This window comes from Pelobates fuscus, chromosome 1 (genome assembly GCF_036172605.1).
Source record: "Pelobates fuscus isolate aPelFus1 chromosome 1, aPelFus1.pri, whole genome shotgun sequence".
Classification (NCBI taxonomy): domain Eukaryota; kingdom Metazoa; phylum Chordata; class Amphibia; order Anura; family Pelobatidae; genus Pelobates; species Pelobates fuscus.
Genome location: NC_086317.1, coordinates 385,520,559 through 385,592,647, shown reverse-complemented (window position 1 = coordinate 385,592,647; position 72,089 = coordinate 385,520,559).

Sequence of the window (72,089 nt, the reverse complement as noted above, 5' to 3'; positions counted from 1 at the left end):
GGCACTGTAGCTTTAAGGAGTAAACGATAGTAAATTGCAGACACTGAATCAATAAAGAGTCTCTTAGTAGAATCAACGGTTTAGGTGATAAGCAGTCACAATAGCTGTTCCATAGACTTTAACCGAAGGAAGCCAGATGCAGCTAACTGAGATAAAGTATGAGTTGAAGTTAGCTGTAACGGTTTTGTATTATCGAAGGATTTTGGAGACAGGAAATAACAGCTTGAGATGCAATGCTTATCACAGAGGTTTTACTTAGCTTCCGGCACATAGAACACTGGTTCCCGAGATACTGCTGCACTTCATGGATCCATCCAGCAGGTGGCGTCTGGATCCCAGCTGACGTCTTCAGTGGATGCTGGAACTGCAGTTTCCTTGCCTCAGCCTTCTGTGAGCGCAGTACCGGGCTTGGATCGCCAGTCTGCGACCGGTGAGTACCTTATTCCTTCCGTTTCTGGCGCTGCGGGTCCCGGGTTGGGGGGGTTCCTCTTAGGTCTTAGGTTTTTTTTGGATCAGTGGGAGAAGGGGGTGGCGGTTAGCGGTAATGCTATTGATGGTCAGCTCCGGTCAGCGTGGTCCCCTGCCCTGCTCCCTCCTCAGGTTCAGTCTTCTCCTACTACTGGGCCCCTTCCCGGGTCGGGTGGCGGTGCGGTACCCCTGGGTTCCCCGGCGCCCACGGTGGCCAGTGTTGGTTCCGCCGCGGACGATGCTTGTCTCGCGGTCGCAGACGTGGCGCGAGGTGCTGCTTACATGTGCTGGTCTGGCCCCCTGGGCTTGCACTTGAAGCAGGAGACTAAAGAAAAAATTTGGAAGGGGGAGTTTGTAGAGATATTTTCCCTTCTGCCGCTGGAGGAGGCTCCTCCAGTGGCGGACAAGGACAGCAAGGAGTCAGAAAAGGATAGGGAGAAGTACCGTTATCGCAAAATTCCCAAAAACTTTGGGAACTGGATTCGGGCTTTCTCTATTTTGGCCAGTGTGGTGGGGGAGAAGTCTCCCCAGAAGTGTTCCGCTCTGTTCTGTTATCAGGACACGATTTGGAACGCTTGTCGCACCTATGGGGGATTAGGTTGGTGGAGGTACGACGAGCAGTTTCGACAGCGGCTGGCAGTGCGTCCCTCGCTGTCGTGGGACCAGATGGATATCGGTCTGTGGCTCTCCATCATGACTCGTCCTGCCCCTCAACAGGGTGCTTTTTCGTCTTTTCTCGGGGGGGCCGGTGGGGGCGCATCCTCCTCCTCATCGGCCTCCAGTCCGAGGTCCGGCTGTTGTTGGAAATTTAACGACAGTCTCTGTAAGTGGGGGTCCTCGTGCCGGTTTAAGCACGAATGCTCCGGCTGCGGTGGGGCCCACCCTGCCTCCCGCTGTTTCAAGCGGGGCAAAACGGGGGAGAAAGGGGACATGGGGGCAAAGGGCGACGACGCCGGTCCTCGTAAACGCGATGCGCCCGTGGCTCGACCTTTATGAGAATCGGGCTGCGGCGCGTATCTTAGTGGAGGGGTTTGAACAGGGGTTTTGGATCCCGTTCACGGAGCGCCCTCCTATGCTCACCGTACGGAACCTCAAGTCCGTGCGGGCTTTTCCCCAAGTGGTGCGGGAGAAATTGGATAAAGAGGTTTCCTTGGGTCGGATGGCCGGCCCTTTCTCCGCCCCACCGATGGCGAATTTGCGGGTTTCTCCCTTGGGTGTGGTGCCCAAGAAGGACCCCGGGAAATATTGTTTGATTCACCATTTGTCATACCCTCGTGGTGGTTCGGTGAATGACGACATTTCCACGGAACTCTGCAGGGTTTCCTACGCATCCTTTGATGCGGCGGTTCGCATGGTGAGAGCAGCGGGCCCGGGGGCGCTGCTAGCTAAGGCGGATGTGGAATCCGCTTTCCGGCTGCTCCCGGTGCATCCGGATTGCCATCATCTTTTGGGGTGTGCCTTTGAGGGCCAGTTTTTTGTGGACATGTGCCTCCCCATGGGTTGCTCGCTATCCTGTTTTTATTTTGAGTGCTTTAGCACTTTTCTGGAATGGGTGGTGCGGAGGGAAGCGGGGGTCGCTTCCCTCCTGCACTACCTGGATGATTTCCTGTGTGTAGGCCCGGCGGAGTCGCACGTCTGTGCTCTCCTGCTGCGGGTTCTCGGGGAGGTGTTTCAGCGCTTCGGGGTCCCGCTGGCGCACGACAAGACGGTGGGTCCGGTCACGTGCTTGAGCTTTCTGGGCATCGAAATTGATTCGATGGCTGGGGAATGTCGGCTGCCGCCCGATAAGGTCTTGGACCTGCGCCTTGCGGTGTCCCGTGCAAAAATTTAATTTTGCCTGTCGGATCTTGCCAATGGGGCGGATCTTTAATAGGCGCCTGGCGGCGGCGACATCGGGGGTCGCTCATCCGCTGCATTTTATCCGGCTTACCCGGCCCTTGCGGGCCGATTTGGCTGTCTGGGACTCCTTTTTGGCCTCCTATAATGGCAGGTCTTACTGGCAGGCACCGGAGGTCTCTAATGCGGACCTCCATTTGTTTACCGATGCGGCGGGTTCTGCCGGTTTTGGAGCCATTCTAGGGGCTAGGTGGTGCGCTGACTCGTGGCCGGAGTCCTGGTATGCGGCGGGGCTCACTCGGAATCTGGCGTTTCTGGAGCTCTTCCCAATCTTGGTAGCATTGGAGGTATGGGGTTCCCTGCTGGTGGATAGGCGGGTGGTTTTCCATTGTGACAACTTGGGGGTAGTCCAGGCTATCAACCAGCTGTCTGCATCTTCCCCCCCCGTGGTTCGCTTGCTCCGGCGCCTAGTGCTGCGCTGTCTGGAGCTGAATGTGTATTGTAGGGCTGTGCACATCCCGGGTGTGCGTAATGTGATGGCCGATGCTCTCTCTCGTTCACAGTGGGACGTGTTTCGGGCCGTGGCTCCACAGGCCGAAATGGAGGGTGTCCCGTGTCCTGCAGAGATGTGGTCCTTGGGTCTGGCAGACTGATGGAGCTGGTCCGTGGGTCGGTCACTGCGGCAACATGGGACCGCTATAATAAGGTTTGGCGGGAATGGGAAGGGTGGGAGGGAGCCCACGGGGGCTTCCAGGACTCATCCTCTCGTCTGCAGGGTTTGGTTCGGCTCTTGGGGGATTGGGAGGCCGCAGGACTGTCGCCCTCGGCCATTTCGGCTCGCTTGTCAGGACTCAGCTTCCTGTTTAAGTTACGGGGTTGGGAGGACGCTACCAGGGCCGGCCTTAGGCATTTAGATGCCCTGTGCGAAAAATCTTCACAGCGCCCCCCCCCCCCCCCCCGTCATCCATGTATGCTGTTATGTTTGTGTTGTCTGTGTATGTAATAGTACGTGTGATGACTGTGTGTGATATGTATGCTATGTGTGATAATTGTAATGGGTATATTAACAGTGTGTGATATGCGTGTATTGGTTGTATGTGACACACACACACACAGACACACACACAGAGTCAGACGGCCATACACACACAGGAAGACATCCACACACACAAGCAGACAGTCATACACACACACACACAGGCAGACAGTCACACACACACACAGACACACACAGGCAGACAGTCAGTCATACACACAGACACACACAGACAGTAATACACACAGACACACACAGAGGCAGACAGTCATACACACACACACACACACACGCAGACAGTCATACACACACACACGCAGACAGTCATACACACAGACACACGCAGGCAGACAGTCATACACACAGACACACAGAGGCAGACAGTCATACACACAGAGGCAGACAGTCATACACACAGACACACAGAGGCAGACAGTCATACACACAGAGGCAGTCATGCACAGTCACACACACAGAGGGCAGACAGTAATACACACAGACAAACACACAGAGGCAGACAGTAATACACACAGACACACAGTGGCAGACAGTCATATACACACACACAGACACACAGAGGCAGACAGTCATACACACAGACACACACACAGAGGCAGACAGTAATACACACAGACACAGTGGCAGACAGTCATATACACACACATACAGTCATACACACACACACACACACACACAGAGACACACACAGGCAGACAGTCATACACACACACACACATAGGCAGACAGTCATACACACAGGCAGAGAGTCACACTCACCTGACAATCACAGTTACCTGTGGAGGCAGTGCAGCTCCTGGTGACTGTTTGGTGGGGAAGCAGGGACTCCTTCCTGCTTCCCCTGCAGCTGTTTTCCGGCGCTTTTAGCTCCGCCCCCGCCGCACGGTAAGCTCCGCCCCCGCTGCAAATTTAAAAAAAAAAAAAAAATTTTTTTTTTTTAAATCGGCTGTGCGGCCGCACGGCGCCCCCTGCTCCATGGCGCCCTGTGCGGCCGCACAGCTCGCACACCCCTAAGGCCGGCCCTGGACGCTACTAAGGCGTTCATTGTGCGGCAGGCACTAAAAGGCTTGAGACGGGGGAGGGTGTCTGTGCCGGACTCAAGGCGTCCGGTCTCGGGCACGCCCCTGACTGCTTTGTGTGAGGCGTTGCACGAGGTTTGCCATTCGGATTTCGAGGTTCGGCTGTTTCGCCTTGCCTTTTCCCTGGCATTTTTCGGCGCCATGCGGATTGGGGAGCTAGTATGCCCCAGCCGGCGGCAGGTAGGGGGGGTGCTATTTGGTGACGTTTCGTGCGTCACTGATCAGATCTCGTTCCGAATACGCCGCTCTAAGACGGATGTCTTGGGGAAGGGTAAGTGGGTCCGTTTGGGGGCTGTGCCGGGTTCCGGCATTTGTCCCGTGTGGTCCTTTGGGGAATATTGTGCTGTGCGCTCTTCTCCTGCGCTGCCTCTCCTGGTGCATGGGGATGGTAGTTTCCTTTCCCATTTCCAGTTTGTTAGAGTGTTTCGTTTGGGGCTGGAAGCAATGGGGTTGGATAGCAGGGAGTTCGGGGGCCATTCCTTCCGTATTGGGGCGGCGACCGAGGCCTCTCGGCTAGGCATGCCAGCGCAGGTGGTTCAGAGGATTGGTAGGTGGGACTCAGGGCGCTATATTTCCTATGTTCGTCCGGCCGGTTTATTGACGTGATTTCTTTCCACAGTTTCTGTTCCCCCCAGGATCTGGATCGTCGGACACTCTTATGTTTACTGGGCTGGGCAGCGGGCGGCGGTTCGGCCTGGAGGTTCGAGGTTGGGTTTCACGCCTACCGAAGCGGAAGTTCGATGGCTCGGTGCGCGGGGTATGAGGTGGTCACGGCTCCTCCCCGAGTTAGTGCGGCTGTCTCAGCTCCTGGGTGCGCCGAGTGTCCTGGTGATCCACCTGGGGGGGAATGATCTGGGTTCGGTGCCCATTTGGGATTTGATCTCGGCAGTGAAGCGGGACTTGGCCCGCATCTTGGTTTTGTTCCCGGGCGTGCGCTTAATCTGGTCTGAAGTTGTCGCCCGCAACTATTGGCGTGGCGCCAGGAGTCAGAGTGCCATGGAGCGTTGCCGGCGCAAGTTGAATAGGCGGGTTTCCCAGTTTGTTTTGGGGGCTCATGGACTCCCGGTCCGCCATAGGGTTTTTGAAAAGGAGGCGGCTCATTTTTTTTGCAGGGACGGGGTACATCTCACGGATGTCGGGCTCGACCTTTTTAATCTCGCCCTACAGGAGGCGGTGGAACAGGCCATGGCTGGTTTTGGTGGGGTTCCCCGCTGATTTAGGGGTAAAACAGCGGGTCTGGTGGCGGGGGTATGTCCTTGCCAATTAAGTGTGGTTATGTTAAGGATGGAATAAGTTCCTCATGTTTACAGGTCTCAGCCTCCCCTGCTTCAAAAGGTTTAACTTTAGGTTGCCTGAGGTCTCGTGCCCATCGAGCGTGGATAAGGTCGGCTGATGGCAGGCATTGGAATATGTTTTTTATGACGGGGGGGGGAGGTGAGAGGCAGTGGTGTTTAGGAGCCACTGCAGGTTTTTATTGGCAAGGACGGGGGGTTCTCTGTATAGCACTGTATGTTGAGTTGTTATTTATATATATATGTTATTTATGTTTTGTTGCTAACAATTTCGTTACAGAAAGAAGAGTTTAATATATGGAGTTATGGGTGTGTTATACAGTAATTTATTTATGTTTTAATAAATGCTGTGGCCTGTTCATCCATACCACGTTGTCTGTCGTTATTGGGGGGAGGTTGAATGGGGTTTAATTATGTTTATGCTGCATCGTAATTCCCCACTACGTACATACAAGGCCCTGGGGAGATAGCGCAGCTAAGCGGACAAGGGCACATGTAGGAGTGTGGGGATAGATGCAGGGGAGGGTCTTTGATAGTGGGTGTATTGTGTGGGTGGGGGTTAGGGCTATGTGAGCTAGCAGGGGGGAGGTCTTACCTCAGTGCCACTTGGGATTCGGGCCAGTGAACAGCTTCCCGCCCGCCCACCCCGAGTATAATTTATAAAGCAGAATTATTTTCTGTCATTTGGACAACATTAATGGGAATTACCTCTTGAGTCTAGAAAAGTGTTAGTGTAAAATTATCTATTCACCAATATGAATAAGAACATATACTCAGTATATCTTCATAGCATGAATTCAAAAATGTTCTTTTGGGATTCTTTTTCACGTTGACATGATACTATCACGCAGTTGTTGCTGATTTAACTCCTGTTCAATCAAATTCCAAATGCATTCAACTGGATTAGGATCTGATGACTTTAGAGCCCATTAAAGTACAGTGAATTAGACTTCCAGGGGAGGAATCCACATGAGCTCAGAGATCGCCGGGCTGATACCGGAGCAAGTGTGCAGGACACCATCTTGGCCGCTCGGAGACTAGAGATGAAAGCCTCAAAGCCATTTCACCATGCTCTCCCGAGCTTCCGGTCGAGAGAACGAATAACACCTAAACCCACCAATTATTTATGTACTGGGCTGAGGTAGGCCGTGCAACCACACTATTACTACCTATTACCATGTGCTACTCCACATCACCATCCAACTCTCTAACTACGACGGGTTCCCCTCTCTCAAGTACACCTGCACCAAACTTTTTGGCACCAGAACTCCCCTCCAGCACTACACTACCCCACGAAAAAAAAAACTGTAAATACCTGAGTTTCCATTTTTGGTTAAATCTGTTTTAACAGCAAATATATCTCCTCAACTACAACTAGCCCTGACTACTGACCATGTTAGAGGAGGCCATTATTACCATGACAGTTACAGTGAAGGAAAAAAGTATTTCGATCCACTGCTGATTTTGAACGTTTGCCCACTCACAAAGAAATTATCAGTCTATAATTTTAATGGTAGGTGTATTTGAACTGTGAGAGAAAGTAATAACAAAAAAAATCCAGAAAAACACATGTCAAAAAAATCATAAATTGATTTGCATGTCAATGAGTGAAATAAGTATTTGATCACTCAGTACTTGGTGGCAAAACCCTTGTTGGCAATCATAGAGGCCAGATGTTTCTTGTAGTTGGCCACCATGTTTGCACACATCTCAGGAAGGATTTTGTCCCACTCATCTATGCAGATCCTCTCAAAGTCATTAAGGTTTCAAGGCTGACGTTTGGCAACTCGAACCTTCAGCTCCCTCCACAGATTTTCTATGGGATTAAGGTCTGGAGAATGGCTAGGTCACTCCAGGACCTTAATGTGCTTTTTCTAAATAATGACTATATACCTCTCAACAAAATACTAGCCAATAGTTTCCAACAGTTTCTACCCGCTATTTTAAATCCCCAACATTTGGAATTTATTAGAGGCAGAAAGGCATCTATCCAAGAAATTAGAACTATTATAGCCGCGGTTTTCATATATGATAATCATTCCAAGTGGTTCTGTTATGCTTGGATGCCCAGAGAGCCCTTGACTTTTACATCAAGTTATGGCCCTACAATCTGCATGTGGCCACAGAGATCAAGATTCATCAAACTAGGCAACGTTTATCTAAACTTATACTTTTTAGTTTTGGAGCACCTGTGCCTGTTTGTGTCCTGTTTCTTGTTCTTAGCTGTCAGGAGTGGAACCCTGTGTGGTCTTCATTTTCTGTTGTCCATCTGCTTCAATGTTCCATTTTGATGTGCCGAAACCCCTTTTGAGATTCCTTCAGCAGTAGCTATTTCCGTTACCGTAACGCATAGTTATGCTTGTTATTATAACCTTCCTTTCTACTTGAACCTGTCTGGCTGTTCTCTTCTGACCTCTCATTGACATGGCGTTTTCAATGTAAAGTGCCTGTCTCTAAATGATTTACATTTTTCACACCATTCTGTGGAAACTCTGAAGACTATTGTGTGTGAGCATCCTAGAAGATCGGTAGTTCCTGAGACTCTCTAACAATCATGTTATATAATGGCTTGTTCTGGTAATGTCACCAGTTTAGGACAGGGAAACCCAAGTTTGAATTTTATAACATGACAGGAGGCTTCGTATTTGCTTAAGTCTCTCTTTACTAGAACTCCACAGCAGCACAGAAAACAACCAATCAGAAAAAAGTTAGGTACTATAAAACTCCCCTCCCCATGCATCATTTCCTCTTTCTTTGCTGCTCCGCACCAGTACAGGTCAGAGTACCTCTGCCTCCTGCTTAGTGGGTGGCTTTGGGTCTTTGTTCTTATTTTCAGTAATTTATTTTCTATATTTTAGATTGCCCTTGTGGGATTTAATCTATGTCCAGTTGTTTATTTTGCCCTTGTTAGATGTATTCTTTTCTATTCTGTCATATATCCTTGTGGGATTTTATTCCTATATACTGGTATATATCTTTGTGGGTTCTTTTCCCAATATACTGTTATGTATCTGTGTGGGTTTTTTATCCCAATATACTGTTATATATATCTGTGTGGGTTTTTACTCCTATATACTGTTAGATATCTGTGTAGGTTTTTACTCCTATATACTGTTAGATATCTGTGTGGGGTTTTTACTCCTATATACTGTTTTATAGCTGTGTGGGTTTTTTACTCCTATATACTGTTTTATATCTGTGTGGGTTTTTACTCCAATGTACTGTTATATTTCCTTGTGGGGTTTTCTAATGCCTGTACTTCAGGCTTTCACTGTATTTTCCCTTATTTGTGTATGTTTTGTGGGGGCTTTGGGGTCCTTGCTGTCTTTCCAAACTTGGATTTGTGCCCAACCCCCTGTCCGTTTCACACTTCTTTGTATGCCTGCTTTTCCCGGTTATGTGCCCTTGCCTGGCGCTGTGCGTGCCGCTCGGGGGCTTCAGGAGGCTGGCTACTCCTGCCTCCTTCGGCCCCGAGCTCCGGGACCGCGGAGTTTTCATCTCCGGCGGTCCCATGTGGTTTCCCGGTCGCGGGGGCACTCGCGTACGCAACACGAGTCCCCAGCGGCCGGATCTTCTTCCCCACGTGGCCGCAGCCGCGGCCACCTCCGCCCGCGGACCGCGTGTGTCCGACCGGGTGGGGGAGAGTTCGACCGGGAGGGTGTGCGACCGCTCGCGGTCCCTCCCCCGTCGGTGCATTCTTGTTGGAGGTCTGCCTCCACCAGCTCAGCGTCTTCCACTGCACGTTAGTCTTTGCTTTGGGGGACCTAATGCAGCCTTGAGCTGATCCCTTCTACATGGGACTTTTATTTGACACTTCCCATGAGTTCTTCTATATCCAGGTGTATGTATGTGTGGGTGTATGTATTCGTATATATATGTAGATATGTGTGTGTGTATGATTGTTGTGATATGGGTTTATATGATATCCTTTCTGGATTGTAGTACTTCCTATAGACAGTATCCATTTTATGCTCTGTCTGTGACACAGACCTTATTTTACCACTGGCTCCTTACTTCATACCCTTACTTCCAGTGGGAACCTGTGCCCTGCATACATATCTACTGTATCAGGGGCCTACGTCTGACCCCCTTTTCGCATGGTACACCAGACCCTATTATGGCAAACAGTTTGCTGCGCGTTTTGCTGCCAGTGTATATCACGGATTGTTGGGTGTTTTACTGTCAGTTATATCACAGATCACTGTGTGTTTTCATGACTGTGTATATCACGGTTTGCTGTGTGTTTGCTGATGTATATCACAGTTTCCTGGGAGTTTTACTGACAGTGTTTATCACGCCGACAGTGTAGATCACGGATTGCTGTGAATTACAGACGGATACTATACAATATTTTCAGATTTGATGATGGTATCTATATTGATGATGGAAACATCAACAGATCTGTGTGTGCAGATGCATTCCAATTCACAGTTTAAGGAGAGTATCGCTCATGTTGCTTACTTTCGTGGACGGGGTAATCACTGAAACTACTTCCGCTTATAACAATACAGCTGGGATACCGCTTTTTGCCTGCTGGGCATTCAGGGACCGCCAGTCCCGGTTCAGTTTTATTCTCACGGCATTACGGAGATCCCCATTACTCTTCCAAGACCCATGGTAAAGCGCTGTGGATTTGGGTGGCGCTATATAAATAACAGATACTCATATGATATAATATTCAACCCAGGATTGGCCTGCTATGTCGGTGCCCATTGTTTGGCCCGCTTGGTCTGTGCCCTTATGAACGGCCTGCTATGTCTGGGCCTATAAGAATGGCCTGCTATGTCTGTGCCCATGAGAACGGCCTGCTATGTCTGTGCCCATAAGAACGGCCTGCTAGGTCTATGCCCTTAAGAACAGCCTGCTATGTCTGTGCCCATGAGATTGGCCTGCTATGTCTGTGCCCATAAGAACGGCCTGCTATGTCTGTGCCCGTAAGAATGGCCTGCTATTGTCTGTGCCCATAAGAACGGCCTGCTGTTGTCTGTGCCCATAAGAACGGCCTGCTATTGTCTGTGCCCATAAGAACGGCCTGCTTTTGTCTGTGCCCATAAGAACGGCCTGCTATTGTCTGTGCCCATAAGAACGGCCTGCTATTGTCTGTGCCCATAAGAACGGCCTGCTATGTCTGTGCCCATAAGAACGGCCTGCTATGTCTGTGCCCATAAGAACGGCCTGCTGTGTCTGTGCCCATAAGAACGGCCTGCTATGTCTGTGCCCATAAGAACGGCCTCTGTGCCCATAAGCTCGGCTGGCTATGGCGGTGCCCCATTTATTGGCCTCCTATGTCGGTGCCTATTTGTATGGCCTACTATGTCGGTGCCTTTTGCTTGGCCAACTATTCTGTGTCCATTAGTTTGGCCTGTTGGGCCTGCTCTATCCCCTTTTGGCCACAGGCCTGGGGGAATATCACTGAGGAGAAGCCAGTGCCCACCAGTGACATGGAAATGGGCGGGTGTCCGGACAAGCACCATTGCCATACTACCCAAGAGGACACCAATATACGGCCATCTGAATATGGTAGGTAGGGTGAAGGCCCTAAACCTCAGACCTGAAGGGCAAGTTTTCTTATTAAGACCCCGGACACACTTCCGCGGTTGCGCCAGTCCGGCGACGGCACTTCTCCGAGGAGAACTTTGCAAGGACAAGGTCCGGTACTCAGACACCTACAGGAGAACGCGGTGTTTTCCTCGTCTTTATTAACTAACTCCGTATCTGTCTCCCGGTGTCCATATAACTATCGGTAGTTATTCCTGCGTAAGGTTAGCTCCTGGCCCTGTTCAGTGGGGCTTACTTGTCTTGCCTTCCGGCCTGCCTTTTGCCTTCTAGCTGAGATAGAATTTGCGTTCTACTCGTATCTACGTTTTTGTTGTCTTTTTTGTTTTCGTGACTTCCTTTTCCTTTCGCTCGGGTCGTCGAGAGGCCTGACTTGACCTCCTCCGACCTCCCGGGTGCTTGTGGATTGCGGAGAACGTCTCCAGCTTTCCTCAGACTACCAACGGTTCGCCTGGACCCCGCGCGCGCGCACGGGATCCGGACGGTCAGTTGATAGTTTTTCCATCGTTTTCCCGTAGATTGCCCTCAGCCTTATGCTGATACTCGTATTTGGTGTACCCTTTAGTTGGTCACCCTGAGTCCCTAGGGACCCTAGCTTGGAGCACAGGAGGGTGCGACCCTCCATCTCTTCAATCCGAGAATATTTTATCTGCTGGAGCAGAGAGCGAACCCCTCTCAGATACGTTACCGGACACTGATTTGTTTTTAGAGGGCGCAGCCCCCCCTCAACCTCAGCCGGAGACTGAGCTGGATACAGGGGTCATGTTTGGAGGAAGCATTCTCATAGAGAGGAACGGTCACGGATGCAGACTCTACTGTTTGGTTATTTACGGGTGCGGCCCGCTCAGGCTATCAGCCGGACGTTAGCACGATATTTGATCACATTAGTAGAGAGCGCGGCTCTCTCATGCACTCGACGCTCTACGGTGCCATCCATTTGTTCATCACACAGACTTGTACCTGTGCAAGACACCGATGACTACATGGAGGGGCGTCCCTCCTGCATTCAAGTAGTTCTGACGTCCGTGCTACTGATTTCGATATAGAGGACTGCCTGGTCATGCAAGATATCCATAGGTAGACTGGTTCCCTCTAGTCTATCCCCTGTAATGGAGGGATATTCTCACAGTGGTATAACGAGGGGTGACTCCCACTTATTTATACACATTCCTGGAGATGGTACGGCTATCGGATGGAACTCAGGTATTATGTGAGTGCAGGTTTGGGTATATTCTGCACCATAACAAGCAGAGGATTGCTTTCTGTTTTTGGATATCCGGACCATTGTGAACAACTGCTCAGACAGTTTCTCCCATATTTAGGTGGCAGGAGATACGGGGACCTTCATGGAGCAAACGGGCTCTACCTTGCTCGGGTAACAGGATTAAGGAGAGCCTATTACCCGCTCCGAAGGTAAAAAGCCGTACGTATGGTTCACAGGGTACGACCGGAAACCCCCGTTTTGTCTTGACCTCCCCGGTCCTCAGATCTTGGGATAAGATGGCAGGACTGCCCCGTCTCCTCGAAACGCATACCTGGTGATCAGGGTTCGGAGATGGAGGACCCCCGTCTATACTCTAGTTATTCCTCACGGGAGCCATCTTGTTGGATTCGCGCTACCCTACTTTTCAACTATCGTCGAGGAGACCTACGAGACCTTATGGTGGTACCTGGTATACCCCGACTCTCACACAGACATCTTTCACTCTTGGACGAGGGCATTTCAGGATGGAAATCTGCGTTCCTGTTTGCACTTCCCATTCCTTTGACGATTTCTGGGATTCCCTATTCCCAGAATAGTCGACCACCGTTCCTCCACTCAAGTTCAGTTCGGAACCCTGAACGGACGTCTTCTGGAGCTTTTTCTCTATGGCGTCCGAAGTTTACACGGTCCGTTTGGACTATTGGAATCACTTTGTATACGGCTGGTCTGGCCACACTCTCATTGTGTGCGTTATGAATTTATGCTCGGATGAGTCACCCCACCGGGTAGGACAGGAAGGTACGAAGATCCTCCTCGGCTTCTATTGCGATTTTGGTGGTGGTCTTCGGTGCATTCCTTGAGATTGGAGATCTCCCTGCAAGGCCGCATCGCCGAATGGCCCTGGCACGATCGGTGGAGCCGCCTTATGGGTCATGAGTTGAGACTTGGTGTCAGTTTTCTTCTCGCGACCCTAGGTCATAGAGCGGATTTTGAAGTCATACAACTACAGGAATGTGACTAATAGGTCAGCTTGCCAGCTCATGGACCGACTTCTAGGAAACAGTTTGCTACGCCACGTACAATGGATTTACCGACGGAGGGTGCCTTTTTCCGTATTTGAGATACCTTGTCGGTTGGCATCTTCTTTGACCCGTCGGCTGTCATTTATCGTATTGGAATGTCCAATTAGGATTACTCTGATATTTCCTGGAATAATTACCAGCGACACAAACAGTGTTGGATTGGTGAACTGAGCTTTCAAACAGCAAATACGAAGCCTCCTGTCATGTTATAAAATTGTAGATTATGCTAGCTTTAGTGTACCTATAATCTTAATTTTATTAATGACAGGAGGCGAGTATTTCCCACCCATTCTTGTCCCTCCCTTGTTTTATGTTATAGTTTAGATTATCAGGTAAGTATGCAACTCTGTTTGTTGTCTCTGCTACCTGTCGCTTGTTCCTTATGTCTGTTTTTTTCCATTAATAGGGTTGGGATATTTACATATTAGGTTAATTTGGTTGCTACATTGGGTACCTTCATGTTTATTCGGAGTACATTTCATTGGATAATCAACCTGTTCAATTCTGTTTTTTATCTCGTTTCAGTTTACAGTCCATCTACACTATCTAGTTTGACGGTTACACTTGGATGGTGGACATCGTTATATTCATCGTATCTAGGACTTCGTTTCTTCCCCATGATGTTCTCTGCCTTTTATTCTGTTTTGTCGCAGCTTGAAAGAGGAAATGATGCATGGGGAGGGGAGTTTTATAGTACCTAACTTTTTTCTGATTGGTTGTTTTCTGTGCTGCTGTGGAGTTCTAGTAAAGAGAGACTTAAGCAAATACTCGCCTCCTGTCATTAATAAAATTAAGATTATAGGTACACTAAAGCTAGCATAATCTACAATTCTGGTCAGACTACCTTACCAGTAAGTGTCCTTGGGTAAGATATCTAATTATATATAAATATATATATATATATATATATATATATATATATATATATATATATATATATATATATCTGCCTACCTCAAAAATCCTCTTAGATTGTTCCTTTGAGCAGGGCCCTTCTATAATTGTGAAGAGCTGAGGACTATGTTGGTGCTATATAAATACTAATAATAATAATAATTTCTGGCATCAACAACCGTTGTATGGTCAAGTTGATCAGATCAAATTTCTTCCCCAACTGAAAAATTGAACTTTCTGACCATGTCTGCATGCTTCTTGTGGATTTAGATGCCGTTCATTAGACATTTGCATTAGTGTGCAGGTGTATTAAACATATGGTCACTGCATGTGTTTGGCAGCAATAATAATGTTTATATCTTAAACATAATTATAATGAAAACATGCAGTGTAGTCCTATCCCCATGATGTCTAGCTAATAAGAGAAAGTGCTTATCAAGTTGATATCTGATCACCTGGCCGGGTCCCATAAGCCCTTGCTCCTAACTTTTCAATGATCAACAGAAAGATACTTATGGGCTTAATGATTAAAAAAAATTAGAATGATTGCATAGGTCAATGGAAGACGGCACATTTCACTGATCTTTATGATTTAATGAGCATGTTGGCTAATTTTCTAATTGTAATCATAGGAGGCAATTGATTGGTTTAGAGATTAACAATTATCCTCTTCTTTTTAAAGTTACAGGAGGCACCCTTTTGTTCCTTTCCAAAGAGTGCCTCCTCTCCCCTTTGTAATTGAATTAGTTTTTAAAAAATGGTGAAAACAAAACTAGAGGAGGCAGGTTAGATACCTGAGAACATACAATAAAGAAGCATAACCTAAAGCAAGTTAGAACATATTTTTGGGGGGCATGACTTTGACTTTCAAGGGAGCAGACACATGTCGGCTAAGCTCCCACAGCCTACACTGCACAGACCTTGTCGGAGACATTTATTTACCTCTATTCTGTCAAATTTCGGGACTGGAGCACTACCACCTAATGGGGAAGAAGGCTAAAAAATAGGGGTATTGACGAATCCGTTAACGAACATGAACTGCCTCATTTTCTTAGACGCTTACTGGCTACTCTCCTGCCCCAACGCTCAGCAAAAGGCATTGAAGTTGACAGCTGCTTCAGGCTCGCCAAGTCAAACAGGGCACTGGCTGGTGTACCACGAGATGTCCCAGTATGCTTCCCACTGCTTCAGGACAAGCTGGCACTGCAAGACATAGTGAAAACCAGACCAATTTGAGGAGATGCAACTCCAGTTCCTGCAAGACTTAAGCCGATCCACCTTGGAATGGAGAAGGTCGAGCCCTGACAGTTACCAGGGATGGTAACTCACCTACTTTCCACTGTGGAGGACTCTGCAACCTTCCTTAAGGGTCTGGGTCTTATCTCATCCTCTGACAGCATTCCACAACCAGGCCACAGCTGGGATGTACAAAATATCATCCCTTTTACACCACCTCCCGTGGCCGAAACTAATTGAAGAAGGGAAGGAGCCCAAGCCATCTGTGCAGTGATGGGCTGACCATTTAACCAGTTCCATTTGTTATAGTTGCTTTTGTGGTTTTCTTTTCAGTGTTTTAAGTTCCAGGCCTTAACTTCATATGCTCGGTCACCACATATGATCAGCCCCACTATTAGGGTATTGCAACTACCCACCCACCCCCCAAGCACTCAGGGGTTATTGAGAGGTATACAATTAATATTTACCCCTCTTGACCTGAGTCCTCACCACATAGTACCCCTACGACTCAATCGTTGGTTCCCTTCATAAGACACATAGGGTTGAGTCCTTCATTTATTTTCATCTACAAAGCAGGCGCCATTCCACCTTAATTTAATTTGCCTGAATGTAAATCAAGCCCCTAGTCTTGGGATCTTAAAGTTTAATGGATTGAATCTCCAGGGCACCACTGGCCATGGCACTAGTCTACTACATGCCCAGCAGGCTTCTGTATTATGTTCACCCCTTAAATATAAAACTGGGCAAAACCTATTTACACCAAACTCTGCTTGTGTAAATCTATGCTATGTGCTGATTGTTCTACAGTATACATTATTTCTTTCCCTGGAAAAAATAAAGCTTTTTTTTTTTGTTAAAAGAACATATTTATTTGTTTTTATACATATCAATATAATGTATCCGAACATATATGATTGCATTAGATTGGTCTTTTGAGTAAAAAAAAACATTCTCTGGAGATATTTTTAGGGTGCCATAAAAGGAAACCAGCACCAATAATCATACAGTAGGTAGCAGGTTGATGTTGTTTATAAGTAGAATTAGAAAAGCAACAGCATGTAAGTGGGACTAACAGGACTGTTTAACACAAGGATTACGGGAGTAGCATATATTAGAACATTATAGATGTAGAACAATCAATATGTCAGACAAACACTATTTCAAAGTCATTAGTAATGATTAACAAACTAAGATTAGCATAAGCCTTTAAAAAATGTAGAAGACACTTACTATAACAACATACACACAGGTAAGCCGTTTTTAAAGACCTATCATATCTCATAATCTTGATATATTCATTATGTCACAGACGGAGATGGTCAGAAGGGAAAGGTCGAATGGAAGATGATTCAGGATAGGTTCTAAGGTTGAAAGGGACACTTGATGCAAGTAATTAATTCTGTAACACTCTGAAGTAAATATTTAAATAACTTTGGCATAATATGTTTGTTCAAATTTGCCCAGCTTGATAGGTATTTTATTGCATACATTCCCATTGCACACTGCTGCGGAATTTGTTGGCGCTTTTTAAATAATAATAATAATAATAAAAATTAATAAAAACATCATGCATATTCTCTCCTAGAAAGCTGTGAGTGTTAGGGGATTGATTGAGAGACCACATCCACTTTTGGGTTTTAATTGAGACAGGACAAATCCCAGGGAAAACCTGAGTGATATAATGTATACATGCTGAAATAACATAACGAAATTAACTTAACTGGATGAAACCTTACCGGCATTAGTAATAAATGGATTATATACAGAGTAACAGAAAGCACAACATTAGCATCGAGAGTGTCACTGTCACTGTAGAGACAGGCAGACAACCATACCGGTTTCGGTCTGCAGCTCCTGCTAGTTTTGGTTTCTGTCAGACACACTTAGTACATATGATGACTGATGTCCTTCTAAACACCATGTCCATGCTCAGATAATGTTTATCCTCCTTCTCTTGGCAATGGTTTGCTGAGTGCATCTTCTGAACGTAAATATTGCTTGCACTTGCAAGTCCCTACATATGAGATGAGTCGCCGAATTGTGCTCATTCCAGGGGTTTTTATCATCACTCTGTACCAACTTAATACACATTTGATTGCCTTTAACAATTAATTATTGATTCAATAAATCTAGCTTCATATCTAAAAGTAGCTGATACATCCAAATTGATTACTGACAAACTTTTGCTGCAACAGCACACTCCACTTCGGTTGGTTACCTTCAGCTTAAATACATGTTAGAAAGGAGGGCACACATACAAGCTCCTTAAAACCTCATAGATTAAGGGTGCTCATATTCCAAATCCCATTATAGATTATTAAATGTGACCAAATAGGAGAGCGGGCACCAAGAACCAACATAGACCTCTCTCCCTCCACCCCATGTATGTACGTAGTGGGGACTCGCGATGCAGCCTAGAACAAATTCTAACCCCATTAAACCCCCCAATAACGACAGACCACTTAGTATGGATGAAACAGGCCACAGCATTTATTATCACAACTAAATTACTGCATAACACATCCATAACTTTATTTATTGAATCTCTTCTTTTCTGTAACCAAAACATTAGACATAAATAAGCATAAATTAACATATATACATATATAACTCCACCCATAGTGTTATACAGTGACCCAACCGTCCTTGCCAATAAAAACATGGAGTGGTTCCTAATCACCACTCCCTCTCACCTCCCCCCTCGTCATAAAAAATCCTTCCAATGCCTGCCATCAGCCGACCTTATCCACGCTCGATGGGCACGAGACCTCAGGCAACCTAAAGTTAAACCTTTAGAGCAGGGGAGGTTTGAGACCTTAAAAAACTTGTTCATCTCATTCCATCTACTTAAACGTAACCTCAAACTCAATTGGCAAGGACATACCCCCGGCTAGCTGTGACAAAATATAGTATAGGGTGGGCGGGAGGGAAGCTGTTTGCTGGCCCGAATCCCAAGTGGCACTGAGGTAAGACCTCCCCCACACTGTCTTACACAGAACATAATCACACCCACAGACTCTTCCCAACCAATCCCATGCATCTATCCCCACACTCCTACATGTGCCCTTGTCCGCTTAGCTGCGCTATCTCCCCAGGGCCTTGTATGTACGTAGTGGGGACTCGCGATGCAGCCTAGAACAAATTCTAACCCCATTAAACCCCCCAATAACGACAGACCACTTAGTATGGATGAAACAGGCCACAGCATTTATTATCACAACTAAATTACTGCATAACACATCCATAACTTTATTTATTGAATCTCTTCTTTTCTGTAACCAAAACATTAGACATAAATAAGCATAAATTAACATATATACATATATAACTCCACCCATAGTGTTATACAGTGACCCAACCGTCCTTGCCAATAAAAACATGGAGTGGTTCCTAATCACCACTCCCTCTCACCTCCCCCCTCGTCATAAAAAATCCTTCCAATGCCTGCCATCAGCCGACCTTATCCACGCTCGATGGGCACGAGACCTCAGGCAACCTAAAGTTAAACCTTTAGAGCAGGGGAGGTTTGAGACCTTAAAAAACTTGTTCATCTCATTCCATCTACTTAAACGTAACCTCAAACTCAATTGGCAAGGACATACCCCCGCCACAACCCCGCTGTTTTACGCCTAAATCAGCGGGGGACCCCACCACAACCAGCCATGGCCTGTTCCACCACTTCACGCAGCGCTAGAGTAACAGAGGTCAAGTCCGACCTCCAGCAAGCGCACCCTTCCCTTGAGATAACTAAACCACATGTAGCCAAACCCAAAAGGCGAACTGGAAGTGTTTATGTTTTTATATATTCATTTCGTCAGTTATGTGTTTAGTCATTTTGTTATGGCCACGACCACTTAGAAACCCATCTAGTCCGATGACCGACGGCAGCGCCCCAGGGCACTCACATTGCGGAGTGTACTGCCAACAGGAAAGGGCGATACGCGCAGCCCAGCCCCTGAGAACCTCGGGGAAGAAACATAATGCGAAACATGTCCAGGTCGAAGAGCACCCAAGTCCTAAAACACCACCGACCCAAGTCATTCCACCCAGGGATGACAAAACCCCTGGTACCCCATGAGGCGGGGCAGCTGGCCCCGTATGAGGAGGAGCCACACCCCCTTCATGTAACCGGAGCCAGACCACCGAACCTCGACCCCAGAAGGCGGAAGATCCAACCACTCGCCCCTGCCTCCTTTCCCAAATTACCCACGAGAAAAACCCCGCCCTCCCCGGTCCGGGGGGGGGACCGTAAACGCGGCGATAAAACCAAGCAGAGACCAACAAGGCGACCCAAGGACCCACCACCTGAGCCCTCTGAACCATCGGCGCAGGCACGCCCAGCCTGGCGGTGTCCGTAGCCGCCCCCAACCCAAATAAATGCCCCTTTAATTCCCCACCATCCTTATCCAGGAAGTCGAGCCCCCAAGAGGAACAACCCAACTAAATGGACGCGGGGGTGAAAAAACAAAAAACCCATCTCCGAGAACCAAACCGGGGAGGAGGCCGAACAATCCCAGGGACGGAACAGTACTCCCAACGAAAACAGGCAAATGACGGAACCCTGCACCGCCCCCCGATCGGAACGGTATATTACAGACCAACCTGGAAACCCATTACAGCTTGGTAGGAGCCCAACCATTACCCCGTGCATCCCACCCACCCCAGGAGGATGCGGAAAGTCAACCCCGCAACATCCACGAATCGCACAGATTCTATCGATGAAACAGCCAATCGCAACCAACCTACCCTTCCCGACAACAGCCATCGAGCTGCGAAACCTGAAGGAAGTCCATTCCAACACTTAGTCAACTCCACCAAAACACCCTCCCACTTGCCGACGACCGTAGCATGAACGGGAAGCCCGAGCCCCGCTGATCGCAGAAGTCGCCCCCAACAGACGGAACCAAACATGGAGATGAGCAGTCCAATCCCGGAACCCAAAAGGAAAACATACCCATCCGTCCTGAACACTCCAACCTTACTGGAGCGGGCCCCACGCCGCCCCATAGACAGCCTACAGACCAGCTTCAGCAGACCGTTGGACCAAGCAACCACACCTCCACTGCCTTACAATCGACTCCGTGACACCTCCACCCGAAGTACGCTCTATAATGAACAAGACAGAGCCTCGGCCATCATCGGTAACAACCGGACAAAACCCCGACCAGCCGCCCCTAGACTCAAACAGCACCGAGCCAGAGTACCAGAGTACCTCCGGGGTATAGGGTACTGTAACATGTGAAAGACAGCCAGCATCACCCCACGATGGTCCCCCAGGAAAACCCACCCACCTGTTCGTGAGCTGGGCACCACAAGCCTACCATGCCACCAGAAAGGAGACCTCCAAGAACACCAGAGTCCGCCAGAGCCAGCGTAGTGGGCAAGAGGCAGCACACCCCCGAGAGCCCAAATGGCCCAAAACCCAAAACCTCCTGCGGCGGCGAAACAGTTGGAAGTCAGCGGAAAAGACACAGGGGGCCAGATTGCACAAGCCAACAATAGAGGAGGCCCAGCAGGAACCCCATACAGTCCCAAAGGCAACCCCAACAGGCAAAGCCCAGCGTAACCCGGAGAGCCCACGGGTTGCGCAGCCGAAACCCACAACGCCCCTCCGGCGTTCCCCTTACAGGAATTGATCCCACTATCCAGGAGACAAGAGCACCCATCCCGACCCACGGATAAGGCCTTGGCCACGGAACTCAGAAACTCCAAAACACTATCCCAAGAAAAACACCGCAACAGCAGAGTGCGTACATGCGACACTGACGGCCCCACACATAAGCGACATTGGGAGCAACTTACGTGGAGGCACATAGCCACCTAATCTTGACCGTCAGAAACACAGCCCAGAAAACAACAACTCGACGGACGTACCGGCAGCAGCCGGAAGAACGATTCCACCGCCGCCTGCGTCAGCAAGGCCCCAGGGCCCCGCAGCCCCACCCACACAGACCGCTGCGCCGAGCCACCAACTCAAACCCAGCCCCTGGAAGGAAACGATAGATGAGTAAATAAGGAACCAGGCGATATCAACCCCGCTCCACCATGGGTACCACCTCCCAAAAGGGGGGGGGCCCGCAGAGCGAACTCCAGGGGCACCTGCAACGATTGGGAAATAAGCTGATCGAGCATTCTTGGGAAACAGGACCCACACCACCCGAAGGAGCTCTCACATGGACTGAGGGTCCAGCACCGAGAGCACCCACGTCCCCATCCCGACAGATCGCAGAGAGGACGAAAACAACGCACCGTGCTGAGGCACCAGGCGAGACCTAAGTAAACCAGAGGCCGAAGCCCACCCGGCCCCAGGCCAAGAAGGGTTGCCCGCCAACTAAAGTGCAAAACGTATCCCCACCAACCCAGCTCCTCCCAGGGACGATACGCGTCCCGAAAGTGTCCTGACCGCAGAACCACGCAGTGCATCCCCGGGGAGCCCTTCTTCCCGACCATGATATCCAGAAACGGGGTGCATTCAAACATGTGCCATGGGGCGTAACCGACTAGAGCATGCTCCCCACGACCCACCCGGAGCCCCTAATGTCCCTCTTAGTCAAGGGACCCCCCGTGGCAGGAGGGAACGTCCCTGCGATAAAAGCCCCTCCCCCCCCATCTGCTCCCTAGCATTGCGCGCAAGCCAAGCGGGCCATATAAGCTCAGCAACACCCAGAGTCATGCGAACCCAGGACGCCGCAGGAAAGCGCACTTAAACATACGATGCATACTGAAAATGAAGGGGGAGGGGGAAGCGGCGTCCATGCACTTAATGTACTTGTAATCCATGTCAGTTGTTTTCTACCGTTTTCGTCTTTTTTTTTTTTTTTTTTCGTGTTGTTTTTTATTGTTGTTTTTCTTTTTCTCTTGATTGTTTTTTATTTTTTTTTTTTATTTTTTATTTTTATTTTTTTTCATTTTATGTTAACGTTCAATCTTCTTGTATATGTCATAGTATGCACTTTTTTTTTTTTTTTTTTTTTAATTTATTCCATTTGGCAATTTACAGTGTAGTCTTTTTTTTTTTTTTTTTTTTTTGTGTGTGCAAGAGGACTAGACTGAATAAGGGAAGGAACAACGTATGCACGCAAAGCGCTAACAAAGAAGGGGGAAAAGTACTCACCGTTTGCAGCCTGGCGATCCAAGCCCGGCACTGCGCTCACAGAAGGCTGAGGCAAAGAAACATCAGTAACAGCAACCACCGAAGACATCAGCCGGGATCCAGGCGCCACCTGCTGGACGGGTCCAGGAGCTGCAGCAGAGTCCGGAGAAGAGAGCAGTGGAGAAGAGGAGAGCCCACGCCCCAGAGGAGATGGCCGAGGTAAGTGACCAACAGGGGGGGGCAGGGGGCCCAGACAAGACAGAGGGGGGATGGGATAAAGGAGAGGGGGCAGACAGGGAGGGATGGGGACCAGCAGGGGGAGGAAGCGAAGCACAGAGGGGGAGAAAAGAAAAAACAGGAGGGAAAGGGGCAACAGAGGGAGGGAAAGGGGCAACAGAGGGAGGGAAAGGGGCACCAGAGAGGGGAAGGGGCACCAAAGAGGGGGAAGGGGCACCAGAAAGGGGTAAGGGGCACCAGAAAGGGGTAAGGGGCACCAGAGAGGGGGAAGGGGCACCAGAGAGGGGGAAGGGGCACCAGAGAGGGGGAAGGGGCAAAGAGAGAGGGAAGGGGCAACAGATAGGGGTAAGGGGCACCAGAAAGGGGGAAGGGGCAAAGAGAGGGGGAAGGGGCAACAGAGAGGGGGCTGGAAACAAACTGAGAAGGAGGAAGGGGGACCAGGGGGCCCAGGACCGGGTAAGCAGGGCCCCCTGGGAGAAGCAGAGTGGGAAGGGGAGACAGAGCCCTGGGAGCCTTCCTCACTGGCAGAGGAGGCTCCCGACGGGCAGGGGGACCCCCCACTGACCCCAACGGCGGTACCAGGGTACCCCGCGCGGCCCGCGGGGGCCTACTCACCTCCCCAACCCCCCGCCGGCCGCGGGGGGGACCATGATCGTTGCCGGGCGGCCACCCGCCGCCCAGATCGCTGCATCCGCCGCCCACCGCCCCTGGCCCGCAATCCAGCACCGGCGGCCGGGGCGGATGGTGCCGGATACAGAAACAGCACATGCAGGCCGCGCGGCAGCCGCACCAGGGGGCCGCGCGGCAGTAGGAGGCCGCACTCGCGGCCTAGTAGTAGGAGGCCGCATCCCCGGCCTGGGAGTACCAGGCCGGGCGGCAACGGAGGCGGCTGGCCGCGCGGCGGTGGCAGGCCTCGTGGCAGAAGGCCGTGCCACGCGCGCGGCCGCAGCAGGCCGCAAATCCAGGCCCCTGTTGGTAGGCCGCGTGTCTGGGGGCGCCTATTGAGGCCTCGGGCCCGGGCTCCACCTCATCAACCGGGCCCGAAGAGGGGGAACAGGGGAGAGCCTGGCAGGCGGGCGGGAACGCCTGCCAGGGCTGGTGCGGCCCCCAGGGGCAGGGACCGCATGGGAGGCAGCAGGGGAGACCGCAGGGGGTGCACCAGGGGGAGGTAGGCCGCGGGGGGGGCCCACACCGGTAGCCATACCTCTCTTAATGTGCCCAAATCTCTCCACAGGTGCCGGCCACCATCCATGCTGCAGCAGCCCTGAGGGAAGCCAGAAGCCTCAACCATCAGGCTGTGTCAATCTGCAGGCCCAGGCAAACAGGAGCAGGAGAACAGGAAGCTGTTTGCTGGCCCGAATCCCAAGTGGCACTGAGGTAAGACCTCCCCCACACTGTCTTACACAGAACATAATCACACCCACAGACTCTTCCCAACCAATCCCATGCATCTATCCCCACACTCCTACATGTGCCCTTGTCCGCTTAGCTGCGCTATCTCCCCAGGGCCTAGCTGCCCTTATCAACGTTCTGTAAGTGGATGAATTCTTAATGTTCTTTTGATGTTCTAGGTGTCTAGGTCTAGGTGTTCTAGGGTCTCTTGTGCCTCTCTCTGGTGCCTGCCTCTGGTGGCACCTGCATGCTTGAGGAGAAAAAGAGAGAAGATTGAGACTATACGTAAGACAGAGTTTAGATAGGCTAAGACAGAGAGACAGATTAAGGCTACGTGGGGAAAGTCACGGACAAGTAAAGGCAAGAGGAGATGGTCATGATATTGGAGTAGATTTCAGAGGAATTAATATTTCTATAAGATGAATAGCAGTACTGGGATGGTGGAAAAATAAGTTTATATTACTATTATCTATTTTTTTTATTTATCGTTTATTTGTACAGCAAAACAAAATGTAGTCTGTAGATACGAAGTGTGTTAAAGGAAACAGTTAATGTATTTTTAATTAACTGTTCAGCCGTTTTCCAAATGCAAGTATCAACAGAATTAAAACAAAAATTATGTACCATTACTGCGACATCTGTGCATCATCCTTGTGGCAGACCGCTGCGTGTCTACTATTCAGTGTCATTCAAGCGTCAATATTGATGTGAATTTCCTCCATTCCATCAACATTCTGGTATAATTTTGATGCTGTACACTACAAACCGGTGTCCTTTAATGACGCCAGATCAGCCTGCACCATTTCCGAAGTACGCCATCCTTCTTGTGACATTGCCAGAGCACTATTTGGGGTTGCAGGAATGGCAAAGACCAATCATTACTAACCTGACCTATATAAGCTTCCCTCTTTGTGCTGAACCTTGCCCTATCATGGTTTTCCTTGTGGTAAATCTGCAAATGCCTTTCTAAATCTGTAATCGATTCCTGTGTTTGGACTTGTAGATATAGTTGAGCATCCTGATTTCTGTAATTCTTTACCTTGTGTGTACCTGTTTTTGCTGTTTTCTCCCAGACCACGGCTTGCTATTAAACATTCTACCTTTATTATTAGATTTAAAAACAACCACTCTAAGTTCCGGAAATACGTCTATTTTCCTTTTCTGTTCTATATCTATCTTGGTGTGGTTTAAGCTCTGTGTGTAGGGCCGATTAGAGGCATGAAAAGATAATACAAAGATGAGATTCTGTTTATGTCATTGTGACACCATTAAATATTCTCTGGTACATACAGACTATTAAAATGCATGGGAATGCGAGTCTGTGAAGAGGATGCGATGTCCAAACGAGTGATAACCAAACTATGTGTAATTATCTAAATCAATCAAGACAAGTTTGCAATCTGCTCTTTCTAATGTTTTCTTTAGAGTGTGCATAAATAATATCAGACATGATACAACTCCAAACCTGTAAAATCACTTGGTACACTTTGACAAAATGGTTGTGCATGGGTGGCCCCATAGGCATACCATATATTGAAAGACAGCCAGTTCTGGAATGTTCACAGTCTAGATAGGATGTGAGAGGATTCACAAATTATAATGATCAGCTCCGTCATATTAACAAAGTTCTGGTTATTAACATCTTAACAAGCTCCAAGGAAATCACAGTTATATTTATTCAAAGTCTAAGCGTACCAAAAGACTTCGGACTTATGTGTGTGACTTGGATAAAATATCTTTTTTTCTAGCAATCTGCAATGTGAATCTGAGCATTGCCAAAGAAATCCCGTTTATTAGTGCAGGTTGCAACCTGAGGATTTTTGAAACTAAGGCACCATAACTTAATAGCATGAACATGCATTGGTTTATAATGCATCGATTTATAAAATCAATGAATAATTAAGCCTTTCCCCAACACGAGAATACAACTCTGTAGTAAGAAAAATATAGTTCAACCCAAACACTGAAAAAGCTTCATTAGAATGTTCTGAGCAGCACAATTCTTTAACTCTATAGCTGCTCAAACAGACCTTGGAACATAGATGTTAATTGGCAGTGAGTGAGAGAGGGGTATAATAATGGAGGTGTGGGGGGGGGGAGGGGTTGCATTGTGGCCTTGCTACTATTGGAAAGACCTGGCCAGGAACTCAAAATGCGCATGTTGATTAGAGATAAGAGATGCACAGACACTTCTCTGATCTGAGGGTTGTGTCTCTGCAAAGACACACAGTCATTCAGCTCAAAAAGAGACTCTTAACATACCAAGATATCCTAGATAATAATTGGGGGTGGGGGTGATGACACTGAACTATTAGAGAAGAAAGTGACCACTGGTAGAAATAAAGAGAAGGAGATAGAGGAAATGCATGTTATATATAAACACACAGGATGATGTTGGTGTTGTTTGAATTCATTTTACCTTTTCACATGCCTTGTTTTATTCCAAAAAACACTGGTAACATTTTGGTTATTAACATGCCTTGTTTTATTCCAAACCCAATGAGATGCACACCTCTGGCTCTCATAAGCTTTGGAACATTGTAACGTTGTGGCTGCCTAATTTTTTCTAATGAACAGGTAGTCCTGATTATATGGAGTTTTTTTCCCATTAAAAGAGAAAACAACAATATGCATTGTCTCCTTGCACTTCAGGCTGAACGGCAATACATACATAGAAATGCCGGGTGCTGGGCTTGAGTCATCCAAACATGCAAAGATAGAGTTGATGGTCCATTTTCTCGGTCTTGTTAAAATATAACTTTTAGTTATTGGAGATGGTCCAGGAGTGTAACCCCTCCCCCCCACCCCCCGAATCTCAATTTCTTTTCTGTATCCCCCTCCCCCCCCCCCCCCCCCATAGTTAGACAAAGTTAAAACAACTGTGATATAATAATGATGCCACAATGTTAGACGACAAATTAATATATGGTGATAATCTGGCAAACTGATTGTTATACAACTAAATATGTATCTAAGTCAACCCTGTTACACACACATATGAAAAGTATGTGGTACTGTTTCTTTTCACTGTATGCAACAATAAAAACTATAAATGAGAAAACAAATATATAACTTTTATTTGTTACATAAAAAAAGATGCCAAGGGGGGCGGAGCCTGACCGGGGAGCTGAACAGACACGTTTACTGAGAGCTCCTGAGCCTGATCCCGGTTTTAGGCAAAAATCAGTGGGTAATCTACAATTTCTGCACCCCAGTTCACCTTGCCTTGTCCCACAGGAGCAGGGGTACCGGGGGACACCTTGAACGCCTACATGCCCGCTGTGATGCTGAACCGGAGGGCCGAGGCCTACATCTCACAGAGCTGGAGAGAGGCGGCCGCTCTCCCAGCTCACCGATCCTCACAGCACCCGCAGTATCGGACCTCCCTCCCCCCCCCAAGACCGGCGGGGGTTATCCCGGTCCCCATCAACATGTACCATCAGCCCGCAAATGATGCAAAAACCGACGACACTCCACAACAGGTTCTGCACCAGCAGGCTGTAAACCGCAAAATGGCGACCACAACCCTTAACACAGAGCCTGCAGCCACTCAACCCCTCCATGAACGCCTGGATGCTCTGTTGAACAGTTTTTGGGAGAAACTGGAGCAGCGGCAATTACAACGAACCCCCAACCAACCTGCAGTAGTGGGGAAGCGGGAGGCCGCGAGCCGGAGAGGGCAGATCCCGGACATGGCCGCCAATTACTCAATGGCGGAGTGCCCTTCTAGGCAAAGGCCCAACAGGAGAATCTCTCCAAAACACCGACCACACCGCAGGAGGGTCGACCGCCGCCGGCGGCGGAGAACCATCAGATCCCTCCACAGCGCCCACAAAGGGAAAGACCCGGCCCAGAGAGGTACCCGAGTCTGTGGACACGAGGTGTGGGCCCAATGTAAAGCCTGGAGCTGGGGAGAAGCTTCTCACCGCACTCAATCCTTCTTCACGTTTACCCCACTGACTGACGTTTACCTCACTACACTGCTGAACAACCGACCATCCCTCCATCCAACACCAACCTTGATCCTGACCGGCATCGGCTGAATGATTCCAAGAACTCAGAAAGAATAGGCCAGACCACAAGCTGACGGACACTTTCAACATGGCGCAATATTACCCCAGCAACCTACTTAAGGGATATGATAGTCCTCAGGTTTTGCGTTACCAAATGCTACACTTACGCTTTCACTAGTTATTTAAGTTGTGTAATTCAATCATACAGCCACCAGGTGGCATTTTCTAGCGTCTTTCCACTGTAATAGTATGTGACGCACCCCTGACTTACTCAAATAGGCATATTGCTGGGGGTAAATACTTTGGACTGCTACTGCATCCAGACTAAAACTAAGCTAACTCGAAATTCAGCAGCCTAGGCCGTCGTATGACCATTTTTCTATGCTTGCGTCCATTCTTTTAAATTCTGCGACCAGGATCGCACCTAGCCATAGTTCCGAGCACCCACCAGCCCAGCCCGCAGACTAACATGCAATTAACATGCTGACTAAACCTGGATGTTACTCAGGTTTCAAGATTAACCGTTTGGTTTTTGCAAAGCTACCCTCTTAACTGCTTCATTATACGTTATTTCAACCTGCCACTTAAATCGCCTACGGCATATCTATGGTGTTATATAGCTTACAGACTCTTTATTTTGATAACTCACCTAGATAGGCACTGTTTATGGTTACATTTGCTATGCCGTTATATACTTGTTTTTCTTTAAAAAAAAAAAATTAGGCTGTCGAATCTCGAAGATAATATGTTTTGCGATGTGACATTCCCGACTTGTACAACTTATTATTGTCTTCCCCTCTTTATTCTGTACCCGAAACCTAACATGCCTCAATAAAACAAAGATTGACAAAAAAAAAAAAAAAGATGCCAAAAAAAAAAAAATCGCAACATTTCAGTACCGGTTCAGGACTTTCCTCAGGACAGCATACTCTATCTTTATATATATATATATATATATATATATATATATATATATATATATATATATATATATATATATATATAATAGTTTATTTGTATTTTATTGTTTATTACATTCATATTTGTTTAACACTATTTAATCTTGTAAGTGCTTGAAATGTCTTTCATCAACTTTGAAACATTCTTCGAACCTATTCCACACACTGTGACACACAGTACAACACAAATTCCGGTCCTCATCAATGTCCATAAATACTTCCGAGATTAACACTTTTAATTCATCCATTGTCTGGGGCTTCCTCTCAAAAACCTTATTCATTACTACATCCCAAAAAAAGAAGTCTATTGGTGTAAAGTCGTGTGAACCTGGCTGGCATTCAATACTGCCACGTTGTCCGATCCAGTGCTATGGGAAGGTGTTGTCAAGGAAATCCCTTCCTGCAAAAGCATAACGAGGAGGTGCCCCATCTTGTTGGAAGAGCAGTTCAGTGAAGTTAGCCCTGGTTCTGAGTTGTTCCACTACCACGTTGTGCAACAAGTTTAGGTTATTGTGACAGTTTTAGACGGTACTGCTTCAATTTTAATTCATGCATTAAGCATTGCAAGGATGTTATTGGTATGGATAGCTGCTGAGATGGCATTTGGACTTTTTTGGACTGTTCATAAATGTCAAAGCGACTCTCGTCTCATTTTCCTCTGTCATAGATGTCCTGGGATGCCCATATTTTGGTGCATTAACCACTGCACCAGTTTCTTCAAATATATCTCTAATACGATAAATTGCCAGACGTGTAGTTGGAGGAATGTCAAATCCTTTTTGCCACGCTTTGCTCACCCATTTTCAGTCTTTCAGTAGTGTTTTAGAATCCACTTTGCTTGTTTTTTACTCAAGTCCATACATGAGAAATGCTAAGAAGGGGATTGGAAACAACATCAGAAGATCAAAACACCAACTACTTGTAGACCAAGCAGTCACAAGGGATTCTAAGATCAGACAGACCAATCTGTGCAAAGCCTGGTTTGACTACAAGAAAGCCTATAACACAATGTCACACACATGGATACTGGAATGCTTGGAATACAAGGTCAACAAGATGATAAGAGCCTTCATCAGGAAATCGATGGGGAAGTGGAAAACAACTCTAGAAGCCAATTCCAGGACAATAACACAAGTGAACATCAAATGTGGCATACCAAGGTGATGTACTATCCTTAATATTGTTCTGCATAGATTTCAACCCCCTTAGCCAGATAATCATGAATAGTGGATTTAGATACAGGTTCAAGAGTGGTGCCACCATCAGCCACCTACTCTACATTGACGACATCAAGCTGTATGCGAATGATAGCAAAAAGAGGGAAGATGATCAGGACAGAAGGAGTTCAAGGACCAGAAGGCCAAACAGGAGATGCAGAGTGCAGTTACAAGTTTAAGTTTAAGCACATGGCAATCATGAGGAAGAGGCAAGGATGATAGCAACATCCAAGTACCTCCAGAGAACTTGACAGATCCTGAAGTCCCAGTTCAATGGGAAGAATAAGATCCAAGCCATCAACACATATGCATCAGGTAGCCAGCTGGAATAATACGAACTAGTCACCAGTCAGGAACACAGTATAGTGGACGGAGCCCAAGATGCAGGTAGATGCTGAAGGGCGAAGAACAAAGTTTGCAGTACCAAAGGATTAGACGAAAAGGATAGTCGGGAAAGCTAAAGGTCAGGACAGGCGGCACAGGTTCAGAAGCGATGATACAAGGGTCAAACTCAGGAACAGGATCAGGATCAGGATACAACAGGAGAGTCTCTGAAGGTCTTTACACAATCAGGAGCACAGTACAACTGAGCAAAGAGTGAAGGGTGTGTGCGACTTAAATAGGGAAAGTGTGTGGTCTTGTTAATTGAGGTTCCACCCTGGTCTCCACCTCCTCTACCTTTAAAAGGCTCTGTGTCAGCGCGCTCGCACCCTTTGATTCTCCTGAAGTTCTTCCTTATGTGTGGTCGCACATTCTAACGAACAGACTTTTGTTCTTGCTGTGTTCAGGAGCTGGCGTCCTTATGATCAGAGTTCTGCCTGCAGTACAGTTGAGTAGCGTTTGCATGAACAGGGGCTGGCATTCGTACACATGGAATAATTTCTTCTGTATCTGGTAAGTGGCATTCGTGCAAACAAAGGTGCTGTAGTGGTCGGTGTGGGTGATTGAGCCGACCGCGCTGCCCGGGGGGTTGCGCTCCGACATGGCGTCCTCGTTGAGTGAGAAGGAGATGTGACGTGGGAGCGCAAGGTAGGTGAGTGAAGGGACAAGGACCTGATAGCACCATGGATGTCAAGACCCTGAAATTATTCACTATGAATGGAGGATTCCACCCAAAATCTAGCACCCAGAGATTATACACCAGCTGGAAGGCAGGAAGTCAGAGCCTGATCAATGTCAAGGCCAAAATCCTGGCTAAAACACAGAGCATCCACAAGTACATCGCTAAGATTAGGCCCAAATATGAACTGTTAAGGGAATGCCTGAGGCAACAACAGATAGAGGATGCAGAAACAGAGGAGGTTCCATGGCAAGACAAACCTCTTTATGAGGAGTACCATCGGCAGATGCAGGTGCATGTGGCTCACGTCACAAAATGTTACCAGTGGTTGAAAAGGGAGGACTGAAAGACAGCACTGAGACACTAATCCTAGCAGCACAGAAACATACACTCAGCGCCAGATCAGTAGAAGCAGGGGTCTACTACAACAGGCAAGAACCAACGTGCAGACTGTGCAAAGAGGCCTCTAAGGCAATCCAGCACATAATAATTGGGTGCAACATGTTAGCACACGCTGAGAGGCACAACCAAGTTGCTGGGATTATGTACTGAAACATCTGTGAAGAATATGGATTTGACCTGCCTAAGTCCAGATGGGATTTACCACAAAGGGTAGTTAAAAATGACAGGGCTGGGGCGGAGCCTGACCTCCGAGCAGAGCAGTCGTGCGCGGGGCCTGAGCTAAGCTCCAGAGCTAACACACACCCCGCAGTGCACTACCAACGTTGGGGGAGAGCTGCTGAATCTACCGACACCCCACTCGAACCCGTCGAGGCCGGGAAACCGTAACGCCGCACCGCGGCCTACTAGAGCTGGAATGGGGCCGAAGCGGCTGCTCTCCCCGAAGCTAGACCCACCAACTGACTTAATCGGACTCCCCCCCCCCCCCGGACCGGCGGGGTTCATCCTGGTCCCCACTGGGGCACAACCTTAGGCAAAGCGACCACAAGTATCAAATCAAGATGGCGGCTACACAGAGTCCAACGGCCGCATTGCAATAGCCTTTGATCATTTCTGGGCACAACTGTGGGCCATAAGAGCACAGACCCAAGCAAACGAAGCAATTCATCAATTCATCGGCAGCCAATTACCTCACACGCACTGAGCCAGACTCCAGAAAGCACAGCCAATCCTCTGACCGCGCTGAAACAGGAAAATATGCAGAGGAATATACCACGGCCCACGGGTCGCAGACCCAGTATCAGACGTCGCTTACCTGTACTGCGGCACGAGAGGAGATCCCCCATACACAGTCCTACACATCTGAAGCCGAGGAGGCACACTGGGAGGGCTCCAGCCCGGCTGGGCTTACACACAGGAGAGCAAGTGGGCCCGCGCCCAAAGAAGTCGGCCACCGCCATTAAGCAATCACGACTCAAGGGCAGGCCTACTCATGGAACTTACAAAGTGACAGCGATGGCCACTCCACATCTCACCACACGGAGCACTTACTGGCGACACCCCGCAGGCCTAACTGGACTACCCACAGGCCTCCTCCGCCCACGCACTGGCCAAATTCCACTCTGGCAAGAAGGTCTCACCGGCACATCACACGCCAGGAAGCTGACCATACAAGGCATAGGTTGAAGCTCAGTCATAGCGGGACTCTGTGGGACCGGTAACATTTGATTGGCTTCCTCCTATACCCCCACACTCACGGAGGGCAAAGTAGCCATCCATTTCTCCCGATACAGATGCCACCATGTGGACTGAGTGAATTTTCTTTTTGTCCCAATTAGGTAGATATAGCTATGCGGGCCGCCCACGTGAATCTGCTTAAATCGATGCATGCACCAGTAAATACCTGCCCAGGCTACCAGCATGCTTACAAGAAAGAAATATATTTCTTAGTAATGTCACACTCCTATTAGCGTGAATGCCCGGTGGCCCCACAACGCATTGATTTAAAGTTATTGTTTAGCTTATTCCTCGCACTAAACTGTATAAACTCAGATGTATAGCTGACTACACTATGACACAGTTTACCTAACCCTGCCAATCTGTAAGGTATACTTATGTCGCATAGATTTTAATTGCAAATGTTAGCAATTATGTTTTATGTTTTATGTTTTATATATACACGCAACACAGCGATACAGATCACAATGGCCTATATCGCACCCTTATACCCTTTGCAGCGATCACACGTCTCACTACACATAATTCTCTTGCAAGCATGGCACTAAATTAGCAGGCATAACCCTCACCAAAAAGCGCAGAACAAACCAGTAAATATCGTTGTTATAAGTAACCAATACTGACCCAAGATATGTGTTAGCATTTCTACATGTTTATACATGTTTTACGCTTAGTAACCATCTTGTCAATCTAGTCAGCCTGAAGCATGCATGTCCTCTATTTATGTTACAGTTATGTTTGGTTACGTTTCCTACCTATTGACGGAGACAGCCCAGTATGTGATGCTCTGCCTGGCGATACCTTTATTTCTTTAATATTTCTTTAATATGGTTGAGCGAGAGACCTTTTAAACACGAATGTCCGTATGTAATAAGCTACACTAACAAACCCTAGGGCACAGACACCCATCCAAAGCAGCGAGCATGATATAATATTTAGACTTAGCATAAGGGTACAAAAAACGTATAACCTGGGGGGCGTGGCCGGGACACTGAAGGGAGCGGACGCATGTCGGACGAGCTCCCGCTATACCCACGGCAAATACACGCATAACGGCGATTTCTTACCCTCACACAACCGAGGACCGAGCCCAACAACACCAGAGATGGGCAAAAAAGCTAAGAAACTCAGAACCCTCGCGGGGGAGGGCTCCAGAAACATCTGCGACCTGCTGCAGCAACCGCGGCCTAGGCCCAAAATGGCGTCGCCAGCGGACTCAACCTGCCCCTCCTCCGAAGATGAAATCCTCGATACCCTCGATGACATCCCGAGTTCAGAGGGCTCAAAATTAACCTCACTGCAGGAAGACCTTCAAGCCCCAGCTACTAAGGGAGATATACAAGCCCTGATGAACAACATCAGAGCCTTCTTTAACTCAGATTTAGACATCATCAGAGAGGATATTTCTATGGTCACGGCCAGAGTGCGAGGTACCGAAGAATCTGTCTCCTCTATAGCCCAACGCCAAACACGCGACGCACAGCAGATCTTGCAACTCCAGACTGCACAACATGCCACCCAACTTCAAATAGAGGCAATGGAAGACACAAGAAGGCGAACAAACCTCAAGATTAGAGGCATCGCAGAGTCGGTCGATGACCAAGAACTGCCGCACTTCCTACGCCGCCTATTTGCAGCCCTACTGCAACAACGAGTAGCCAAAAATATACAATTGGATGGCTGCTACAGACTAGCCACATCAGCTAGAGCCCCGGCTGGGGTACCTAGGGACGTGATGGTACGTTTCCTCATGCTCCGAGACAAGATGGCGGTCCAACGAGAGACAAGAAACAACGCACCTTACCAGTTTGAAGAGATGCAGCTCCATTTCCTGCAGGACCTCTGCCGCTCCACCCTGACCTGGAGAAGATCCCTCCAACATGTCACGCAAGCCCTGAGATCGGCAGGGATTGCCTACAAGTGGGGGCCCTCACGAACCCTGATAGCCACGAAAGATAGCCACAACCACACTATCTCCTCGGCGGACGAAGCAGCAGCTTTCCTGCAAAAGCTGGGTATAGCCCGGCCGGCGGCATCCAACTTGGGACATACAGACACTTGGGATTTTTCCAAGATTGTTCCGTTTACCCCCAGAGCTGGGACCGACACCGGCTGAAACCGCAAAGGACACCTGGTGGTGAGAAAGTCGCAGACCGGGACTTGCATAGTGATACCCTCTGTTTGTGCTTATGTTTAGTTTGACTTCGAACCTTTCAGTTAATAGTTTGCTCCCGACAGTGCCATGCCCCCCCCCCTCCTCCCCCCCCCCCGCGCTCAGGGGTTACTGAGCGACACCATACTATTAATACAGCAACCATAACCACCAAATCGGCCAAGAGAGATCATTATAATAATGATAACAATATCAGCATAGGTGTTCCTACTCATAAGTAATCCTAAAAGGTTTTTAACGCTACTCATTATCAGCATTTATAGGCTTTGAATGTCTCTGAGCCATATATCAGCTTAAGTATTCCTTAAAGATTCTCAAAGTTACACATTATCGGCATACACACTCCTTAAATGTCTCTACAGCCCTGTATCATCGGCAAACCCCCACAGGATCCTACAGTCATATGTTTATAACATGTATAACCTTTAAATGCTCCTCAAGCCGGGTGTTATCAGCACCTATACGCCCTCAATGCATTTAAAGTCATATATTAACAGCATATAGGCCTTATAAATGTTTCGACAGTCATGTAGTATCAGCATCGATATTCCTTCACTGTTCATAAAGATGCAGATTACCAACATATATAACCCTTAAACGTCTCTAAGTTAAGTGTTATCGGCATATGCGTCCCTTAAACGTTTTTAGTCATACGATTTAAGCATATATACTCCTTACAGGTTTCTAAATAGACAGACGTTCCTTCTGTTAATAATATGTTTCTGCTAACCTACATGAAAATAAAAAATGGGCATAGCTACCCAGGAAATGTAATTCATCATTGTTAACGATGTATTAACCCTATACTGTATACCACTCATGCATTTCCCTCTCTGTATTCTGTACCCCGTTGCACATGCCTAATAAAAGAAAGATTGACAAAAAAAAACGTATAACCTGAAACCTATGTTGATTCTGCTACACACAGATCATACCTACAACTAGTTCAGTTCAAAAATGTACAACCCTTCTATGCCATGTCATGTATTGAATATACCTAAGCGATTTTAATCAATACTATGTATAACCTTACCTAAAAAAGGTGCTAGATCCACCTCCTGCCTCTTTATTTAACCTGTTTCCTTCTTTGTCACTCCTCTGAAAACTCTTCCCAGACATGTGTAACTTACTAACTCACTTAAACTAAACGAGAGCATAAACTGTTAACATGTAGATCTCATTAACTAAAAAATGTATGCTGTTTTACATATGCCATGATGATGTCTTTCTCTACTGTCATTATTGTACTTGCCCATGCTGTCGTGGCTGTGCAAGCTCTTTTGTTATAACATGCACAACAAAAATAAAGAATTTAAAAAAAAATAAAAAAATGACAGGGCTAAGATCCTGTGGACTTTCATGGACTTCCATGGAAGTAAACGTTTGACCGACTGCACAAGTGGATTCTGCCCAAAATGTTTCCATATTCAGGAGTCCAAAACTATATAAAATACCGAACTCATCCTCTGGCCATAGGCGTGCGCAGCCTGTAGCATTAGGGTGTGCACCCTAAAGCACAAACACACGCCGCGTGTATATGTATTTTTATATACACATACACACACATACATATATATACATACATGCATACACACAAATACAAATATACATAGGTGCAGTGTGTGTGATTGTGAGCAGTGCAGCGTGTAAGGGGTGCAGTCTGTGTGATTGCGAGGGGTACAGTGTGTTGTAATTGTGAAGGGTGCAGTGTGTATGATTGTGAAGGGTACAGCGTGTGTAATTGTAAGGGGTACAGTGTGTGTAATTGTGAGGGGTACAGTGTGTGTGATTGTGAGGGGTACAGTGTGTGTGATTGTGAGGGATGCAATGTGTGTGGGGTACAGTGTGTATGATTGTGAGGGGTGCACTGTGTGGGCGACAGGGGTTAGGTGGTTGGAGGGGCAGTGACAGGGGGTAGGGGGTGGAGGGGCAGTGACAGGGGGTAGGGGGTGGAGGGGCAGTGACAGGAGGTAGCAGGGGTAGATGGTTAGTGACAGGGGTTGGGGTAGAGGGGCAGTGTAAGGGGTTAGGGGTAGTGACAGGGGTAAGGGGGTAGAGGGGCAGTAACAGGGGGTGTGGGTGAGTGGAGGGGCAGTGACGGGGGTAAGGAGGTAGTAACAGGGGTTGGGGGGTACTGACAGGGGTAAGAGGGGTTGAGGGGCAGTTACAGGGGGTGTGGGGGAGTGGAACGGCAGTGGCAGGGGGTAGTGACAGGGGTTAAGGGGTAGAGGGGCAGTGACAGGGGTTAGGGGGGTAGAGAGGTAGTGACAGGGGTTAGGGGGGTAGAGGGGCAGTAACAGGTGGTGTGGGGGAGTGGAGGGGCAGTGACAGGGGTTAGAGGGGTAGTGACAGGGGTTAGAGGGGTAGTGACAGGGATTAGAGGGGTAGTGACAGGGGTTAGGGGGTAGTGACAGGGGTTAGGGGGGTAGTGACAGGGGTTAGGGGGGTAGTGACAGGGGTTAGAGGGGTAGTGACAGGGGTTAGGGGGGTAGTGACAGGGGTTAGAGGGGTAGTGACAGGGGTTAGGGGGGTAGTGACAGGGGCTAGGGGGTAGTGACAGGGGTTAGGGGGTAGTGACAGGGGTTAGGGGGGTAGTGACAGGGGTTAGGGGGGTAGTGACAGGGGTTAGAGGGGTAGTGACAGGGTTAGGGGGGTAGTGACAGGGGTTAGGGGGTAGTGACAGGGGTTAGGGGGTAGTGACAGGGGTTAGGGGGTTAGAGGGGTAGTGACAGGGGTTAGAGGGGTAGTGACAGGGGCTAGAGGGGTAGTGACAGGGGTTAGAGGGGTAGTGACAGGGGTTAGGGGGTAGTGACAGGGGTTAGAGGGGTAGTGACAGGGGTTAGAGGGGTAGTGACAGGGGTTAGGGGGTAGTGACAGGGGTTAGGGGGTAGTGACAGGGGTTAGGGGTAGTGACAGGGGTTAGGGGGTAGTGACGGGGTTAGGGGGTAGTGACAGGGGTTAGGGGGTAGTGACAGGGGTAAGGGGGTAGTGACAGGGGTTAGGGGGTTAGAGGGGTAGTGACAGGGGTTAGAGGGGTAGTGACAGGGGTTAGGGGGGTAGTGACAGGGGTTAGGGGGTTAGAGGGGTAGTGACAGGGGTTAGAGGGGTAGTGACAGGGGTTAGGGGGGTAGTGACAGGGGTTAGGGGGTAGTGACAGGGGTTTAGAGGGGTAGTGACAGGGGTTAGAGGGGTAGTGACAGCGGTTAGAGGGGTAGTGACAGGGGTTAGGGGGTAGTGACAGGGGTTAGGGGGTTAGAGGGGTAGTGACAGGGGTTAGGGGGGTAGTGACAGGGGTTAGGGGGGTAGTGACAGGGGTTAGGGGGTAGTGACAGGGTTTAGAGGGGTAGTGACAGGGGTTAGGGGGTAGTGACAGGGGTTAGGGGGATAGTGACAGGGGTTAGGGGGTAGTGACAGGGGTTAGGGGGGTAGTGACAGGGGTTAGGGGGTAGTGACAGGGGTTAGGGGGTTAGAGGGGTAGTGACAGGGGTTAGGGGGTAGTGACAGGGGTTAGGGGGTAGTGACAGGGGTTAGGGGGGTAGTGACAGGGGTTAGGGGGTTAGAGGGGTAGTGACAGGGGTTAGAGGGGTAGTGACAGGGGTTAGGGGGTAGTCACAGAGGTTAGGGGGGTAGTGACAGGGGTTAGGGGTAGTGACAGGGGTTAGGGGGGTAGTGACAGGGGTTAGGGGGTAGTGACAGGGGTTAGGGGGGTAGTGACAGGGGTTAGGGGGTAGTGACAGGGGTTAGGGGGTTAGAGGGGTAGTGACAGGGGTTAGAGGGGTAGTGACAGGGGTTAGAGGGGTAGTGACAGGGGTTAGAGGGGTAGTGACAGGGGTTAGGGGGGTAGTGACAGGGGTTAGGGGGTAGTGACAGGGGTTAGGGGGTTAGAGGGGTAGTGACAGGGGTTAGAGGGGTAGTGACAGGGGTTAGAGGGGTAGTGACAGGGGTTAGGGGGGTAGTGACAGGGGTTAGGGGGTAGTGACAGGGGTTAGGGGGTAGTGACAGGGGTTAGGGGGTAGTGACGGGGTTAGGGGGTAGTGACAGGGGTTAGGGGGTAGTGACAGGGGTAAGGGGGTAGTGACAGGGGTTAGGGGGTTAGAGGGGTAGTGACAGGGGTTAGAGGGGTAGTGACAGGGGTTAGGGGGTAGTGACAGGGGTTAGGGGGTTAGAGGGGTAGTGACAGGGGTTAGAGGGGTAGTGACAGGGGTTAGGGGGGTAGTGACAGGGGTTAGGGGGTAGTGACAGGGGTTTAGAGGGGTAGTGACAGGGGTTAGAGGGGTAGTGACAGCGGTTAGAGGGGTAGTGACAGGGGTTAGGGGGTAGTGACAGGGGTTAGGGGGGTAGTGACAGGGGTTAGGGGGTAGTGACAGGGGTTAGGGGGTAGTGACAGGGGTTAGGGGGGTAGTGACAGGGGTTAGAGGGGTAGTGACAGGGGTTAGAGGGGTAGTGACAGGGGTTAGGGGGGTAGTGACAGGGGTTAGGGGGTAGTGACAGGGGTTAGAGGGTAGTGACAGGGGTTAGGGGGGTAGTGACAGGGGTTAGGGGGTAGTGACAGGGGTTAGGGGGTAGTGACAGGGGTTAGGGGGTTAGAGGGGTAGTGACAGGGGTTAGGGGGGTAGTGACAGGGGTTAGGGGGGTAGTGACAGGGGTTAGGGGGTAGTGACAGGGGTTAGGGGGTTAGAGGGGTAGTGACAGGGGTTAGGGGGGTAGTGACAGGGGTTAGGGGCGTTAGAGGGGTAGTGACAGGGGTTAGAGGGGTAGTGACAGGGGTTAGGGGGTAGTCACAGAGGTTAGGGGGTAGTGACAGGGGTTAGGGGTAGTGACAGGGGTTAGGGGGTAGTGACAGGGGTTTGGGGGTAGTGACAGGGGTTAGGGGGTAGTGACAGGGGTTAGGGGGTAGTGACAGGGGTTAGGGGGTTAGAGGGGTAGTGACAGGGGTTAGAGGGGTAGTGACAGGGGTTAGGGGGTAGTGACAGGGGTTAGGGGGTTAGAGGGGTAGTGACAGGGGTTAGAGGGGTAGTGACAGGGGTTAGGGGGTAGTGACAGGGGTTAGGGGGGTAGTGACAGGGGTTAGGGGGTTAGAGGGGTAGTGACAGGGGTTAGAGGGGTAGTGACAGCGGTTAGAGGGGTAGTGACAGGGGTTAGGGGGTAGTGACAGGGGTTAGGGGGTTAGAGGGGTAGTGACAGGGGTTAGGGGGGTAGTGACAGGGGTTAGGGGGGTAGTGACAGGGGTTAGGGGGGTAGTGACAGGGGTTAGAGGGGTAGTGACAGGGGTTAGAGGGGTAGTGACAGGGGTTAGGGGGGTAGTGACAGGGGTTAGGGGGGTAGTGACAGGGGTTAGGGGGTTAGAGGGGTAGTGACAGGGGTTAGAGGGGTAGTGACAGGGGTTAGGGGGGTAGTGACAGGGGTTAGGGGGGTAGTGACAGGGGTTAGGGGGTAGTGACAGGGGTTAGGGGGGTAGTGACAGGGGTTAGGGGGTTAGAGGGGTAGTGACAGGGGTTAGAGGGGTAGTGACAGGGGTTAGGGGGTAGTGACAGGGGTTAGGGGGTAGTGACAGGGGTTAGGGGGGTAGTGACAGGGGTTAGGGGGTTAGAGGGGTAGTGACAGGGGTTAGAGGGGTAGTGACATGGGTTAGGGGGTAGTGACAGGGGTTAGGGGGTAGTGACAGGGGTTAGGGGGTAGTGACAGGGGTTAGGGGGTTAGAGGGGTAGTGACAGGGGTTAGAGGGGTAGTGACAGGGGTTAGGGGGTAGTGACAGGGGTTAGGGGGGTAGTGACAGGGGTTAGGGGGTTAGAGGGGTAGTGACAGGGGTTAGAGGGGTAGTGACAGCGGTTAGAGGGGTAGTGACAGGGGTTAGGGGGTAGTGACAGGGGTTAGGGGGTTAGAGGGGTAGTGACAGGGGTTAGAGGGGTAGTGACAGGGGTTAGTGGGGTAGTGACAGGGGTTAGGGGGGTAGTGACAGGGGTTAGAGGGGTAGTGACAGGGGTTAGGGGGTTAGAGGGGTAGTGACAGGGGTTAAGGGGGTAGTGACAGGGGTTAGGGGGGAAGAGGGGTAGTGACAGGGGTTAGGGGGGTAGTGACAGGGGTTAGTGACAGGGGTTAGGGGGTTAGAGGGGTAGTGACAGGGGTTAAGGGGGTAGTGACAGCGGTTAGAGGGCTAGGGACAGGGGTTAGTGGGGGTATGGGGGCAGAGGCAGGGTGGGGGGGCAGTGAGTGACAGGGGACAGAGGGGGGTTTAAATACCTGCCCTGGTGGTCCAGTGGGCGCCCTCTCTCTTCAGTCTGCAGCTCCACCGGGAGTGAGCTGCAGACCACATGGTGAGTCTTGCGATCTCCAGGCAGAGCGTTGCCGTGGCAACGCTCTGACAGGCTGGAGATCGCGAGACACCTCAGTCTGCAGCTCACTCCCGGCGGAGCTGCAGACTGAGGCTGGATCTCCATCAGGGCAGACGGACAGGAGGGGCCTGTCACCCGGAGGCATTGTGGGCAAGCCGCCGGGCCCCCTCCTGTGTCGGGTCCTCGGTCATAGACCGAGGACCCGACATGTCAGTCTGCCCAGAGGCAGTGCAGCACGGAGGTGTGATTAGGGTGTGCCCAGGCACACCCGGCACACCCCGTGCGCACGCCTATGCCTCTGGCTCCTATGTAGAGTTTGTTCGTGTTTGCCTAGTTCATCCGAACAATCCTATCGAACGGCGCTCTTCTGACATGTATATAAAAGAAGCAGGCTTTCGTCAAATTTCAGAGGTGTTCGCGAGTTAGAGTGTCCGATTTTAGATCCAGGCACTCGACGACCAAACACCGCTGCCTACATTCGTGTGAACAAGATGGCCGCCAACTCAGTTGCCACGTGTTCGTGCATACAAACGGTGGCCACCCAGCTGAACACTTAGAACGTTGAGGTGTCAGGAGAGGGCAATAGGTGTTAACGAGCCCAGAGGTGGTCCGCAATTCATGTGATTGTTCGGTTCCCGAACTAAAAAGGGAATCCACACGAACCAAGTCTTTGTATGGCCCATAGTCCTTGGGCAGGAGGCTAGCCAGCAGGCTCCTCCAGGAGCTCATGGCAGAGACATCTTTGCCACAAACTGCCACATATTTTATTGTACACATATTTTATTATACATGCCCAAAAAGATGTCACAGGAATCCATTATAGATCTCATGAGAATCTCATGAGAATTGAGAAACAAGCAAAGACAAAAAAGAAAAATTCAAAGTTGTGCCCTGCTCTTATTCCTGAAATCCACTGGAAATTCAACACAATTCCAAAGCAAAATACAGACAGTAAAAAAATGACAGGCCTGTTTTAAAGTGGCATACTAAGCACCATAACCACTACAGGTTATTGTGGTGATCATGATGCATAGAGTTTGTGAATGATGCCCCCCAATTTAGAAACTGAGCAATATGACAAGGGACAGTTATGCCAGATCATGTATTGTATCCCCTATTTGAACCATTTCACAGAACACAATTAGAAATATTTCAAAGTACAGTGAAAGGTATGTACTTTTCTCCTGCAGTTTTCTCAATAGGAAGCTTATCACCCTTAGCCTATCACTGGCTTCCAGTCTAAAGCTTCTTTCATCAAAGCAGAGTACTAAGCCGGAAGAAGGGACACAATTGTGGTGTTAAACTGTCCATAAATTGTTTGTAAAAACATCTTTGTTGAGGTTAAAGGGACACTCCAGGAACCCCTTCAGCAACCGGGGATTGGGAGGTGGGAGGTGGGAGGGAGAGGGGACCTGCAGTGCCAGGAAAACAGATTGTTTTCCTGGCACTGGAGTTTCCCTTTAAGTTGTTATGGATGGTGCCCTGAATGCTCCTTTAAATTGCTTGTCAAAAAAAAAAAGTATGCCCAAAAATTTGTGCTAATTTTAATTGGGTCGTTAAGAGCGGGAGATTCAGACCAAATTTGTCATGTTTCCACTTATTAATATTTTATTTGTAATGCCCCAAGATATTTACAGAGATGTGAAATTGATAATTTACTGCTAGTGTGATAGATTTTGAATCTTACAAAACACAAGGACAACAGCAAATTAATTTAACAGCCAACACTCTGTTTGATCTTTACTATGTGACCATAAATGGAAGAATTTACCTATAAAGATATGATCATGATTAAATACAAAGAGTGAAAATTGCCTGCAAATCTATATGATGGAACCAACAGTATCTCTGCTAACAAACACAGTCTGAGCAATTTATACAGAGCGCCTGTAGACCAGCATTCTGTTCTACTCTCAGAGAGCAGCGTGGTGCGGGAGGGGCTGGAGACAGCCAAAGGAAGCACATGGGGAAATAAATTAAATCATTAGTTAGAGGAGAAAGGCATTTGCTCTCAGACTGGACCTCTCACCTTGGCTCCATTCACAGCTTATTAACACTGCCCAGCACCACCAATTAAAAGCACATTCCATAGGCCTAGCAGGTGACAGAAGGAGGAGCAGGGGAGGGTCAACCGAAAAAATAAGAGCAATTAACTATATTGGTGGGGGGTGGGTTTGCCCCATGGATAGCATTCAATAGAGAACAGTTACCAATGCCAAGGAATATGCACTCATGTTAGGCACCCCCATGTCATTGTAGATATGTGTAATTTTTCTTTCTGCATTGTTTCAGCTTAGGGTATTTTGACTATGAATAGATAGACGAAAGGCACGTACATGGGAGTTAATTAATTCACTAATGAGTCAGCTTGTGTGCTCCTGAGACCTGTACATTATCATAAGGTGAGTGTAGCTTGGCTTATCTGCTTTAATAACGAGTTATTGGGCGCATATTTATCATAAATCGTTTTGAGGGGAAATATTTTTTTACCATATTTGAATTCTAACAGCATAAATAACATCCCAGGAGGACATCTTAAAATTCCACATCTGATACAAAGTATCCGTAGTGAGGTGTACTATGAAACCATTAAAACTTTTTTGTTCTCTGTCTAGGCTAGGGGGTCTGAATTCTGACTTCACAATGCTCACCAAATAATTACGTATTGGTAGATTTAGTTCTAATGATGATAGAAAGTGGAATTCATACATTGAGGCTTGAACACATGTTGTCTATCTTTAAGTTCTCCCAAATACACTAGCGCCCACTGGAATTTTGGTGACACAAGTATCTGTGGCACATAGCTTACTTCAAGGCTGGAATTCAGTTTTGATGCAAGGTTTGCATGGCAAAATACATGTTGACATCTTTTGTGCTGCCCTCTGCCCTCTGCCCATTGTGTTCCTATGTAATATTTTGTGTTACATAAAGGGTGTCTTTTAACCATCAAGATTGAGTGTGGTATTTTTGTCCCACATGCGGACCTGGCACTGCATAAACAATTTATATGTTCATTGGAATAAGAATCCACACACCAGGACCATTTTTTCTTTACCTACTTTGACACTTGTCTACTACATTATATGTTTATGAATTCCAATGTGGTTATGCATTATGATCCTATGATTGGGCAGCATCCCCCAATAAGGTGACAAGAAAGGACAATATTTATTTTTGATCATACTCTCTATTTAGATTAGATTAGATTGTAAATATACCTAGGTCGAGCCTATATTATTATTATTATTATTGCCATTTATATAGCGCCAACAGATTCCGTAGCGCTTTACAATATTATGAGAGGGGGATTTAACTATAAATAGGACAATTACAAATAAACTTACAGGAACAATAGGTTGAAGAGGACCCTGCTCTATATATAGTCCAAAACCCAGTAGAGGTGCTGTAGGTAAGAGTCAAAGCATGCAAAGATAGAGGAGACTTAACCCACCACTACTGCCAACTGAGTGCCAGTGTTGATCTGTGACAGGAATCTCTGGGTCAATGGCTTGTTTTTTTTGTTTTGTTTTTAAAACGGCTTCATTTTCTATCACTGTCTGAGATGGCTCAAAGGTAATGGAGAGAGCGCCAAGCGTGTGAATGATACTAATTCCAAGAGGAATTTGCAAATGAAAACAAAAAAAGCTTAGGGACTTGAAACCAATGTCAGGAAAATGGAGAGGCATCAGTTATAAAGTGTTATTATATATAGGTCCACTAAAAAGGTAACAGAAGGTGGCAACTTAGATCAAGTATAAGAAACAGATATCCAGATATAGATTTCCAGAGATCAAGTATAAGAACAATATGCACGGAGAATGGGATAATTAGGGTTCCTCTGTGTTAGACTATTTATATGTTGGGGGGGGGGGGGGGGCAGAAGGCATTGTGGGACACAAAGTGTGCATGCATCTTTTCAACATATTAGGTGTATGTCGATACTTGCGTCTTGACACATCTATCAGTTCTAGGAGATACATTTAGGAGAACGGTCACTACTATGTAATGGAGATACCTATTTTCTCATAAATGGACATTCTAGATATGATGTGCGAGTTAAGGGTTTGAGAAATCTCTTTCAGTGTGTGCCTTTACTGTCAAAGAATCTGCCAACCTACACACGCAACAACAAGTCAACAGTTCTTGATTTATTTATTTTAAACTATATTTTATTGTAACTAATCTGTTATTTTTTAGCTGCTTTGCTTTAATTGTTGATTTATATTGCTTGTTTGTATGTATCCATCTTCAAAGTATAACTCTGACCCCCAACCTACACATAGCAACTCAGCACTTGTAGTAATTCATCACCCAAATAGCTTGTTGTAAGTCAGTTATAGTCACAAATGCTAGCACGTTGACTGACCTCAGGTAATAAATAGACAGTCATTTCTCCTTATGGAGGTTTTTCTGAGATTCTGTGCGTTCACAACTGAGGCACTTTTACTTTTTTTGTTCAACAGTTATAGCATACTTGGGCATTCTAAATATCCTAATCAGGCTCAAGTGAATTCTCCCACTCAATAATAGGAAGTGATTGCAGATATAAAGTGCAGAGTGCTGTGTAAATCCCAAAGAGATCCAAAGTTCAATATGGGATACCCAGCATTTTATGTTAGTAATAATCGTTAGTGCCCAATCTGAATGTGTAGGAAAATGTAACTGTTGCTGTTAAAAGAACAGTATAGTGATGGACAGGCAGCCTGGGGTGCATTTATGCCAGACTGACCTGCCATTCCTTTGGGCAGACCTGCACCATTTCTTGGTTGATCTAGCCCTTTGGGTGGCACCAGTGATGCAACTACATAATGGCCCCTAACCCTTCTTCACCCCCCCCCCTCCCCCCCCACCGTCTCGATTAACCGGACACTGCAGTTGGGAGGTATGATTAAAGATTTTGCTTTTCCTCATGTATAGCAGTTACAGTAGTCAAGTCAACCAAATATATGTTAGAGGAGCCTAGGTGAGGTTCATGTTTCAGTTATTAAATTTACCCACAATTCTCAGTAAAAAGCAATCCCACAGAAGGGCAAACTGCAGACATCTTGGACAGAGGAGAACAAAATGGCTGCAACCAGATATTGAGATCTGGCACAAATAAGAAAATATATATATATATATATATTCCAAAAAGGAAAGTTACAAGGGGAGAGTATAATCATTTAGATTCCAGGGGCATAAATAAAAAAAGGGGGAAAAATGATACAGCCACTTTGAGCACCTTTCGCATATCAGATAGTATATAAAAAACCTAATGCTTAAAATGTATGCTTAGTTTTCAGCAGATTAAGTATAAAGAAAAAGTTCTACCAGTGTTACATTAAAATGCCTTCCTCTTTTCAATCCTTTTTTTTAAGCCATCACATTTAAGACTATCAGCAATGATACTACAGTGAATGATATAGATTTATCCACACAAACATGACTACATCGACTGTAACACTCTCCCATGCCTAATGAAATATTCCTAGCCTTACATACACTATACTGCACTGAACAACCATGGGAAAGTATAAGATGTAATATTGTGAATACAAAAATAAAATTTTCATGCAAGACTACACCTCATGCGCAGGCTATAGAACTGTCCTCCTTGATCTTACATCCACAGTTCAATCCATTCTGGAAAAACAAGCTGTGAAGTATTATCAGAGGCCCAGGGATCACAGATTTAGCTTATAAACCTGTGGAGTGGTTTCCATAATCTTTAGTTCTTCCCAGAACGATAGCACATTCTTTAGTCATCATGCTGCTTCATCTCACACTTACCTACAAAAACCTTACATTTAAAAAGACTGATAAACTTGTGACTGACGTGCAATTTCCAAAAACAGAAGATATATGGTCATAGAAATTCCAATTCAAACGATTTGCGTATCAATCTGTCCGTGCATCCATCCACCTGTCTGTCTGTCTGCCAGTTGCGGAATAAAGTAGAGAGGGTGAATGTATGTACAGTGAAAGTATATACAAGTTAGTTTATATTTGTGTACCATATGTGGCCCAAGTTGTGCTTGACAGTTGGGCCCAAGTTGTGCTTGACATGATTGAGCCAGTCAACAGCGACACTTAGCCATGTAGGGGGACATCGCTGTGAAGCTACGTATTAATGAAATGCTGAATATGATAGTAGTGAAAGTCGCCCTGAAAGAACAAACATACAATTAGTAGAAATCGATTAAATCAGCCGTGGCAGGCCCGCCATGGCGACTTCTATGACATGTTTTAGTATAATAATGATGTCACAATATGTCTGATAGGTGTGGCATCGCAACTTATCTATATCCTAATTCACCTATTAGTGTAAAAACTTTCAGACAGAAAGTCGGATAGCATGACAGAACGTCAATATCCCATTGGATATCTAAACGTACAGATGCACATGCTCAATATTTGAATTGTGTTATGATCGTATGCGCATGGAGAACCCTGCAAGGGTCAACGTCCTGTTGACGGCATGGTTCGACAACGTATTTCTAGTCTATCCAGTCTCTCATTTATTTACACCTTAGAGGACATGAGTGCTGAGAATGTTGCACGGAGGTTGGTGTTGCTCGAGCAACTCGTGCCTACTCGAGCATCAGCATTGTCCGTATTGGTACGCTGTTGCTGGGAAAGGAACGTTGCTTTTGCATAGCTCAGCCGTAATACGAGGAAGGGTCCATGGCCTGATGGAACCTGATAGGTTTCACCTTTTCGTGTAGGTGTAGTGGACCAGACTGGAGTACTGGGGACTGACATGTCATCACCTTCTTACAGGGATCTGAGACATACTGCAATATATTAATAATTAGCTTGGATCAGGATCGTTTTACTGGCTGGCTAGCTAGTGCCAAGTGGTGAAGCAATTCACTAGGTAGGTGACAAGTGAGGCCCTGCTAGTTGCCAGGTGGTTTAAGAGGCTCTATCTATGCTTTGGCACAAGGGGGTTCGTGGCCACTGAAGGTTGTGGCGGGGTGTTGGCCTCTCGGTGACATTTAAATCATGAGATAGATTGGGTTAGACAAGTGAGGCTTTCTCTATGCCACTGTGCGAGGCCTCCAACTACGCCCAGGGGGCGTAATACCTCATGCGTGGAGAATGGGTGTTGGCCTCGCGGGACCAATAACTCCAAGGCAGAGATGCCAGAAACTTAACATCTATTGGTCACCTAGATCCCGATAAGCCAGTAAAACCAACACACTAAAAAGGTCTATATAGCGGGGGAGCCATCATGGCTAAAAACTAACTCGAATTCGTATAAGAGTTCGTGTAGTTCTGTATGGTATGGTTGTGACCTGTAACTGAAATCTTCAGTATCCCCTAAAGGAGGCAGAGAGGGGAAGGAGAGGTCTATAACCTACGAAAAGAACCGTAACTGACAAATGGGTGCGAGGTCTGAAAAGCAAATGATGCTCCAAAGTGATAACCTGTAAAATAATATGATTTGATAAGACATAAGGAAATGGATGTTAGCAAGACACCGTCACCCCCAAGTACAGGCCCCATGGCGTCCCAGAAAGCCACAGGACCAAATATCCGCAGACAGGAACTTTAGTGTTAAACCATGCAATCATATTTAGGAAAATCTCAAAATATGATTAGACATGACACATAAATATGTTTGTAAGCAAAACCGTAGACTGTGCAGAAATGCATATGTAAATATAGACAGTGTGGCCCAAGGCATATCGTCTATCGTAACCAGGGCTCGAGTCCTGCAGGAACGCGTGGGAGCGGTATTCCTGCACTTTTTTTAGAGCAGGAATGCCGTTGCCATTTGTGGTCCTGCAGGCACCCAGAGGGTGGCAAAAAATGCAGCTGCCATATGCCCCTGTGTTCCCCCTGTCATGGGGGGCCCAAGAGGTGGCCTGATGACCACCTGATGGACCCCCCTGGCGGGCACCTGTCTCCATATCAGACGCGGCAAAGGGAGCTGTGGTCTCTCTGCTCCCTCTCGCTGTGCGCCGTTTGCTGTTGCCAGTAGCCGGTATATGACGTCATATTCCGGTTCCCGGCATCAGTAGACAGCCCGCGCGGCGAGAGGGAGCAGAGAGAACACAGCTCCTTCGCCGCATCTGACAGCAAGACAGGCGCCCACCACACTGAAGCCCCACTGGACCCTAGGGACAGGTCCACGCCAGCTCTCCAGGTAGGGACGATGGGTAGACATTTTTAAAAAATACAATCATCATTTACAATGCTTTTCTATGGACGCTGGCGTCTTCTCACTGTGATTTTCACAGTGAGAAGCACGCAAGCGCCTCTAGCGTCTGTCAATGAGACAGCCACTAGAGGCTGGATTAACCCAAATATAAACATAGCAGTTTCTCTGAAACTGCTATGTTTATAGAAAAAAGGGTTAACCCTAGATGGACCAGGCACCCAGACCACTTCATTAAGCTGAAGTGGTCTGGGTGCCTATAGTGGTCCTTTAAAAAGACCTGGAATGCTTAGGAGGATGATAAATACTTAAGCATACACAGCCGGCATAGAAGATTAGGGATGAAAGCAACAGGAAATGCTAGAATAATGCTTGAATATCTCAGTAATATTAGCATCAGATATAAAACTTCATTGCCTAAACTGAACAGGACTGAATGATGTTCCTAATGCATGTAGACCATACAAAGAAAGTTTAGTTGGTGTTAGAAAGTGAGGGAATGCAAAAGCAGCAGACAAGAGAACTGCAGTTTAAGATTATACCCCAATGAAAATTACATAATTAAATGCATGCAAGCTGTCCCTTGGGGCATATCTACTAAACAGTGAATTACCAAAAACTGTTGGCCCAATAAGTACCTGAATATCCAGAGGGCAGACACACATTAAAATGTAGGATGACTAACTGAAATGCATATGATACTGTTTTATGAATTTGAGGTAATTTAGTAAGCACATTTATGACATTTAGAAGATAATCCCCTTTACAGAAAATAAGGAATTTTACATTTATGTGTACAGAGAATGTATATACAAGTTTAAATTTTATTTAATTTACCACATGTATAGGCCCAAGTTTGGGCCTGACATAAATTTAGACAGTCAGTTGCAACACCTAGCCACATAATTACTAAACAATGAAGGCTCAAAAAGTGCATGAATACTCAAGACAGACAAAGAAAACTTTAAAATGTAGAGTGAGGGGGCGAGGCCGAACCGCAGAGCTGAACGGCAGCAATTCATGTCAGCTCCTGCAATCAACGCCTAAAAAAAGCGTGAAAACCCTACAGAAACGGCACCTGAGAGCCAGATTAAGGCCACCAAGCGTGCGGGGAAACCGGGACACACAATATGTTACCTTCCAAGCGACGACCGACCCGATATACACCCCACGAGCCGGTGAGGCCTACTTTGTTCTACCGCCGCCGAGAACAAAGGGAACACAGGCATGGAACCCCCGTTCTCCCCCCTCTGGACCGGCGGGGGATATCCCGGTCCTACTATCCTACTATGTGAGACTAACCGGCCACGCAAGGCCCAAGCGATAAACCCACAAAGTCCAGAGACGGCGGGCGAAGCCCACAAAATGGCGGTCAGCCAGTGCTCCAATGCTAAGCTCATGATCCAGAGGGAAACAAAACTCAGGTACGACCGCATATTCCAGACACTCTGGGAGAAGCTAGAGGCTTTACTGATGCCCCCACAAGCTGGATCTCCACCCAGCGGTGTGTTGCAGGGTCGGAAGCGCAAGAGCAAGGAGACAAGCGGGATGACCCCCCCTTTTAACATGAACACTCATAAGAAAGGGTCCATCTTAACAACGCCTAAACGGCGCAATACTGCCACTGGACACAGCCTACACAAAGCTCGAACACCCAAGAGGATTCTTGCGGTACAGCGCCGCAGGCAGCCCCGCCGGAGAGCATCAACCCAACGCAGGCCCAAACACGGTAAAGCCCAGCCAGACGGAAGGAGAAGATGGCGGACTGTTAAGTCTGAACCGACAGATGCCACTATTATGCCGCAGCTGAGCCACTTATCCACCGCAGGGACAGTTTCACAGACGCTCCATACCTGCGCACAATCGCCTGCAAGGGCCTCCCGGCAACCTCAGACAGCCTGGAAGCAGTACCCAACGGCACCATCGACAGACCCGCTGGACTCAGTCTCACGTAGGGGCATCGGATAGGCAGACTCACCCAGATCACACACGCAGCCCCATGTAAGGGGACGGGCGGGAACCGGACTCTATGGTCAAGGCCACCCTACTCACACCAATGTAAAGCCCACTACTTACATTTCTTCTTATTTGCTTTGGTGCCCCCTTTTTCTCAGGACATTTCCCCATATGTTTCATATTGGCAACCAAGTACCCTTTATGTCTATAATAACATCTCTGGTGACACCCTTTCGATGTGCTAGGCAGACAACTAGCGATATGTTTAAGGCCGTAAGGCCTGTATTTGTGGGAGGAGTTAAGCGTTCCATATAAACGCTACTCCCCCCCCCCTTCCTACCTGCCGTACGCACGCTGTTCACCTGACCTGCTCGCCTCCCTTTCGTCAGAGCAACTTCCGGGTCCTCGACAGTGCTTGCGGTCCTCGCCTCATGACGCCCGAACTTCCGGGTCTCTTCTCTGCTGCTCTTCCGGTCCGCTCATATCTTCCTCGCAGATTTCTCGCCAGTCGGCTCCTTTCGTTCGTACAGGATGCTAACAAGCGAACACCAGGTAATCGGCGGGAATAGCCGCATTCGGGCTGTTTCCCGCCGTTCCACACATTTTTATTTCACATTTCTCCTGCACGGGCTTACAGCTCGCATAACTCATACCCTTTCGGTTCAATTCGTTTACACCGGTGGCTAACGAATGCTGCTACCACTTTTACCCCTGTTTCACTTCTGTACAGATAACACCTTCAGACACTGAAGGACCTTTATTCATAGTGTATTAAAATCTATTAATGTTACTACTGAAACCACGGAGCAACGCAGGGAGAAGTGGGCCTTGACAGAGCCAGGAGTAGGCAGGTGAAGTTTAGGTCAAGGGGTTGTCCTAAGGTTTGTGCTAGGGGGCGTGGTTTGGAAGGGATGTTAAATAGCGGCCATTTTAGGGTAAGTCCATTCTAATTTGAGCCTTTCTTACCTGTAAATTGTTGCAGGTCGGCTGGGCTCTTCTTTTCTTCTTTTTCAGGTGCAGCATGGCTTCTTTGGAAGAAATCTTGTCGGGTGTGCGGTCCGTGGTGAAGGAGAAGGGTATGGCGTGGCTGCAGGAGCAGTTGGGGGTTCCGAGCACGTCTGCTCCCCCCCATGCGGTTCCGGATCGGAGGCCGGAGAGGAGAGCCAGGCCGCCGCAACGGCTGAGTCCTGGAGCGGGTCCGGCTGCACGACGGAGGAGGAGCTCAGCGGGCAGCAGTTTGAGGCAGGCCGTGGCACCAGCCGGAAAACAAGGACGGGGAGTGAACCGCCGGCCGGGACCGCCAGCCGGGCGCAACGCCGGGGCGGTGAGGTTGCAGGCCAGGAAGAGGCCTCCCTCGTTGAGCGCCCCCTGCCGGAGGGAGGCGGGGGGACAGGCCAGTGCTGGAGTGGACATAGAGGACTCGGTGGAAGGGTCCGATGGCAGCCCAAGACGTCCCAGTGAGTCGCCCCCTGGGGGCAGAGCTGAGGGGCAGGGGAGTGTGCATGGTACTGGCAGTGACAGGGCAGCGGTCTCCCAAGATTTGGAGGGGGACCAGGTCAGCATGAGGCAGCAGGCAGCGACTGGAGCTAAGGGAAAGAGGGATGGTGCTGTAGATTTACAGGAGCGGAGGAGCGTGACCAGGAGCATAGGAAGAAGGGTTGACGGACGCAGCGGTGGTGTAGCTGGGGTCTCTAATGCAGCAAGGAGCAGTAGTGTGGAGCGCAGTGGAGACAGGCGTGCAGGTGTACAGAGGGGGACGACGACAAGCGCAGTGGCAACAGGACAGCGGGTGGCTGGCCGGAAGGACGGTGGCACCCAGGACAGCAGTGGGCGGGAGGCCATTAGGGGTCGCTCCCAGGATCAGCGGGATAGGAGGAGCGCCAGCAGTGGGAGCAACGGTGGACGTCAGCGTGGAGGAGCGGAGTGTAGGGACAGCAGGCGGAGATCTGAAGACAGACGGAGGCTAGGGGACAGGAGCCCAGTGAGGAATCGGAACAGGGGGAGGAGGTCTGTTTCCAGGGACAGGTGGAGGAGGCGCAGGCACAGTGAGTCAGGATCGTCAGAGAGGAGTTATGCTACTCGGAGGAGGAGGAGAAGCGAGCAGGAGGGACGTTACAAGCGTGGGAGTGGGGATGTCACGTCTGCTCACAGGGAGGAGGGGCGGGTGGGACTGCAGTCGGACAGTTCACCCAGGCTATATTCTCCTTGCAGGTCGCTGTGTAGGACGCCCACGGGAGCGAAGCACGAACAGGCGGGCAGGAGTCGGCGTCCACTGGTTCCTTCTGGGTCGGCTGATGCTGTGGACAAGATGGCGCCCCCGCGGCCAGCAGCGGCCGGGGGCTCGAGCGGTGAGTCTCCAACTGCACCACACTCGGGGAATTTACTGGGGTGTTTGCGATCATTGTTAGAATCATGGTCGGGGGACGGGGGGTCACCGACGCAGTTTGAGAAGGTGTGGGTCGCGGATGGCGGTCGGGAGGCGGGGTCGAAGGCCGCAGCGGCCGCAGCGCTGAAAGGGGGTGAGGCCAACACGAAACCGGGTCAGGGACTGACTGGTGGGGAAGGAGATCTTGTCGATCTCTGCGGGGAGGTGACGGATGCGGCGCGGCAGAATGTTCATGTGTCTTTTGCAGGGCCGCTGGGGTGCCACTTAAAGGTGGAGATTAAGGATAAGATATGGAGAGGGGAGTTTGTGGAAATATTTTCCCTGCTTCCTCTGGAGGAGTTTTTGGATTTGAAAGAGGAGGATAAGAAGGATGCTAAAAAGGAGGAGGAGGAAAAGAGGCGGAGGTATCGGAAGATACCTGTAACGGAATGCAATGTATCAGCATACGATATCCGTTGGTACATCTAGGAAATCCACAGTCAAAGTAGAAAGCAAGGCAATATTCCCAATCCTCCCAATAACCGGACGAAACACAGTTTGGGAGTCAACTAACTCGGTTTATTCACAGGCAGCATATTTATACAGTTCCCCATGCAAGGGGTTTCCAGACAGTAATTCCAGGGGATTTCTCCCACCATGCACTGTGACTTTCCCAACAGGCCTTGCTGCACGAGAAAGATACTCCCACTAAAATGGACGACTAAGTGGATTATCTCCTCGTGCAGCAAAACCGACAATTGACATTAAAATACAGAAATTACACAATATTCGGTACTCTACAATAGTTGAACGTTCGGTAGATAGCTGGGGTCGGAGCGCACACTTTGTGAGAATACCGCTCTGATCCCAGCTGAATTGACCGAACGCCGCACATAATACCATAAAACATTAAAGTGAGTTTAAAAGTACCGAATAAGTACGGGACATACAATGTACCGAACGTGGGACTCCCGAACGCTCTGGAAGTCCAGCGGCGTTCAAATCATCGAGTAGCCGTTTTCAGATCCAGGCTCTCGACGACCGAACACCGCTGCAGGGACAAAGGATCCAAGATGGCCGACCGCCGCATGGTTGGTAGTGGATCGACGGCCACCTCGGAGAGCCCTTAATTACCGATTGCAACAATGTTGCAATCGGTGAATTGGTACCACACGACTTGGGAATGTGTGGTCGACCTGGGGAGCCCGTATTCGCACGGCGAACGGCCAGGATAGCCGTGTTTCGTCGTATGAATGCTTGGTGTGCTGGCAGCATACGGCTGCCAGCATGCGAACGGCCACAATACGGTACATACACAGGTTAAAATACACAGTACATATTCAGCCTACGGACAACCTTTAATAACTACAGTCCAGAAGTGGCTAGTTTTGCCACAATACCCAAGTCCTTTGGGAACTGGTTGAGAGCCTTTTGTATTTTGGCGAGCGTGATCGGGGAGAAATACCCTGATCGCTGTTCGCAGCTGTTTTGTTATTTAGACGGGATTGGGGACGCGTATCGAACCTACGGGGGTTTGGCGTGGTGGAAGTATGACGAACAATTTCGTCAACGCTTAGCGGCTAATCCGTCCATGCGGTGGGACCAGATGGACCTGCCTTTGTGGATGAGGCTGATGATGGCACAGAAGAGTGCCCCCTTTCTCGGAGCAGCCGGCGCGGGCTCGGGTACCGCGTCGGCGGGACAGAAGATGGGGTTTTGCTGGCTCTACAATGAGAGCCAGTGCAAGTGGAGAGCGTCCTGCAGATTCAAACATGAGTGCTCCGGTTGCGGGGGCAATCATGGAGTTTCCAGGTGCTTTAGGAAGGGTAAGCCGAACGTTGGAGGGGGAGTAGCCGGTGCATCCGCTGCTGCGTCTGCAGCGGGGGGCGTCACCGGTGAAGGTAGGAGCGATGCTGCCTTGGTTAAGAATGTACGATAACCAGGAGGTGGCGAGGTTTTTGCTGCTCGGTTTTACAGAAGGTTTCAGGATTCCGTTTCAGGATAGGGCTTCGGGAACGTTGTGTGAAAACTTGCGGTCTGTGGGGGAACATCCAGGGGTAGCTCGAGATAAGTTATGTAAGGAAGTGCAATTGGGGAGAATGGCGGGGCCATTCCCTTCCCCGCCGTTGGTTGGTTTGCGAGTGTCTCCACTCGGGGTAGTCCCCAAGAAGGAGGTGGGTAAATTCCGTATGATACATCACACGGGGCTTCGGTTAATGATGATATCGATGAGGCCCTGTGTTCTGTTTCCTACACGTCATTCGACAGGGCTGTTGAGTTGGTTAGGAAAGCAGGTCAGGGGGCACTGATGGCGAAGTTGGATGTGGAGGCAGCTTTTCGGCTGCTTCCCATACACCCGGATTGTCATCACTTATTGGGGTGCTATTTCGAGGGGGGGTATTTTGTGGATTTGTGTTTGCCTATGGGTTGCGCCATATCGTGCGCTTACTTCGAAAGGTTTAGCACCTTTTTGGAGTGGGTCGTGCGGCGGGAATCGGCTGGGGGTGCAATAGTGCACTACCTCGACGATTTTCTGTGCGTTGGCCCGCCTCACACGGAACGCTGTAGTCAGGTGTTACAGACCTTTCAGTGGGTGGCGCAAACATTTGGGGTGCCGTTGGCTGAGGACAAGACGGTGGGGCCCACCACGTGCCTAAGCTTTCTGGGGTTGGAGATCGACTCGGTGAGGAGAGAGTGTAGGTTGCCAAGGGACAAGCTACACGCCCTTCAGCGGCTGGTGGTCACGGTTGAGAAGGCAAGGAAGGTGACCTTGCGCGAGCTTAAATCGTTGATAGGTAGTTTGAACTTTGCGTGTCGGGTCATTCCGATGGGGAGGGTGTTCTGCAGGCGGTTGGCACGGGCGACGAGTGGTGTTAAAAAGCCGTCGCATTATGTCAGAGTTTCGGTGGACATGAAGGAGGATTTAAGGGTTTGGGCTAGGTTTTTGAGTGAGTTTAATGGGAGAGTGTTTTTTCGGGATCCGGTGGGATCCTCCGCGGATGTGGGTTTATTTACGGACGCATCGGGTAGCGTCGGCTTCGGGGCGTACCTGGCTGGAAAATGGTGCGCGGAGGAGTGGCCGGAGGCATGGAAGGCGAGCCCTTTAATTAGGAACTTAGCCTTTTTGGAATTTTTCCCAGTTGTGGTGGCGGTGTCGTTATGGGGGGCGGAGTTAGCCAATAAAAGGGTAGTGTTCAATTCGGATAACATGGCGGTGGTTCAGGCTATTAATGGTTTATCTGCTTCCTCCTGGCCAGTGGTACAGCTGTTGCGGCAATTGGTCCTCTTGTGCATGTCGTGTAATATTGTGTTTCGTGCTCGGCATATTCCGGGACTCGACAATGTTGTTGCTGACGCGCTGTCTCGCTTGCAGTGGGAGCGCTTTCGGGAGGCGGCACCGGAGGCGGAGGAGGACGGCCTGGCCTGTCCTGCGGAGATGTGGGAGCTCGGGACGTCCTGCTTGGGGAATACGTAAAGAAGTCTCTGGCGCCTGGGACATGGTTTTCCTATGTTAAGGTTTGGCAGGTTTGGGAGGATACTATGCAGGAGGTTGGGGCAGGGAGCTCTGAGGATGCTCGGCTGGATGTACTGTTATGGATACTGTGCAGGTTGTTCGCTAAGCAGGCGTCGCCGTCAATGGTGGATAGGCACTTGTCGGCTTTGGCGTTTATGTTTAAATTTAATGGATGGGCGGATGTCACGAAACATTTTATAGTGAGGCAGGCAGTTCGGGGTTTTAGGAAGGGTAAAAAGACGACAGATACGAGACGACCAGTCTCGTTTGCAGTGTTGCAAGGGTTGTTGGGCATACTGCCGGAGATCTGTTTTTCCGGGTTCGAGGTGACGTTGTTTACGGTGGCTTTTTCGTGGGCCTTTTTTGGGGCATTCCAGATTGGTGAGTTGCTTAGTGCCAACAAGAAAGGGGTTGGCGGACTTAGGCTGGAGGATGTGACGGTTGGTGGGGACAGGGTGATGATCCGGCTGGTTCGATCGAAGACGGATGTCTTCGGGAAAGGTTTCACGGTAACGTTATTTGAATTGCCGGGGTCAGGGTTGTGTCCGGTGGCAAGCGGGCGTGGGTTTTTAGTACTCCGCCCAGTAAGGAGAGGATGTTTTTTCATTCATGCCGACGGTACGGCGTTGTCTCGGTTCCAATTTGTGCGGGTTTTCCGTTTGGGATTACAGAGATTGGGTCTGGAGCCCATGCAGTTTGGTACACATTCATTCCGCATTGGTGCAGCGACCGAAGCGGCTCGCTTGGGCTTAGGGGATGAGCGGATAAAAAGGATTGGGAGATGGGAATCGCTCCGTTTTCGCTCTTATGTACGGCCAGATAGGCTGGTTTGAGTTGGGGGTTGAAAGTGGATGTGTTTTGGGGGGTATGTGCTGCTTCATCACTGTTATGTTTCCTTTTAGGTTGGACGGTGTGGATAATCGGCCATTCGTATATTCACTGGGCACGGAGGAGGGCCGCAGTTAGAAGAGACGGAACGCAGCTGGGCTTTCCTGTGGACCGGGTGGCACTATTCTGGTTTGGTTATCGGGGGTTTGATTGGCAGCACATGTGTACGGCACTGTTTCGTAAGGTAGCAGAAGGGGCCTTACCGGATGTGGTGGTAGTTCACGGGGGTGGGAACGATTTAGGCTTGATTCCCCAGCGTGATCTGGTTCAATGGATGAAGCGGGATGTGGATAAATTGAGGGGGCTTATCCCTGGCGTGAAAGTGGTATGGTCGGAGATGGTACCTCGTTTATGCTGGAGATACGCCAGGGATGTGAAGGCTGTTTCTCGATGCCGTGGTAAGGTGAACAAGACCATGTCGACGTTCATTCGTAGGCTAGGAGGAGTGGTGGTACGGCATCGGGAATTGGAAGAACGGTTACCTGGTTATTTTCGGGCAGACGGAGTGCATTTGTCAGATGTAGGCTATGACCTTTTTAATCTAGGTTTGCAAGATGGGATAGCACAAGCCCTGTTTCTGTGTGGTGGGGGTCGCACATGTCCTTAAGGGGTCAAGGCAAGTGCTGTGGCGGAAAAGGTCTTGGTTAAACTGGAAGTTTGGTGGGTTAAGAAATTGGTAGGCCAAGGTCTAGGCGAAAGTAGGCCGGAAGTTAAAAGTTTGGAGGTAGGTTCGAGCCCATCGGTGGCTACGAACCAAGGGGTGTAGGGGTGTCTGGGTACACCCCTGCAGTTGGACAAATGGAGGTGGGGCCTCTTGGTAGGCCGTTGAGTTACATGTAAATATTATTGGTTATGTTAATGTTTATTTTGGTAGGGTCATTGTCGGGGGTATGATACAGGAAAGAGCGTAACGAAAGGAGTACTGTTGACAATGACCCTAAATTGTTAATTATATATATATTCATATTAATTAATAAAGCTGTGGACGTTATACTCCAACAGAAAACTTGGTGTCTGTGTGTTATTAAGGTATGGTTGGCACATGCCGAATAACGACTGTGCAATAATGTCATGAAACCACGGAGCAACGCAGGGAGAAGTGGGCCTTGACAGAGCCAGGAGTAGGCAGGTGAAGTTTAGGTCAAGGGGTTGTCCTAAGGTTTGTGCTAGGGGGCGTGGTTTGGAAGGGATGTTAAATAGCGGCCATTTTAGGGTAAGTCCATTCTAATTTGAGCCTTTCTTACCTGTAAATTGTCCCTCCCACCCACCCTATGTTTTGGAAGTTGTTCCCGTTTGGTCACAGCGGCGGGAAAAGGTCTTGGTTAAACTGGAAGTTTGGTGGGTTAAGAAATTGGTAGGCCAAGGTCTAGGCGAAAGTAGGCCGGAAGTTAAAAGTTTGGAGGTAGGTTCGAGCCCATCGGTGGCTACGAACCAAGGGGTGTAGGGGTGTCTGGGTACACCCCTGCAGTTGGACAAATGGAGGTGGGGCCTCTTGGTAGGCCGTTGAGTTACATGTAAATATTATTGGTTATGTTAATGTTTATTTTGGTAGGGTCATTGTCGGGGGTATGATACAGGAAAGAGCGTAACGAAAGGAGTACTGTTGACAATGACCCTAAATTGTTAATTATATATATATTCATATTAATTAATAAAGCTGTGGACGTTATACTCCAACAGAAAACTTGGTGTCTGTGTGTTATTAAGGTATGGTTGGCACATGCCGAATAACGACTGTGCAATAATGTCATGGGGTCACTACACTGCAAACAAAATGTATTAAACTTTGACCGAACAAGGTCTCAGGCATATTTGATGTTACTGCTTAAATAATGTCTTACTTGTGAATAGGATAGCGCAAGGTAATATATCCACAGATGGTAAATAATGTGAGCATCGTTTTCAAACATGATTTACAAATCATTGACGGCATTTGCTATCTGTATGGTTATTACAGGGTTAATGTAAGTTGGCTCTTGGATAGTAGTCTGCTGTAAGTGTTAACCCCTCAAAAAGCTGTAAGTTTCATTAATTTTCCGTCACCAACCAGCTTAAACGATTTCCCTACCTGGTTGAATTACATGCGTATCGATCAAGTAAATTCATGCATTTACTGTGCATTTACTGTGCATTTACTATAGCTTAAATAATACAGTTAACTGCTGTATTTCACTTGTTTCTCTATCTACCATTAATGGCGGTTTATAGTGAGCAAGCTGTTAACCTATTGCAGCATTTGGTTGAGTCAACAGTCTTGTCAATCAACTTAATCTATGCTAAAAGGTTAGGTTGTATTTTATGAATTTCGTTGCTACTTGGTAGTCACAGGCTATGCTTTTCTACTGAGAGGGTAAAGGGAGGGATGCCACTTTTAACAGAATCGTGACATTCTTCCTAGAATCAGTGGAGCATGACTTCCACGGGCATACTGATCACCCTGTAGTCTTTTCTACATTTTTGCCACCTTTTATTCAAACCTTCATACGCACACGGTCGCACTATTCCGAACTGACATACACGTTTCGGACAAGCCTTTCAAACCATTCCCCGTTTTTTTTTTTACACAAGATATCAAAAGATAATTGGTTTATCGCTCTACAGTAACGTACACAGTTAGGAATACCGGGCAGTATCAGACTCCCTAAACAGCATTCGCGCCACACAACCAGGTCTTAAATCTATGTGCCTGCAACCATACAAGGGTTCGGGAACCCTACAACTCCACGATCACAACTAATCAGACTGGTAAGTCATGTCTCCCCAAAGAAAAATTTAAGAAGGTACAAACACTACACCGCGTCACGTCAACATTCGAACCAGACAATCAAGACACTTGACCTACTAATCATTCCCTAACTACTTCTAAATACGATTCTACATTCACACTCCTGTCATTACAGTAAGTAGGACCACCGGCTCCTAATTTTTCACATCCATTCTATAAACACGACATCCAGTTGCAGTACGCCGGAACAAACAATTAGAGGCACTAGGAATCAGCTATATCATACAGGAACATTCCCAACGCATGAGTAGTAAGACAACGGATTTTATATAGTGCTATAAGTGTGTTTTTCTGGCATTTCCTTTTGCCCTCTTTTTCAGGCCTACCCTCTACGTCGGTTCCGGCACACCACACCGACTTAATTCCAATCACAAGGTATTTCCCTATACGATATTAACCGACCACAAGTTTAAGGCCGTAAGGCCTGTATTTGTGGGAGGAGTTAAGCGTTCCATATAAACGCTACTCCCCCCCCTTCCTACCTGCCGTACGCACGCTGTTCACCCCACCCACCTCTCCCTCTTATACAATTCATTCAGGGGGGCCCTCTTTTTCAGGCATACCCTCTACGTCGGTTCCGGCACACCACACCGACTTAATTCCAATCACAAGGTATTTCCCTATACGATATTAACCGACCACAAATAGCAAATGTCCAACAGTAGCTACCAGTAATATATTTTACGTGTTCTTTAACCCTGTTTTCCTGCTTTAATTCTATAAGCTTATTACTTAACCTTATTGAATAATATGTTGTGTATTACGCGCTGAGCTACGCATTACGGTTTGTTCATTTATTTAGCAAACAATTCTATGTATGAGCCTCCTTATAATCATGATACCGCACCTTGACCATGGCTAATAGCGCAGACCAACTGTTGTTTTATGACACATTGCTCTGTCTAATCGTATACCCCACCTGTCCTGTTAACAGAGCAGGGAAAGGTGCCTGTAATATCGATGCAGATATGCATTCTTGAATACCTATTTTATGTGATACCATACTATATTGACTACCCACCCAAGCAATGTTAGCACTCTAAGCCTGAAAACTAATGCTTTAACCTTTAGGCCTGCTCGTATGTTGTTTCAGTTAATGTCTTTTAATCTATTATTGTTACCTAATCAGAGTAATGCCTTGTTTATTAATATTATAAAATTGTGCAGATTATCTGTGTGCCATGTTTGACACTGAAAGAGTCTATTTCGCTCTTATCACTTGCACAAGAAAAATAAAGAATTAAAAAAAAAAAATGTAGAGTGAAACATTAAATTGCAGGGTGACTAACTAAAATGCATATGATATAAGTCGATATGGCCTAGTGAGGGCCAAATACAGTAAGCAGAATGAGGCATCGCTGCCAAATACAGTAAGCAGAATGAGGCATCGCTGCCAAATACAGTAAGCAGAATGAGGCATGCAATGTATGCAATGAAATAGGCTGAATTTGCGTTACTAGTAAAATTTGCCATATCCAAATGGCTGAACAAACAAACTTGACATGTGCACAGTCGCCTTGTCGGCATATGCACAAAACCCCCACCAATACCCCTTCCCATAAAAAGACACTGACACCAGGGTTTTGGCAAAAGTATATCACAGCTTTTATTTATTATTAACATAAATTATAAGGTCATTGTCAACATCAGGCCCACGTTGGCCTGCACAATTACCACAGCAGTTTACAATTTAACCCCTTGACAATGACCCACCCCCACGTATCATAATACCCAAACATTGTAACATATTAACTTAACATTGAAACATGACCATTGCCACCGAAGGGCACCATCCATTGCCACCAAAGGGCACCACCAGTGTAGGGGCATACCGAGACACCCCTACACACCCTGGTTCGGAGCTACCTACGAGCTCGAACCTACCAAACCAGTCCAAAGGCCTACCTATTAGCCCTGAACTCCAAACTTTTCCCCCATCTCACTCTTTTCTCCCCCCAACTTTACTCTCCATCCCCCGCCGCCGTGACCAAACGGGAAACACCTGAAAGCAAAGGGAGGGTGGGTGGGACAACAACAGGTAAGTGTAACTTTCGATTAAAAGTGACCATTAGATTTAAAATGGCCGCTACTTATACTCCCCTAATAACTCCACCCCACTCCATATCCTTAGGCCAACCCCCCAACCACTGACCACTAGCTGGCCTGTCTCCTGGCAATGTCAAGGCCCACTCCCCTTAGCTACGCTGCTCCATGGGCTACATGACATGTGCACAGTCGCCTTGTCGGCATATGCACAAAACCCCCACCAATACCCCTTCCCATAAAAAGACACTGACACCAGGGTTTTGGCAAAAGTATATCACAGCTTTTATTTATTATTAACATAAATTATAAGGTCATTGTCAACATCAGGCCCACGTTGGCCTGCACAATTACCACAGCAGTTTACAATTTAACCCCTTGACAATGACCCACCCCCACGTAACATAATACCCAAACATTGTAACATATTAACTTAACATTGAAACATGACCATTGCCACCGAAGGGCACCATCCATTGCCACCAAAGGGCACAACCAGTGTAAGGGCATACCGAGACACCCCTACACACTCTGGTTCGGAGCTACCTACTAGCTCGAACCTACCAAACCAGCCCAAAGGCCTGCCTATTAGCCCTGAACTCCAAACTTTTCCCCCATCTCACTCTTTTCTCCCCCCAACTTTACTCTCCATCCCCCGCCACAGCTCAGAGCTCGACTCCTCGATCTCCTGAGTGACTCCCCCCCCCCCCCCCCCCCAGGGAAAAGAGCGCCCTCTGAAGGCCCTCCTGCAACAGGAAATCTAACCCCACTTCGGAAAGATGCACCCCGTCCCGCCTATAATAGCCTGCCAGCATGTCCTCCAACTCCCTGTGCCTAATTACCACCCACCCCCCCCCCAAGCGCCTCACATACGCTGCCATGACTTGCCCTTAATTTTCGCCACCGCGGAGGGGTTCTGCGCATGCCGCCAGAAAAACCTCGGAACCATTTCCGACCACACTACCATAACCCCTGGCACTAACTCCCTCAACTTGTCCACATCCCTCTTCATACTATCGAGCAATACCTTCTGCGGCAACAACCCTACGTCATTGCCTCCCGCATGAAGCAACACAATGTCCGGAACCTGACCCAAACAAATTTTATGAAACAGTTCCCCACAGATTGCATTCCAACCCCAACCCCGGTATCCAAACCACCGGAGCTGCACCCTGGAACTCGGAAAGCCCAGCTGTAGACCCCGATGTCGAACTGCAGCTCTCCGGTGTGCCCAGTAGATATATGAGTGGCCGACCACCCACGCCGTCCATCCTGTAAAACATATAGTACAATTCCAACCACGAAACAAAATAACAGTAACAATCCCCCTTTTAACCACCCATAGGCCTCACACCAACTTGTCTGGCCTAACATTAGACCTGAACCTCATGGATTCCCACCTGCCGATCTTTTTAACCCGATCATCACCCAAACCCAGTCTCACCGCTTCCGTAGCCGCGCCAATCCGGAAGGAATGCATCACAAATTGACTTGGGTCCACTCCCAACTTTCAGAATGCCTTCCACAGAACCCTGAGGAACTGGAACTTCGATAGGGAAGAGCCGTCCTCGTGCTGAAAATATGACACCCCGGCCGACGCCCGGACAACCTGGAAGGCCGTGGCGCACTTAACCGGGCACGTGCCCCCGCCTGGGAGCTCCCTCAACGTGACCAAGGTCCCCTTCCCCATTGTGTCCGTTTTGGACCGCCTCAGGTTGATCACTACCTTGTCACTCCACACCTCCACATCCGCTGCCTGCAGCCCCCCTGCCCCTTGGCGGTTGCTGCTGACCAGCTCGCTGACCCGAAATGCCCCGAAAAAGGTGAAACTAAAAACCATGGAGAACAACTTAGCTTCATAACCCGAAAAACACCCCACTGGCAGGACCCCGACCACCCGCTGTAACAACTGGAATGACACCGACCTCCTGGAATCCACTGCCACTTTGCCCCTCCTGAAACCTTTTAGCGCCTGCCTCACCAGAAAATGCTTTGTGGCGTCCTCCCATCCATTAAATTTGAACAAGAAAGCTAGCGCTGCTAGCTTCCGACCCACCACCGCGGCCGAAGCCCCTGTGGTCACCGCCCTACACACGAGCCACAACAACGTGTCCAACCGGGCCTCCTGTGATAGCTGGCCCCCGGCCTGCTGCACCAGCTCGTCCCATTCCCCCCACACCTTACTGTAAGCTGTCCATGTGGCGGGCGCCAGGGAGTCCTTGATCAGTGCGCCAAGCATGATGTCCCGAGCCACCACATCTCGTCCGGGCAAGACATCCCTTCCTCCCGCGCGCCAGGTGCCGCTTGCCGAAACCTCTCCCACTGCGAACGAGATAACGCATCGGCAATAACATTCAACATTCCCGGCACATGGCGGGCCCGAAAAACAATATTAAAACGGATACAAAACAATACAAAACGGCGAAGAAGCCGCACCACCGGGATAGAGGACGCCGACAGCCCATTCACTGCGTCAACCACCGCCATGTTGTCCAAAAAGAATACTACCTTCTTATCCCTCAACTGCTGACCCCATAGTGACAGCGCTACGACTAACGGGAACAACTCCAAGAACGCCAAGTTGCGGATCAGCGGGCTGACCCTCCATTCCGCTGGCCAATAGTGTTGTCGCGAACCCGAAATTTTCGGTTCGCGAATGGCGAACGCGAACTTCCGCAAATGTTCGCGAACGGGCGAACCGTGCGAACCGCCATAGACTTCAATGGACAGGCGAATTTTAAAACACACAGGGGCTCTTTCTGGCCACAATAGTGATGGAAAAGTTGTTTCAAGGGGACTAACACCTGGACTGTGGCATGCCGGAGGGGGATCCATGGCAAAACTCCCATGGAAAATTACATAGTTGATGCAGAGTCTGGTTTTAATCCATAAAGGGCAGAAATCACCTAACATTCCTAAATTGTTTGGAATAACGTGCTTTAAAACATCAGGTATGATGTTGTATCGATCAGGTAGTGTAAGGGTTACGCCCGCTTCACAGTGACAGACCAAACTCCCCATTTAACGCACCGCAAACAGTCCTCTATATACAGAGTAAACATGGCTCCCTCTATATACAGAGTAACATGGCTCCCTCTGTATACTGTGTAAACATGGCTCCCCTCTATATACAGTGTAAACATGGCTCCCTCCATAGGCGTGCGCAGCCTATTGCATTAGGGTGTGCACCCTAAAGCACAAACACACGCCGCATGTATATATATATATATATATATATATACACACACACACATACATATACTGCTGTTTGTGTGTGTGCTGTGTGAGGGTGCTGGTAGTGTGCTGTGTGTGAGGGTGCGGTTTGTGTGTGAGGGTGCTGTTTGTGTGCTGTGTGTTAGGGTCCTGTTAGTGTGCTTTGTGTGTGAGGGTGCTGTTTGTGTGGTGTGTGTGTGAGGGTGCTGTTTGTGTGGTGTGTGTGTGTGAGGGTGCTGTTTGTGTGGTGTGTGAGGGTGCTGTTAGTGTGCTGTGTGTGAGTATGCTGTTTGTGTGAGGGTGCTGTGTGTGTTTGTGAGGGTGCTGTTAGTGTGCTGTGTGTGAGGGTGCTGTGTGTTGTAAGGGTGCTGTGTGTGTGTGTGTTTGTGAGGGTGCTGTTAGTGTACTGTGTGTGTGAGCGTGCTGTGTGTGTGTGTGAGGATGCTCTGTGTGTGATGGTGCGGTGTGTGTGGGTGCTGTTTGTGTGCTGTGTGTGAGGGTGCTGTGTGTGCGCACTGTTTGTGTTAGGGTGCTGTGTGTGTGTGGGTGCTGTATGTGTGTGTGCTGTATGTTTGGGGGGATTGTGAAGGTGGGGGCAGATTAGTAAATAACACCCCTCCATTCTTACCTTATGTAGGGAGGGGGGATCCTTGCTGTCATCCCTGGTGGTCCAAGGGAGAGTGAACTCTAGCCTGCGGGGCTAGAGTTCACTCTCGCGAGATCTGAGCATTGCCGCCACACCGCTCAGATCTCGCGAGAGGAACCTGGCAGAGCTTCTGTCTAGAGCTCCCCGGGTCCTCTCCTGCCTCCCTCCATGCTGCTGTGGGCTGGTGAGGTAGATCTTTGATCTCCCCGCCGGCCCATGGAGGCTTAGAGCAGAGCCACACTTTATTCCTGGGGAATAAAGTGTGGGAACTCTCCCAAGATCCCCCCCCCCCAAAAAAAAAATATACACTTGTGTGTGTGTGTGTGTATATATATATATATATATATATACGCGTACACACACATACACTCACACACACATATATTCACAGACACACACACATACATTCACAGACACACACACAGACACACACATACATTCACAGACACACATACACACACACACTTACAGGCACACACACACATAAACTCACAGTCACACACACTTACAGACACACTCACACACACACTTACACACACACACTCACAAACACACAAATTATTATTTTTTAATAAAAAATTGTCCACCCAGCCTCCCTACCTGGAGTGCTGGCGTGGACTTTGTCCCTGGGGTCCAGTGGGGCGGGCGCCTCTCTCCATATCAGCCACGGCGAGGGAGCTGTGTGCTGTCTGCTCCCTCTCGCCGCGCGGGCTGTCTACAGTAGCTGGGAGCCGGAATATGACGTCATATTCCGGCTCCCGGCATCAGCAAGCGGCGCGCGGCGAGAGGGAGCAGACAGCATACAGCTCCCTCGCCGCGGATGGTGACAGGCACCCGACCGGGGAGGGGAGGGGGAGAGGTGTCCATCACCTCTTGCTGCCCCCCCATGACAGGGTGAACACGGGGGGGAGGTGGAGGGCATTTGGGGGGGAAGAGTGCCTGCAGGAACAGTGGGAACATTGTTCCCACGCGTTCCTGCAGGACTCACAGGCGTGCCGCGGGGATTAGGGTGTGCCCAGGCACACCCGGCACACCCCGTGCGCACGCCTATGGCTCCCTCTATATACAGAGTAACATGGCTCCCTCTATATACAGTGTAACATGGCTCCCCTCTATATACAGAGTAACATGGCTCCCCTCTATATACAGTGTAAACATGGCTCCTCTCTATATACAGAGTAACATGGCTCCCCTCTATATACAGAGTAACATGGCTCCCCTCTATATACAGTGTAAACATGGCTCCTCTCTATATACAGAGTAACATGGCTCCCCTCTATACAGGGGCGTACCTGGAGCATTTGGCACCCGGGGCGGATCCTTTATTTGGCACCCCCCTCCCCAACTTTGAAATGTAAAAAACAGCTGCAATTTTTTTTTAAATGTATGTTTATGCAGTGTGTGTATAGTGTGTAAAGTGTGTGTATATTGTGTATATAGTGAGTGTGTATAGTGTGTACAGTGTGTGTATATTGTGTGTATAGTGAGTGTGTATAGTGTGTGTGTATAGTGTGTATAGTGTGTGCAGTGTGTGTATAGAGTGTGTATAGTGTGTGTATGCAGTGTGTGTAGTGTGTGTGTGTATAGTGTGTGCATAGTGTATGCAGTGTGTGCAGTGTGTGCATAGTGTGTACAGTGTGTGTGTATATTGTGTGTATAATGTGTGCAGTGTGTATGTAGTGTGTGTGTATAGTGTGTGCATAGTGTATGCAGTGTGTGCATAGTGTGTACAGTGTGTGTGTGTAGTGTGTGTAGTGTGTGTATAGTGTGTATAGTGTGTGCAGTGTGTGTATAGTGTGTGCAGTGTGTATAGTGTGTGCAGTGTGTATGCAGTGTGTGTAGTGTGTGTATGCAGTGTGTGTAGTGTGTGTGTGCATAGTGTGTACAGTGTGTGTATAGTGTGTACAGTGTGTGTGTATATTGTGTGTATAGTGTGTGTATATTGTGTGTAGTGTGTGTATAGTGTGTGCAGTGTGTGTATAGTGTGTATGCAGTGTGTGTCCCCAAGCCCCTAGTCACACAACCAAATAAAAAAGCCCCTACCTACCCCCCTCACCCTAAAAAATAGTGAAGGGGGAATAAAATTACTACCCTGTAAAGTAAAATTCAACTTACTATTCAACGTCTTCTTCTTCTAAAATCTTCATTTTTTTAGCCCCAAAAAAGGCCAAATAAAAAGCCATCATACCCGTCGAACTTAAAAATAAAATAAAAAACCCGAGCACAAAAAAAAATTAATCAATCTTCACCCATGGAGGGCTCCGTGTCAGTGTTTATCAGGGATCCTTAGGATAGGTGTCAATCCATATCTGCCAAGTGACCCTATGTAGGGGGAACAGTCCCTATTCTGCTCTGTGTCAGTGTCTGGAGGGAGTATCTGCAGTAACACAGAGTGTCTGGGGGGAGTATCTGCAGTAACACAGGGTGTCTGGAGGGAGTATCTGCAGTAACACAGAGTGTCTGGGGGTAGTATCTACTTGTAACATTTATATGCACTAAAAAAAAAAAAATAATAAATTGAAAAAAAAATAAAAAATGGTTGCAGCTTCCGAATTAATCTAAAATGGATGCTGTCCAGTAGGTGGGAGGGTCTGCTAGGGAGGGTGTGCTGCTGATTGGCTGTAATGTGTCTGCTGACTGTGAGGTACAGGGTCAAAGTTTACTCAATGATGACGAATAGGGGGCGGACCGAACACTGCATGTGTTCGCCCGCGGTGGCGGACGCGAACATGCTATGTTCGCCGGGAACTATTCGCCGGCGAACAGTTCAGTACATCACTACTGGCCAAGTACCCGCGCACCATTGCCCGGAGAAATAGGCCCCGAACCCCACGCTACCTGAAGCGTCCGTGAAGAGCTCCAGCTCCGGTGATGAAGCCGCCGGCTCCCGAAAGAACACCTTCCCGTTAAAATCCCGCAAGAATTCCCCCCAAACATCCAAATCGGCCTTCATAGCCGCCGAGACCCGAATAAGGTGGTGCGGGAACACCACTCCCTCGTTGCCCTGGCTAGGAACCTGTTAAAAACCCTACCAACTGGGATCACCCGACAGGCGAAGTTTAGCCGGCCTAGCAGTGACTGAAGCGCCCGGAGCGTGACCTTCCTCGCTCCCCGTACCTCCGCCAACGCTTGCCGCAGGGCCACCACCTTATCCTGCGGCAGCCTACACTCCCCGTTGATCGAGTCTATCTCCAAGCCTAAGAAACTCAAGCACGTCGTAGGCCCCACCGTTTTGTCACCCGCCAGGGGGACTCCGATAACGTGAGCCACCCATTCCAAAGTCCTCAATCCCCTCCGACATTCCTCCGATCCGGGAGGCCCCACACATAAGAAGTCATCCAGGTAATGGACTACCATCCTAGTGCCCGCTTCTAGCCTCACCACCCATTCCAGAAACGTGCTAAACTTCTCGAAGTATGCACATGATATCGAGCACCCCATGGGCAAACATTAATCAACGTACTATGCCCCCTCGAAGTGACAACCCAGTAGGTGATGGCACGTCGGGTGAATTGGCAACAGGCGAAACGCCGCCTCAACGTCCGCCTTAGCCAACAACGCCCCCCGGCCTGCTCGCTGCACCAGACTCACCGCCTGGTCGAACGAAGCGTACGACACCGAACAAAGGGCCTTGTCAATGTCGTCGTTAACAGACGACCCCCTGGGGTATGACAGGTGATGTATCAGGCGGTACTTGCCGGGCTCCTTCTTAGGTACTGTGGCGAAACCAACCTCGCCACTGGGCCCTGGAGAAGCCTGTTTGCTAGCCTCCTACCTACTGACTATGGCCCCTGGGTTATTTGGGGCATATTGTACTTTATTGTGCGACTGCTGGCCCTTTAAGTACAGTGAATGGTATTTTATTGTACTGCTGCTGGCCCTTTAAGAACTGTCTGGGGACATATTGAGATTTTGGGTAACAATACCCTTTAAGACTATGGCCCCTGAAAACGTATGGACTTTTATTTGGTGTGTATGGCCCTTTAAGAACCGTCTGGGGACATCTTGTAACTTTGGTGAACAATGCCCCTTTAAGACTATGTCCCCAGACCTGTAAAATAACTTGCCCCTGGCTTTCTCCCACTTGGTTCAGTAAATAGGGCTTACTGAACCAAGTACCACACAGGCGGACCACCCAGAAGTTACAGTGTGCAGGCAATTTACCTCCCAGGCTGTGAGGTTACTGCAGGTTAATTGCACGTGGCGGCGGCCATCTTTGTTCAGTCTAATGCGGTCAGCGGTGTATGCTAAAGATTCTGTGGAACTGAAATCGGCTACACATTTTGCCGAACACCACTGACCCTTACCTTCTCCTACACTTATTTCTTCAGCTCCAGAGACTAAGTCCCGTTCGAAATGGTCGTTTTTCGGCATGAAATTGACCGGCCGCACAGCCCAAATCTATGGAACTGTTTTGGGCAGGAAAATGTGCTTGCGGTCGGTCATAAAGGGACCTCCAGCTAATTTTTGATCCACTGGGGGGATTTGGCTGATTTTTGGAAGGGTGTATGATTAAAGTGTGCTGATTTTAGGAAGATTGGATGTATGGATTTAAAGTTATAGCACATGTATAAAAACTGTAGTTTTCCTGGCTGTATAATTATGTTAACTGGTTATCTGAGGGGAGGGGATGTGTGGGTTGTACCATGTATGTGATTGGTTATGTTATGCCTCCCCCTGGGTGTGGCCTGTATGTGTACAAGTGTAATAAAAGCCAGGCT